Source organism: Emys orbicularis, chromosome 4, assembly GCF_028017835.1.
Source record: "Emys orbicularis isolate rEmyOrb1 chromosome 4, rEmyOrb1.hap1, whole genome shotgun sequence".
Taxonomy (NCBI): domain Eukaryota; kingdom Metazoa; phylum Chordata; order Testudines; family Emydidae; genus Emys; species Emys orbicularis.
Window position 1 is genome coordinate 143,297,659 of NC_088686.1, and position 71,510 is coordinate 143,369,168.

Below are 71,510 nucleotides of genomic sequence, written 5' to 3' on the forward strand. Positions count from 1 at the left end.
GCCCCATTCCCAGGGATGTATGACACGCTAGCAAATGAATGTAATGGTGAAGAACTAGGGGTCAGGTGCAGTTTGGATTCGCCAAGCTCTAAAATAACAACCTGTTGTGCAAACTAGCAGCTCCGACAGGCTCCACAGCAGCATTCCTAAGATATGCCATAAAGCCCACACATGCCGTGCTGAATGTAAAACCACACAACACACATGGGCCAGAACTAACCCATCCAGCCTGGCTGAACTCTGGGACACGGTTTTGCAGGGCCGCCCAGAGGGGGGGGGGGCAAGTGGGGCAATTTGCCCCAGGCCCCACAGGGGCCCCCACGAGAATATAGTATTCTATAGTATTGCAACTTTTTTTTTATGGAAGGGGCCCCCGAAATTGCTTTGCCCCAGGCCCTCTGAATCCTCTGGGCGGCCCTGCGGCTTTGCCTGGGACAAGTGTTCTAAAAATCACTGGTCAGTGTCTAAATGCTTTACTGCTGTGGGCATGGGGCTAAAGTGAAGCAGATGCATAAATGTTTGCAGGGGCAGGGCCTTAGTGGGTTTCCCCCTTGCTGTAAAGAGCCTTTTAAGCCACACTAGGGGAAGAAGAACCCCGGACAAAAGTGGTGGTGTTTTTTTCCCCCAGGGATTTTTTAAAAGACCCCCAGGCCATTTAAAGGGGGCGCTGGGCAGAACTGGAAGGGCCTAGAAACTAACCCAACATTCAGCCGGGATGCCTCCCTCCTAAAAGCCTGAGCTGTGAGCTCAGGGACCAGGCTGCTCTCCCGGATGGAGCCCTCCTGGCTGGCACTTCCCTGCAGCCCAACCCAGGGGGGCTGGAACAGTTTGTACAGTGGAGGGTGGGGGGAGGCTGAGAGCCACTGAACCAAACTGTAAACCCTGGATATAATAGAAACCGCTTCAAGACGTGGGGGGGGGGGGGCAGCAGCGCCCCTACTTCCAGCACCTGTGGCCTCGGCTCCAGCGGGGCTGCTGGGCGCTCACATTTCCCTAGTGCTGGCTGCCTTTGCTGCAGCCTGACGGAGCCCACGATCCAGCGGGGACAGGGACCAGACCCAGTGCCTGGCCAGTGGCGGGATTTCCCTGCTTTCCCCCTGGCACAGGGGCTGCCAGCGCCCCCACTATAAGAACTGCTCCAGTCCCGCAGCTCCTTGCCCAGGATCCGACCCGCTGCAGCCCCGCAGGGCTCTGGGCACCGCGGTGTTCCCAGCGCGTCCGCGCACCTTGGCGAGCCCCGTCCCCGCCCCGCTGCCCCGGGAGGCGGTGGCTGCTGCTCCCCGGGCCCAGGGGCGGGGCCAGCGTCCGAGCCCAGCAGCGCTGCCCGCCCGCGCCAGGCACATCCCTGCACTGCCCGGGGAGCGGAGCGCGGGCTGCAGCGAAGCGGAGCGAATCCGGATTGAGCGGGAGAAGGGCTCCAGGGCGCATGAGATCCAGGGCGCTGTCCACCCGCCGGCCCCCCCGCTGAGCCGAGCCCTGCCCTGCCCGTGGCTCTCCTAGTCGGAGCCCGAGCCCAGGATGGTGTGGGATGAGCGGGTGGCTGCCCTGTTCCGGAGGAACCTGCAGCCCACCCTAACCTACTGGAGCGTCTTCTTCAGCTTCGGGCTCTGCATCGCCTTCCTGGGGCCCACCCTGCTGGACCTGCGCTGCCAGACCCAGAGCTCGCTCTCCCAGATCACCTGGGTCTTCTTCTCGCAGCAGTTCTGCCTCCTGCTCGGCAGCTGCCTCGGGGGAGTCTTCAAGAGAACGTAAGGCCCCTGACGAGCTCACCCCCCACCCGATCGGTCTCCCCCCCCGGGGGCCATGCCGGCTTTGATCGAGAACCCAGCGCCTTCCCGGTTCCCCTGCTCACACCCTCCCTCCGTCTCCGACCAACTTGGTGACACTGAACTTCCCACGTGGCTTGGCTTTAGCCTCCCTCCCGGCGCTGTACTGGGACTTGTGGGGACGCTCCTTTCGGTGCCCCATGGTTCAGCCGGCAGAGCAGTGCCCTAGTTAGGGTCGCAACATCACTTTTGCTCTAACAGCCCCCAATTTTTATTTAATGTTCCTCCAGCGGCTTGCAACTCTCCCCCTTCTGGCTTGGAACGTCCCATGTTTGGGCTCCACGTCTCCAGCGCTTTCTGTCTCTTTCACATCGCGTCTGAAAACGTCTTTTAATTTCTCCTCCTTTCCCTACCTCCCCACTCCCTCCACTCCCCCCCCCCCCGACTTTCTCTTTGTTTCTGTCTGTTTCTCTGATTGCAGTATGGGACTCAAAGCATCTGGGGAGACAAGTTGTGTGAAAGATCCTGCACAAACTAAAACCTTTGTAAGGGGTTAGCCTGGACCTGTAGCCCTCACTCACCTGAGTAGTTCCATTGAAGTTAGTGGAATTGCTCATGAGAGTAAAGGCTGCAGGTTTCATTCTGCGGGAGCCTGATTCTGTACTTGGATCCATCCACCTTGTTGCATCTGTGAGGAGTGCCACTGATTTTATTGAGCTCCGTGCAGAGATGGTGCATGCAAAGGGGAGATTGCAAGTCTTACTCCACACTCCCCAATGTATTTATTTAACCTAATCGTTTAAAAACATTGTAGAAAGCCTGTTTTAATAACCCCAGTGTCAGCAATCAAGCTGTTATGTTACGCTCCGGTAGTTTGGGCAAACAAGATTCAACCTCAGACAACACTCTAAACATGAAGTTGCTACAGGGTTGAAGAGGATACAGTCGGTATTTCAACTTCACACAAGGCATGTGTGAGTGACAGCAGCATTCTTTACAAATCAGTCAGGCTTCCTAGTGCAGCCAGACAAGGGATATGTAGCCAATCTTGTGTTAAGATCTCTCTAAAATAGAAAATGTGCAACGGCACTGTTAGAGGCTTCCAAACAGCCGTGTACGCTTAGATGTGATGACAGCTATTGCATATGAAAATCAGTTGATTATTTACGGTGTTACTGATCAGTGTAGCTGATTTTTGTAGTCTCTATCTGTATTATTATTTACATGATTCTCTTATGGGTATAAAGTGTTTGTTTTTAAACTGTTCTCTGGACTTATTAAGGAGGCATTCTGTAGATGACTCTGATTAGTACCTGTAAAGGGTCTTGGAATTAGCATCGAGGTGAAATTGCCATCCCAGCCGGCACTCCCGGAGCTGCATTGATGGCATTTTGAGTAGAGGAGCCAAGGGCTGTATGTACTTGGAGATGAAATAGTCCTAGAGGCAATCAGCAGAAGCATCTTGACTAGGAGACTGAACTACTTGCCAGGTCAGGGGTGGTGCATATTGGAAGGAGATGGTGTGTGGGAAGCTTGCCCTGCCTGTGATATGGAGAGTGGATTTCAGACTCCCAGGTCAATAATTTTTGCCAGCACTTCATCTACTGCCTGTGTGTTCGAAGGTGAGATTAGGCAAATGCAGACCTATGATTGCTCAGTCGGAAATGCCAGGTTCATATTGATATGCTTCTTCCTGGTGTCCAGCCTATGCTGCATGGACCTTTTAGGGTTTCCCTAAGAATGGATTTTTGGTGTCTTGGATTTTTAATTCTGTGCGGGGCAAAATGAGCAACCCCCTTCTGCCTTAATAAACCAGGACCCCATTTGTGGCTCTTCACAGCACAGGCAACATGCTTAAAACAGTTGCTGAAATTCCTATTGGGAAGTGGTGGGTATTTTGGGCAGTGGGGGGTGTTTCCCATGTGTCCAAGGTGCACTGAGCTGCATTACAGACCTAACTTTAAAATGTGCTATGGCACCCAACTTTAAGTATATTAGACATTAGCTATTTAAATCCCACAAAGCCCTGATGCAGTTGGTATTATGGCTATTTTACAGATGGGCAAACTGAAGCACAGGGTGGTAAAGTGACTTGCCTGAAGTCACGGCTTGCTAGAATGCTGCGTGATTATAAAGGCTAGAACTCGGGAGCTCCTGGCTCCCAGTCCCGTGGTCAGAGCACTAGTCCATGCCTCCTACAGTTAAGAAGGTGATAGCTTATACTAGAGCTTCCTAAGGCCCCATTGATGCGACAGTCACAATCAAGACAGGAGACCTGGCTCTAATTTGTAGTGTAGATGGCATCTGGGCTTTGTTTCTTATATGGGTTAAATCCTAGGATGTGGTTCTGGTTCTGTCTGCTCTACAAAATGGAATGTTATAATCAAGTCAGGGGATAACGATGCTGTTAACTGCACCATTGGTTGTAACTGTAGCATAGATGGGGCTCAAGATGGCCTTTGATTCCTCTAACCAGAGAGTTTAATTAACATTTGGGCCAAACTCTGCTCTTGTGTAACCCCACTGAAATCTGGGAGTCTGCAGGCATGTAACAGAGCAGAACATGAGCTACCGTGCCTGGGTTGTTATGAAAATATCAGTCTTGTACACCCATCTTACTGACTCTGGGAGCTGCCCTTTCATCTTACTGTTGGCATCTGCTACGCTGAAACTGTAGGGTGAGAAATGCCCTATATAACTGAAAGGAACAGAATTCAGTAAAAATTGTGAGTGAGCCTTATTCATAAGACTGGCATGCTACTGTCTTATGACTCAGTGTGTTTGTAGTTTTTCTATTGCACCATACAGAGTTCAGAAGAATATAGCTTTTTATAAGATGACATGAACAGGGTATTCTCTTGCATGGGTGGTAACAGCTTTTAAGGATATTGCGCGCCCTGGATCACACCTTAACACTACCTTAGCTTTGTTAGAGAGATGCTAAATTATATGTCAGATCCGTTAGGGCAAAGGAGCTCTATGTGCATCTTCCAGTTGGCAGGTTGGCTTCTTGTAAGCAGCCCCATAGCTCACCGAGGCTGGAAATGGATTAAAGAATCCCATTTTATTGTGTTCTCTGGACCGGATTATCAGATGAGCTGAGCACAGTGGGTACCCGCTGAGAGCTGAACGTTTGTGAAAATCTGGCCATAAGTGGCACACTGGGAGCTGGTCCGGGTGGAGTCTTTCTGCAAATCGGGCCCTGATTTAGGTGCTTGAATAGGAGCTGATCTCTGGAAAAGCCAGCTGACTGGTGAGTGCTGAATGCTAGGAAACCTGGCCCTGCGCTCTTTTGAGAAGCTGTTGTCTCTCTCTCTGCTTACCCCACCTGCCTCAGTTCCTCTAACTTTTCCTGGTGGTTGATTTTAATACTGGATCCTGCCGTTATTAATAGTAATGTCTTATCTTCCCCCTCCACCTTGCACTCCTCTGTGCTGCCCTTCCATGGCCATCTAGTCTCTGCTCTCCTGCCACTCCCATTGCAGTGGTATCTGGGCCCCTGCACCCTTGTTTGCTTTTTCAGAGGCTGCATCTGTCCTGAGGGTTGGTAGCGTTTCTCCCGCTGTTGGCACAGCACCAAGCTAGCCCCACTGGCGCTAGCCAAGCTGGGGGTATGAATGTGGATCGGACACAGGTGTGTTTGGCACTGTGTGGTGTAACCCTGCTCAGGCTTCCTCCAAAGGTATGTTCCCCTAGGTGGTCCTGTGAGGGCAGATGAGATGAGATTCTTCAACTTTCCATAATCCTAAACTCTCTCCCCTCTTGGGCCCTGATCCTGCCCCACTGAAGCCAAGGCCTGTGTCTGTCACTAGGGAAGGCAACAGTGGGAAACACCAGGAATGATCCTATAGCCACTTCCTCCTCCACCCTTCCCATCTTTCTAAGGTTTTTGTTTAGGCGTCTCCTTCATTTGGCACCGTGTGTGGCTCCAGTGTTGGGAGGGACTGAAGGGTGCTGAGTGTGGCACATTTATATAGTGCCTTTCGTTCCTAAGCCCCCTAGGACAGCTCTATGAGCATTGGGCCTGACTTTGCAGGGAGCCTGAGCATCTGCAGCTCATAGGAATTGCCAGACGGACTCAGACCCCTGGTCCATCCAGCCCAGTATCCCATCTCTGACAGTGGCCAGCGCCAGCTACTTCAAAGTCAGTGCAAGAAACCCTGCAGTTGGCAGATGCAGGATAATCTGTCTCCCCATGAAGGTCTCATCCTACCCCATCATTAAGAGACTGGCTGAAACCCTGAAGCACGAGGTTCCATATCCCTTCCCCTAGCTCCCCTTGGCTTCAACAAGATGTGGATGCTTCTGAAAATCAGGTTCTCTGTTTGTACAGGAATTCCTTGCCCCCAGTACAATGCAGCCTCGGGGAGGTGGGGGTGGAAGTGGGGGGGGGGGGGAGAGAGATAGCAGATGTTTATGCAAGGCAACACTCCACAACAGGTTAGCACCGGTTACCACTGTATCCCATTGCAGCCAGATGTAGGGGAGACAGAGTGTTAACTGCCTGATGAGGTGTGCAATGATTTTTCATCCTCAAGACCTGGGTTTATGTCATGCCTCTTACAAAGATACAGGGAAAGAGCTGCGATTTTCAGAGGAACCTAACAGGTTAGACACCCAACTCACGCTGCCTTTCGGTGGGAGTCCAAATCCCACCTCTGGTGTTGAGCTGTGCACTCTTCAAACATAACTGAAAGCAAATGACTTCATTTTGGATTCAGTGGCTGGAAGCGAGCAATTCCTTCATACTCACTAATGCCAGAGTTGGCGGGGGAAGGGGTCAGCGGGGCAGAATGCAAAGTGGGTTCTCTTGGTGCTTGCTACGGGGGCTGTATAAAGAAGTGATGGTATAATTAGTGGTACATTGCTGGAGGCAGACATTTTTGCTATTTTTAAAAAAATCTTTTTAGTGCTTTTTAAGGACATGAAATAATTAGCGATTAATGTTTAACTCCGGTAATGAATGCACTCTCTAACCAAGCCGGGACAGCTCTGCAGATGTTTTGCTAACACTGCAGAACATAAAAGGCACTTCTGGGATCTCTTGGTGCACGTTTCTACCATCTCATATTCACTGGCTGCTCATCCCTACAGTTCTCTTCCCCAGTAGGCTCTTGTGATTCCCCTCGGGGGCTGCCTTGTACCTCTGTGGCTCCTTTCTCTTATTTGCCTGTTGTTTTATTCCATGGCCTTATGATCTTTGGGGTTTGTTTTTTCTTTGTCTTGTGAATTTGCTCAGGGTTTTAAAAGGGACTAAACTGCATGAGAGGCTGGGTTAGTGCCCTGCAAAATGTTGGACCCTCAAAAACAATTAAATTATTTTTTTAATTTGAATACATGGAATTGGGCTCCAAGATAAAATGGGTCTGTGAGTCCAGAATTCCAAGTTTATGCCATCCAGCAGAGTAAGGAAGTAACTTTGCATTTAGGTCCGTTAATTTGCCCTAGGATGTCAAAGTGGATTATAAGCTATTCGGCCTCATGCACTCTGTGAGGCAGGAATTACCCTCCTTTTGCAGATGGGGGAACGGAGGTGCAGAGAGGAGAAGGGGTCTGTCCAAGGCCAGCCAGCCAGCAAATAGCCGTCAGGACTACATAGCAGATGTCCTGGCTCTTGGCCGACTGCTCTAGGCAACCTGCTTTGGAGAATGGATTTTGGTTTCCCACAGCCCTTTTCATCCCCTTATCTTAAAGCCCTTGCCAAGGCAGGGAGATAGCTACAGACTCAGCATGCAAATGAGCTTGGCAATCGGCTACTGCCCAGCCGGGGCTCTTGCCTGTTGAGCGACAGGGGGCAGCACGTTGGCTGGGACACTCGAGTTATTCCCCTGTGATCCAAAACACTTGCCTCGCTGACCCCCAGAAACGGACCACCGGTCCCTCTGATCTGAGTCTCCTCTCTGCAGCTGCGGCATCGCGAATGGCACAGGCGTCCCTCTGTGCTGCGTGGCAGTGTCAGCTCTGGGTGGGGAGAGCTGTGACTTGTGACCCAGAGATGCTGCCCCCAAGCCAAGCTGCTCCCCAGGGAGATGTGGCTGTGGATTTCCTCTGTGCTGCGAGTTGCTTGGGAGCGAGGGGAATGGACGCTGCAAGCATGCAGATGGTATCCTTTGCATGCCTGTGTGGGGCTTGGCTATTACTGCTGATCCCTCTCTCTGTCTCCAGCCAGAACTGGAATGTGTTGCATCACCCAATAACGCCCCCCTCTGGTCGGTTAAGGAGTGACGCTTTCATGTGCCAAAGGGACCAGCCCTGCTCCATCAGAAAGCTCTGGGTGCCTAAAGGGGGAGAGAGGTGCTAATGGGGATGCGGTCTCTAGGGGGATGTGTCTGTGCTAGCTGTTCTCTGCTGAGGTTTTACAGCGTCTCACGTTTTGCTAGTCTTGGTCTTTTCAGTGCTTTGCTGTCTGGTCTCTGTTTCCTTCCTTCCTTCCTGCCTTCAGACTTGGCAGCTTCGCAGCGGTGCGATGCCAACCTGGGCTCGGTTTTCTAACTCAGCGAACTGGCCGGCTCTCACTCACAGTGAGAGCAGCTTGCTCCCTGCTCAGCTCAAAGCAGTCCGGACAGAAGGCAGGGAGAGGGCTTATTACCCACAGGATCTGTGACGTGATGCACTTGCCCGTCTTATGCTAAGGTCCTTTAAGCTTTTCTGAACCACTCACCTGTGGGAGTGGCTAGGGAAGTAGGAGCTCGGAACCCTTTCAGCTGGTTACAGGGGAAAGACTGAACAGGTCCTGCTGTTGTCATGTAGAGGTGATCCTCACTGGGGATGTAACCAGACTGAACGGAGGAAGGGATCCACTGGGGAAGATGGAACTTCTGGCACCTGGGTGGGTTGTAGCTGGAGCTTTGGGGAAGGTATTGTAGGAGTAGCAAATATTTGTTATGGTAGCACCCAGAGGCCCCGGTCAGAACTGTGACCTCAATGTGCTAGGGGCTATACAAGCAGAGAAAAGAGACAGTTCAGCCTTTTACAGTCTAAGCAGAGGTTAGGTCAGATAGATTATGATGTTAAAATGATCAGTAATGGAAATAGTTGATACTGAACCTGGTATCAGTAGGTTTCAGAATTAACACTCATTGAGAGGAGCACAGCAGCTCATGACTCCTGGAGCTCTCGTTTCAGGCTGTCTGCAGACTCAGACTGACACCGCTGCACCATTTACACTCAGGTCACGTTTGGAAGGCTCTCTTTGCATGATCCAGTCTAGAAACTTTTAATTTCAAAAGAAACCTGAGAGTCTGCAGCAAATAATGGATCTGCAGCGTGTCAGATACACACGGGGCTGGGTATAGCGTGACTCCATCTCACGGTCACAATGTGCTGCCCCTCTCCAATATAATGCTTGTGGTGTAGAGGGTCCCTAGCACACTATTCAGCAGAGCAAAACCCTCCTGAACGGAGGGCACGTCCCATCTGGCTTCCAGCCTCTCCTCTAGCCATCCTACAACCATTAGGTATCTGGGTAAATGCCACCTGATTAAAGAGGTTTCAGCCCTTGATGTGGCGATCAAGGTTATCGCCTCCCCTCCATGCAAACATTGGGTGAGATCATGGGATGTGGGCACGAGGACCTTAACGTGGTGCCTGGGGCTGGGTGTGCAGGGCGAAGCTTGGAAGAAAGCCTCAGACGGCCGTCCTGCTTGCTCTGTGGTGCTGCAGCCAGGAAAGGAAGGAGTGAACTCCCAGAAGGCAGGTTCTTGTGGAGATCCAAAGTTCGGGCAGGAGACAAGCCAAATGGGGAGACGACTAGAGCAATAAATGCGCTGTTGAAATCAGACATTATGGTGCCCGTACCCTAGTCAGGTTATATGTGTCCCTCCAGAGAATACAATACTAGTCATGGTTTAGATACAAACTGAATGGATTTAGCTTTTCCTAACGTGACAGCAGTGCGATTGGTGGCCCTGGGGGCTGGAGTCTACCCACAGCGCAGGTGCAGCATGGTCAATGCCATATTTTCACTGCCAATATGCCCCCTTTTGGCCTCTACAGGGGAGCAAGGAGTTAAGTGTCCATGATGCATTCAGTCCACAGTGCCTCTGAGACAAGCAAGAGGTGGGGGTGGCTGGAGGGGTAGGGTAGTGATGGGACCATGTCACCTATTGGGAATAGATGGAGGCTGTCACTTACCCGCTGCTCATCGGTTACCAGCTGACAGTGCCTTGGTGACAGCCTGCTGCTGTTATTGACCTGGCTGGGAGCTAAACTTGTGCTTATCGCCAGGCCCTGCTTCCCAGTCTCTTGAACTAGTCTGTCCTGCTCACCCCACCCCAGCAGCTGAGCCCGTAACTAAGGGACATATTTCTGTGGCCTGTGTTGGACAGGAGGTCAGACTAGGTGATTGTAATGGTCCCGCCTGGGCTTAACATGTGTGGAAACCATGCTAAGGGCCAAAACCTGCCTCCCTGCAGTGTACCCGGATCCTACGTCCGTTGTCTGATCAAAGAATATCCCTCGTAATCCTTTCCCAACCACGTGCTGAATGATAACGTAGCCAGCGTAGTGAATGGTGCATGCACCATGGGCTGATCTGCAGTGCTCCAGTGGCCCTGAATGCTCAGGGGATGGGGCAGGCCTGTTAATAGACTAAGAATGCTACTGCCTGGGGATAGCTGTGGGTGTGTCCTGGTGAGCAGGTCGATGTCCTTGCTGGACAGTGCTCTCCCCGAGGTAACTCTGTCCCTTTGTTTCCTCTCTCCTGGCTCAGGTTGTCTCAGTCCCTGGTCGCCCTCTTTGCGTCGTCCCTCGCCATCTCTGTCGTCTTCGCCATCATCCCTCTCTGCCACAATGTGGTGGTTCTGGCTGTGGTCATGGCCGTGGCGGGACTGGCCATGGGATGCATCGACACCATTTCCAACATGCAGCTGGTGAAGATCTACCAGAAGGACTCGGCCATCTTCCTGCAGGTGAGGCAGATGCGTTGGCTTCCCCCGGGGCAGTTCTGTCGGGACGCGGCAGCTCTTGCTGTATTTCTGTCGTCGGGTCTCGTTCTTTCAGGAGGAGGCTCCAGCAGCTTCCCTGCAGGGGAGAGCAGAAAAATTAACCTCTTGGCATTTGTCCTCTCTTCCAGGCCCTTCACTTCTTTGTGGGGTTCGGGGCCCTGCTGAGCCCGCTGATAGCTGACCCTTTCCTCTCGGACACCAACTGCATCCTGTCTAACTCCACGCTCAACGCCACCAGCAACCTCCCTCACATCCGCAAGTCGTTGGTCCCCCACCATCCCGGCAACCTGTCGCACTACGAGCTGCCGATGAAAGGGATGGTGGTGACACGCGTGTCTTACGCTTTCTGGATCATGGCCCTGATCAACGTGAGTATCGTGGCTTGGTGTACCAACGGGAGTCCTCTGTGTCCCATGCCTTAGCTCTTCCTCTGCGTGGTGCTGCGGCTTGTTGTTCCCGCTCCTCCCCGGGCACCGCGGTTTGCCTGCCTCCAGCAGCAGAAGGAAGCACCAGGGCCATAGAGTCTCCTCCAGCAGCCAGGCTGGAGTCAAGGCTGTGGATTAGCTCCGTGGCCTGGGAATAAGTAGGCAGGAGAAGGATTTGCTCCCTCTTTTCTCATAGGAAGCTCCCCCAGGCCTAGCTGAGATACTGGGGCCCAAGACTGGGCCATAGGGACTGAGTTCCTTCATGATTTGTCCTTACAATTGAGGGCCAGCACTAAACTGTGGCAGTTAATGCTTAATGGGATGGTGGCTTTAAGGCCCTGTCCCCGTCCCATTGCGTCCTGACCTGGAATCCGACAGGCAGTGAGATGCCGGGAGCGCCTCCAGGCCTCCGCCAGGAACTGGATCCCCTGAGTGGTCATTGCCCCTGTACTGGAGTTCAGCCCAGTTCCCGGCTCTCCCCTCTCATCCCGCAGCCAGACAGGGCCCCCGGGTTGGGGGTGGAGGTCGCTGCAAAGGTCGTGCTGGCAGCTCAGCCAGCCGGCATGGGTGACTGCGGTTGGTGAATATTCAGACAGGGAAGTAGGATTGCTGCCAGCAGCCCCCTCCGAGCTTTCCAATTTGCGCCGGACATTGGAACCTTGGTGTGAAGGCCCCTCCGCTCCCCCCCCCCCCCCCCTGCCGTCCCTGCTCACTCCATGCAGGGCAATGTTTTAATAGGGTGTGGTGTGGTGTTTCCCAGCAGCTATCTGGGAAACCTGCATGGCTTGGGATCTTGGGCCCTTCCATGCCCTCAAGGTTCTTCTGGTGTAAACCTCCCACACACCCAGTCTGGGCCTTTTCCTTGGGAGATGGGCAGCAAGGAACATGCTGTCAGCCCAGCCCAGCCCAGCTCCTCTCGCTCGCTCCTCAGCCGTCTGGTCCTCGTGTGCCAGGCTTTCCCCTGCAGCACATTCCTGGGGCGGCCCGGAGCAGCTGTTGATCAGCAGGCTATGATGCAGCCAGACTTCCGGGTAGTCACTGATGTGCTGCCATGAGGGGGGAGCTGCGCATTCACCCTGAAGGGGAGCGTGATGCAGAATGTGACACAATAAATCCTGTTATTCCCACCTGATGCCAAGACCCCACCAGAGCTTAGCAGGGCCAGTGCTTGAGTGGGAGACCTGGAAGGAGCAGGGCGGGTGCAGTGGGAAGCTGTGTTAATGGTTCAATAGGTGGCATTTTTCCATCTCGCACTGTTTGCAAGAGTAGAGGTGTTAGCCCCAGGGTCCTGGCCAGCTACCAACCTAGGTAACTGCATCCTGCCTCCCCGCACCTCCTCTTTTGGATTCAATAGTTTTCACTTCCTGTCCTGAGGACTGGGATTGGTTAGATTCACATCTGGACTGGTGCCAGGAGACCATTCCTAGAGACCAGTGAAAGGATTAATGGGCCTGGTGTCTTGCAAATGTCCACGGGGAGACAAGTGTTGTAAGTTGCAAGGAAGCTGAGAGCCCAGCTCTCCATCAGTGGATGTCGCGTTATTCTGGCCTTGACTAGTCGTGCGATCTCTGACCTGGGCTCACCCTTTCGGACTGCCTGAGTGCTTTCCTCGCTACTTCAATTCAAATGGATATTAAGGGGTCGTCGTCTTGAGAGTCCGTACAGCTAGCATCCACTGCGCTATACTCTCTTGGAGCTGAGGATCTCAGCTTTCCAATGGCATAAAGCGGTTTGTCAGAGATCAGCTGCTGAAAACGGCACCTGAACTGAACTGAGAGAAGACAAGATGGTGTCTAGAATGACACGGCTTTGCCTTGTTACCAATCGAGGCTGGAAACAATCTGACATTATGATTGTTTTATAGTAGCACCTCCAGGCTCCAGCCGAGATCAAGCTGTGTAAGGTGCAGTGTGAGAGACAGTCTCTGCCCTGAGTAGCTTGCAGTCTAAGTAGACAAGCACAGGTAGGAGACCGGCAGTAGTGGTATGCCTGTGTGACCGGTGGAGAACCGAGGCACAGAGGGTTAAAGTGATTTGGCTGAGGTCCCACAGGGAGTCTGTGACAGAGGCAGGACCCAGATCTCCTGGGTCACAATGCCTTGACTCCCCAGCCATCTTTCCTGTCGGTATTTCAGTATAATGGGTCCTCGTAATGTTTCCAAGTAATGATCAGAGAGGGAATGTTAATCTTCACATGCAGCAGCGAGTCCCAGATGTGTGTGTGTCTGTCTGTCTGCCTCCAGAGATGGATTCTGGCCATTCTCAGGCAGCGAGCAGCACATGAGTTACAGCTGGAAAACACTTGCAATAAAAGCAGTCAGTTGATTGATGCCATATACACAGCAGATTTTGCTGGTGAAACAAAGGGATGACTCGCACTCTTCTCACCAGGCAACCAGATGCAATCTCTCCTTCTGTACAGCTGGTATCAAGTCCAATGGCCTGCCTGGGTAAGGGGCTCATGTTTTCCTCCACCCACTCTGTTCTGCTACCCTTGATGTGCCCTCTTCTCGTAGAAAACCAAAGCTGACGTCCTCATCCTCCCACTAGGGCTGAGTGCCCTCCCTTGAGGCGCTAGCACCAAGATAGTAAATGGTGCTGATCAATCAGATGAGCATTTCCTGTCTGCCTGCTCTGCAACCCAAGTATGTGGTGTTATTCCTGTAACCCATCTGAGCTCAGCTCTCCAAGGCAGGATCCGAACCCAGGGCTCAGTAGCGAGCAGTGCAGGCAATCCATAGGGGTGGATGGAGTGCGCCAAAAGAGGAGACCTTGTGATTAAGGCACTTGACTGGGACTCGGGTGATCTAGGTTCCATTCCAGGCTCTCCCACAGTCTGCCTGAGTGACCTCGGGTGAGTCACTTCAGCTGTGCGTGCCTCAGGTCCTCCTCTGTAATGGGGGAAATGGCCCTGCCTATGCGGAGAGGTTGTGAGGAATCGTTCATTAACGTTTGTAAGGTGCTTGGATAGCGTGGTGATGGGGCCAGAGAAATTCCAGCAGAGAGAGTGATGATAATTCTCTGCATCCTGTAGCGCCATCTCTCGAAAGATCACGAGTCACGAGTGGTGGGTTAATTCAGTTCATTTTATTTATCTCTATTCTTTCCATGTGCTTACCAGGACAGTTCTGCTCGCCATCTCTCCCTACATACAGCTGGCTAAAGTCAGAGCGTTGACTGTGGCTGACCGCCTAGCCAAGCTGTCTAAGATCCCATCCCATTCCCTCTCCCAGCCCCAGACTGAAGTGGGGAGCAGCCCATGGTCATAGAATCATAGAATATCAGGGTTGGAAAGGACCTCAGGAGGTCATCTAGTCCAACCCCCTGCTCAAAGCAGGACCAATCCCCAACTAAATCATCCCCGCCAGGGCTTTGTCAAGCCTGACCTTAAAAACCCCTAAGGAAGGAGATTCCACCATCTCCCTAGGTAACCTCTAAGGAAGGAGATTCCACCACCTCCCAGCACATACATGCTGTGCTAGGCAGAGGAACAGGTTTCTTCACACCATCTTGATCTCTCCATGTGCTTATAAACCAAAACACCGCTCAAGTGCATCTCACAGCTGGTGTTCATTAAGCTGAGGTCTGTGCAGCCTGTTTGATGCACTTCTCGTTGCGTCAGCCTAAACAGTGAAGCAAACAGTACAAAGCAAGACTGTCATTGCAGAAGAACTCAACAGGGTGCAGCCTCCTTAGGGTGAGAATCCGACGTTACTTACCTCTAACTCTGTGTCTGCTACGGCGGGAGGTGTCCTCTCTATTTTAGCAATCGTCCCTGAACCGAGTAAAGGCTGCGGTTAATGTAGGCTTTGATGTGCAGTGGCAGTGCTTGATGGTTTAGTTTTTGTTGTGGCCCGATCTTGTTCCCAGCGAAGTCAATGGGAGCTTTGCTGTTCGTTTCATTAGGAGCAGGATTGGGCCCCAAATGATGTCTCGGTTCAGATGTTCAAAAATGGCCTCTAGAATTGTATTCGCCATTTTCTTTGCATCCTGGTTTCTGTGCGTGCAAACTCAGGGGGTGTCTCTACTGCAATCACAGTGTGTGACTGCAGCTCGAGGAGACCTGCCTCAGCTTAGCTCGGGTCGCGGACAATGATGCTGCGGCAGCGCACACTGCAGCATGGGCTGTGTAAACCCACCTGGAGCCCTGGATAGTTACTCCCAGGTCTAGCCTCTGCTTCATTACTGTGGTACCAGAGCAGAGCTAGGTAGATTAAAGCTAGCTTGGGTATGTCTATTGGAGCTGCAGTCACATCCTGTGATTGCGGTATGGGCATACCCTCAGAAACCACATTTGTGCACACCGAGGAAGAAATGTGGTGTGTAACTAGTTGACTTGCAAGCACAAATGCAGTTTGCACTTCCATCAGGGTGGGGGTTTTCAAACATGCAGACTTGGGCTTGAAAAATTGTGGATGCAAAAACGGAATGATGTCCACTGGAGGCCCATTTAGTGAAGCCCTTTTTGAAACGTAGCCCTTTATGTGGCATGAGACGTTGGTAACAAATGTCAAGGAGAGCTGGGAAGCAGGGCACACCTTCTGTAAACTTCTTGGGGGGGTGTTTGTGTCCTGCCAAAGTAGCATCTTTGTTCTCTTTCCCAAGTTGCCTGTGGGCACAGGGACTAAATTTGGCCTTCCTGTTGAATTATACAATCCAAACCAGTAATTCTAGTTTAACAAGAGCTGTGTTAGATTGGGATTGGCACTGTTTCTGCCACATTTCAGAGAAAATACAGGCATAAACTAAGCAAACAGCTGGAAAGGATCTGGTTAGATTGAAGGCAGAAGGTGGGAGGAGATGATAGCCTTGTATAGGGAAACTTTATAGTTTCCACTTCTCTCCTCAATGAAGTTTTTATCCCTGATGAAGGGAGATAAATCCAGATCTCAAATACTCTAGGAATTTCGCATTCCCAAAGCAAGTTCTTCTCTTTATGCATTCCTGCCTTGCCACCAAACATGCTGAAAATCTATTTAGATGGAAAGAATCCAACTTTAATCAGGTTAATATATGTAGCTTGGAAGTGGGGCGATCACACCACTCATGTCTGAAAGGTGTAAACGTCAATGAAAGAGAGAGAAACTAATTAGTACAATGAAATTAGGAGCAAGGGGATGAAATGAAGTAGGCTTTAGAGGTGACCGAAATTTTTTTGGCTGCCAATTTTCCATTGAAAAATGCAGTTTTGTCAAAATCTAAACATTTTTTTGGGAACTAATCTAATCTGACCCCATTTTCTATAGGAAAAAGTCAAAATGAATTGTTGTGACTTTCTTGTTTCAACTTTTATATTCTATTAAAACACTAACATTACTGTTTATTATATTACCCAGTATTTTGTGTTATGTTTTGAAATGATCAAAACAAAACCTTTTTGTCTTATCAAAGCAAAATGATTCAACATTACCAAAGTGTTCCGATGATTTTCAATCAAAACTGTTCAGAATCTTCATTTTGCGGGAGACGTTGAAATTTCAGCTTTTTGTTCTGATTTGAACAGAAGCAAGATTCAACGCGTCAGAGTTCTCCGCAGAATGGGAACTCCAGTCCCGCTCTGGAAGTGCAAGTTCCTGTTTGTCTGGGGGGGAATTATCCCAAAGGAACTGGGGGAAGCTCCTTTGCTTGGGTTCTTAAGAAGTAGGCTGGGGGTTATCCCTGTTCCGGGAGGGAGATGGGCTGAAACAGAATCTAGAGATGGAAGAGAACTATGATTTTAACTGTATTTGCCACCTTGATGCACCAATTTATTGAGTTTAGAATAAAGAGCAAATTGAGACAAATTGAGAGGAAGGTTGGTCCAATGATTAGGGTGCTACCCTGGGACTGAGAAGAGCCAGGTTCAGTTCCCTGTTCCACTACAAACTGACTGTTCTTGGGCAAGTTACTTAGTCTCTTTGTGCCCAATTCCCCATGTTTAAAATGGGGACAATGGCAGTGCCTACTGTACAGGGGTGTTGTGAGGATAAATAGACCAAAGACTGTGATACACTCACATACTATGGTGATGTGGGCGATAAGAAGTCCCTAAGATAGAACAGGAGAGAGGAATAACACCTGAGTTTATTGAGAGTTGACACGAAACAGCAAGATCTAGTGAGAGATTCTGACCGCTTCCTTACCACTGCAATCCACCAGCATTTCCCAGCAAGAGACTAAGTTGAAAAAAACTCTGGGCCAAATTCATTGCTACTGAAGTCTGGGGATTACCCCAGGAGAGAATGGGCCAGGAACCAACTTTCATCGCCTGGTTGTGCCCCGAATGGATGGCCCTGCTAGCTGCTTGGGGAAGCAGGAGCCTTTCCAAACGTAGACAGAGCCTTGAAAAGGTTATCCTTTCAATGGGTGTTACACCTCATCCATGGGGGTGCATCTTCAGCCCCGTGGGTGAGGCAGTTAGCCATGTAACGCCTGCGTCTGTTGTCTGTTCCTTTATAGTTCTGTTTAGGATCGCTGCAGGGTATAAGGAAGTCTCGTTAAACCATGTGCCAAGCAGCCCAGGTGATCGGCGTGTTAGCCTAAGAAAACCAAGCCTCTCCAAGGAGCAAGTTCCTGTAATAAACGTGTCGGCCCTGCCCCATATAGCTTGGCAAACAAACCACCTCCGTGAGCCAACACAGTTCCTCACTGTTTGCCCTTTTCTGGTGGAACATATGGAAATATCAAAGGAGGACAGAGGCAGCTGGTTCTATAAGAAACTTGGCCGAACTCAGGCAAGCCGTGTGAGCACGCTCCAGAAGGTGCGTGTAACTAATGAGAAATCCCAGGTTAAAGCCTTAGGGACCAATTTGTCCCCTTGTGTGACTCCACTAAAGTCAGTGCACTTTGTGCCAGGAGTGAGTTTGGCTCCTTGCTTAGTGAAACATTCCCCTGCAAAGCTAGTGTGGTGATCTCTGTTTGCTCATCTAACAAATGAGCTGCTTTGATTGGCCAACTCCCCACCCCATACACTCGCCCTGTGCTGGTTTGAGTGACATCAGCCTCTCCCATAGCCGCGGTGGTGAGGCGTGGACGTCGCCCCAGGCTTTTATCCAACCAGCTTGGAGTTGGTTTCAGATCAGAGCCGGATTGGGGAATCGGGAGCCTGCTCTCTTGGTTCCCCCGTTGTCTGCACAGAGCCCCTTGCAGATTGCTCCTTCCGCTTCGAATGACCAATCTCATGTGCACCGGTGTCCTCACTTCCGGCACAAGGCTAGGAATCAATCCACGCTTCAGCAGGGCCTTTCCCATCAGTGGCTGGTTGCTGTGGTGGGTGTAATCCTGACCCCATTGAAGTGAATGGCAAAATTCCCATTGATTTCAGCGGGGCCAGGATTTCACCCTGCATTGTCTAATATGAGAGAGGGAATCGTGTGTCTAATGGCTACAGCAGGAGACTGGGACTCAAGACTCCTGGGTTCTATTCTTGCCCCAGGCACTGACTTGCTGTGTGATCTGTGGCGAGTCACTTATTTGCCCCGTGCCTCAGTTTCCTCTCACCTGTAAAATGAAGATGATCTTTACCTTCCTCGTCTGAGGGTTACAATAATAATACGCTTCTCATCCGGAGATCTCAAAGTGCTTTGCAGTGATCTGTGCCATTATCCCAAATGGGGACAATACGAGGCACGGAGAGAGGAAGTGACTTGCCCAAGGTCACCTGATTAGTCATTAGTGGAGCTGGGACTAGAACCCGATTCCCGGGGCTGCGTCCTGTCATCCTGTCGTCCGCACCAGACTGTTGTAATACTTGAACAGTTAATGCCTGTAAAGCTCTTTGAGCACCTTGGGCCAAAGGTGCTACAGAAAGGCAAAGAATGAATATGCTCTGTGCATTAAACCAAATGTATGCAGAGACTATGACCTTCTCCTAGAGAATTAAACATCTCCTGACACGTTGCTGTTGGGAACATTGGCTTGCTTGAGTACCAGAATGGGATTGATGCGTATGTATGTGCTTGGTCAGTAGTACTCATGCATCCTAGAGTTAGGGTAGCCGCATCTCAGGACTTGGAAGATAACTGATCTCCCTCTTGCTCTGCACGGCACAGCTGGCTATGGTTGCCTTCTAGAGAAGCAACCGGTCTTGGCCACTGCTGGAGTCAGGGTAGCAGATTTGAATGGCCTGATGTCCTGATCCAATCTGGCTGTAGAGAAACTCCATCCGTCTTCATGAATGAAGCAGCTCGCTACTGAGCAGCGGATGTGCCATTCTGATTCACTTTGTTGCATGTAGTTGGCTGCCACATTTCACTCCAGAGGTGGCTGCACTATGTTGGTGGGTGAAAATCTGACTGTGGGTGGTATCAGAGAGGGCTCTGAATGTTTGTTACACAGTTCTAGGGTTTGGTTCAGGCCCATTTCTAATTCTGGTGTGAGGTACACTTGGTATTATTTGTATTAAGGTAAGGCCTAGAGGCCCTAAACAAGAGGCCCCATTCTGCTAGGGGCTGCACATACACATAATGAGACAGTCCCAGCTCTGAAGAGAGAGGACGATTATTATCCCTGTTTCACAGATGGGCCCTGATGCCCAGAGAGGTCAAATGACTTGTCCAAGGTCACACAGGGAGTGTTTGCACCCTGGATTCTTGAGTCACAGTCTAGTACCTTACCCACAGTGGCCTCCCTTTTATTCACACCCACTTTGGATCCTTTAGGATGGAAGGTGCCATGTAGATACATTGTGAGAGTGTCTGCAAGGTTTGCTAAGCTGCTATTTTATTATTGTTGCAAATCCGCAATTAAAATATGGTCCTGACCTCCGGAAGGATTAGAACTATCAAGTGAATACATTTTTCTTCCATGGGACCGAACTCATTGTTCCCATTCCCATTGTTCCCAAAACAATGGAGTCCTCGTAAATGAATTCAGTGAGGGGAGGGAGGGGGGGAGAGAAATCCTCCATACGTTTAAATAACACCCTGAGCCAACAAAAACCAGGAAATTCAGCGTTAGCGCTCACACTTGCTCACAGATGTGTAGAAAACAAAACCAAGTGGCCAGAGCTGGGACAGAGTGTGAGCCGTAACTTATGGATTTCCTGGCTTTCTCCCTCGGTTTGTCACAGAATAAACAGGACTTCAGTTAGGGGCGGGGGGGGGACCCTGACTTTACTTAATTCCCTTTATTTTCCCTTCAAACAAAAAGGAATAAATCCCTGTGGGGCTAAAGGCACCACTGAGTCGTGGGTGTGAGAAGCCCAACCTAAGGCATGACCTTGGACTGACGCTGCAGGGAAGTGCCAGGTGGCATTGCACCAATGTGTGTTGGCACAGTGACAGCCCTGGAGCCGGCTCACCAGCGAGCTGCAGCTCTGTCCGGGCAGGGCTAGCGTTGGTGAGCTCTTTGCAGCAGTGACTGTCCTTGACCACCCCCGGCACAAGGGAGACCCTGAATTCAGTGGGAGCCTCTAGGTGACACTGCAGTATAAATAGGCCGAGAGGGGCAGCTCAGTCTCCATTCAGCCCATGGTCTTTCAACTGAGGCTGCCAAAGAGGAGGCCAGTGAAAGCTTGTTGTGGGAGTGCCATGATCCTTGTGATGTGGGCACTGGGCGGAGACTCTCAAATTCTTCTGATGCCAGACGCTAGTTAGCCACCGAGTGCTAACAATGAGGGCTGGCTGGAGAGGTCCCATCCAAACTGGCTCTTTGACTGAACAACACTTTGTGTGCAAACTGTCTGCTTTCCACAGGAAAACTTGGATATTTTTCATCAAAACAATAACTCCCAGGAACCAAAGTATTTCAGTTGTGAAATGCTGCCGCGGTGCTTCATGGTATTTGTATTTCAGGAGCCTTCATGTTCATTCCCTTCTATGAGCTGGGCTCCCCAGCTGGACTTCACCTCCCATGATGCACCATGGCCACAATGCCCGGCCTCCTCTCACTAGGAGGTGAGACCATGGTGCACCCTGAAGAATGGAGTCCTCGCTGGGCTGGGCTCCCTAGTGGGAGCATGAGGCACCGCTGCCACATTTCAGAACTGAAATATTTCGGCTTTTGCAGTGCTGCTGAAAAATTTGACATTTGTCAGCCAGTTCTTCGTTCACCCCCAACATGCCAAGCAGCAATTGACAGCCTCCTTCTTTCACTGCCAGCCCCCCGAGCCCTCCAGCCCTTCCTTCATCCCCCAGTTGGTTGGAACAGAGGGAAGGTGGGGTGTATGTTAGCCAAGGGCCTTTGCTCTGCTACCCACAGCTTCGAGGAGGCTTATGCCCTCTAGACTGGATTCAAATTCACACAAGCTTATGTCCGTTGGAAGTTGAGTCCAACACCATAACCACTCAGCCATTCTGGTGAGCACCTCCCTAGGTGGGAGCAGCTCCTGCCCCTGGAGGAACAAATCTGGAGATTGGGCATTTGATTCAGAGGGAGAAAAAATCCAGGCTGGCTGACCTGCCCTTTCCCATTGCTCCCCCAGCTACCAGTCCCCATCGCGGTGTTCTTCCTGCTCTACAAGGAAAGGTTGGTGCCCTGTTTCAATAACGGGCGCCGCCCGCTGCTGTCTGCAGACGAACTGGCGATGGAAACACAGCCAGCTGAGAAGGACAATCATTCCGTCACGTTGCAGAGAGCCCCGCCAGACAGAGGTGAGATGACGACAGTCCCTTCCCCCCAAGGAATGTGGTTTCCAAGACGGGGACACAGGATGGGTTCAACCTGAACCTCCGGGAGTGGGGAGGTGCCATGGAAAAGTCAAGGCAGTGTAACATCTGCAAAGGGGCCCCAATCCCCCATAGCTCCCATTCATATCAGCAGGCATCCTGCGGGCAGTGGTGAACCTAGTCTCTTGCTATTGCTGGTGTGCGTAGAGCAGCTATGTGCTCATGCTTTCGTGGATAACCTTTGTGTTGTTCTATTCTAATGGCTTGACCTGCACTTTGGGTCACAGAGCCAGGTCGGAGGGATTGGGCTTGGCTGGGGACTGGCTTTCCCTTTAAACTGACTGTCTTGGCCAGCAGGTCCATCGGGTGTTGAATTACTGCCAAATGCACCTATTCCTGCACATTAGTTTTGCCCAAAACAGGACTGCAGATCTGATTATTGTTTATATTACGGTAGCACCTAAAAGCCCCAACCAGGATCACCATGCTAGGCCCTGTAATCACCCAGAGAGTCAGTCTCTGCCCGAAACAGACAAGACAGACAGCGGGTGGGAGGGGGAGCAGAGGCACTGAAAGTGGTGAAGTGACTCACCTGAGGCCACACAGCCAGTTGGTGGCAGAGCTGTGAATAGTTTCCTGACTCCTCTGTTCACTGCTTGAGCTTTGGGAGTGCACTGCCAGCCCTGTAGGTAGAGCGCTAGACTATGGGTAAGATGTCTGAGACCCTAAGCGACTTAGGCCCCAAACCTGTGACATGGAAGTCAAGGGGAGTTTGGCCACTGAATTGAAGGCAAGGGCCCTCATGACTAAGGGCAAAACTTTCAGAAGCACCCAAGTGATTTAGGAGCCCCAGCCCCAGGTATTTTCAATGACGAAGCAAGCGATATCCATAAAAGTCCAGCTTTGCCAATAGAACTGCATCTACACTAGGGACTGCAGCTGGCATAGCTGTCATCAGGTGCACACCTTGACCAACAGCTAGCCTGACAGAGGTCTACAAGGCAGACCTGGCCTTAATAACGCAGGTAAAGACACTTCTTTCTTTACAATGAAGTAAAAGACGTGAGGTGAGTCTTTTAGGCAGAGAGAATTGGGCCAGGGAGAGAGGAGATACTGGAGAGAGGGGAGTGAATGCTTGACCACATCTATGGTACAGACTTCTGGTGGCTTCAGTTTGTCAGTCAGGGGTGTGCAGAGATATGACTCCTGACCAAGAGAGCTGTCCTGGTAAAAGCCCTACTGTAGACTTAGTTATAGTGACATCAACTATGCTGGCAAATACACAGTTGCTTGTATAATCTGTGTCCACACTAGGTGAGCTTTGCCGGTGTAGTGTATTAAGCACTTGTGTAGACGTAGCACAGGGTCCAAAGCTGTGTGCACCTTAACCCTGATCTTTTACCCTGTCTGGAGATTTTTACTAATGAGAAATGTGGTCAAAGCACAGGATGGGTGGCCAGGGATTCCTAGCGGCTAATCTCAGATGACTTTTGAGGCCACTGTTGGTTGTTAATTTATTCAGATGCAGCGATCTGTGTTACCTTGTCCTCCTCCCCGTTTGTTGGTCTGTCCAGCTCTCAGGTATTGTCTAATTGAGCTCTTTGGGGCAGGCACCGTCTTGGTAGTGTTTGTCTGTGCAGTGCTCAGCACAGGGGAGCGCTGATCCTGGACTGGGGTCTTTAGGCACTACCACAGTAGAAAGAAATGGGCCCGATTCTCCATTGCCCTGCACCTTGTGTTGTCATTTATACCAGTGCAGGTGAAGCAGGACTCACTGGAGCTGGCTGAATCTTTTGAATCAAATGGGGTTTTTTTTGTTGGAAAATGTCCGATTTTCCAAAAAAGAAATTTTGCATTGACAATTCTACTTTTTTTTTTTCTTAAACCCACAATGGCTATCAAATTTTCATTTAACAAACAGCAGGTTTTTGGCAACTGAAACGTGTCTGGTTAGTGACATTTTTCACTTGCCAAAAACCTGCTTTTTGATCATGTTTCAATAACCCCCCCCTGATATTTTTTTAAGGGGCGGGGCAGAAAGTCCAATTCAAATGCCCTGAAATGGAAACAAAATTAATTTTATTTATTGGTAAAACCAGGTTTTATTTTTTAACCAGCCCCTGTTCTAACTCAGCATGGTCACAACAGTGCAGGGGACTGGACTAGATGACCTCCCGAGGTCCCTTCCAGTTCTATGATTCTGTGATTCTGTCTTACACATGTGCCCTCTAGGCTGGAGTAAATGACTTCGCAAGATGCAGGACAGGAGAAAATCGAGCTCCATAAATAATGCTAATTCCTTTTGTGGCCTCGGTCAAATCCTTTCACTTCCCCGTCATGCCATTCCCCCCCCACAAGGCGGGATAGTTACTACCTTGTAAACTGTGTTGTAGATGAAAAACCCACTCAATGTGCCAAGCACTTTATTAACTTTATTGAAAGCTACCATGGTTTTTTCACTCCACCCCCCATTTATTCTTTGTGCAACATTAGTCCCAGCCAAGATCATGGCCCCACAGTGTAGATACATGCGAAGAGACAGACCTTGCCCCAAATAACTTAGTCTGCATAGACCAAGGGTTGGAGGAAGTAAGGGTTGTTACCCCCATTTTACTGAGGACTAGTGAGACTCAGGGATTTGCTCCCAGAGGCATCAGGGAATGGGGTCCCGGGCCTCTCGCCACTGCAATCAGAGTGGTGACTGCAGCCCACGTAGACATACCGAGCTAGCTTTCGTCTCTCAATAGCAGTGAAGCCACAGCAGCATGGGCTGTATGAGCCCGCCGAGGTCCATGGGTTTGTACTACTACTGACCGCAGTGTGGACCTAGCCTCAGACTCTAAGCTCTTGGGACACGGATTTTCTCTCGCTATGTACAGTGCCCCGCACAATGGAGCCTTGATTTTGGGCAGGGCCTCAAGGAGCTACTGCAATGCAAATAATAATAATAAATTCATGCCTGAGCTGGACTTGAACTTATAGCTTCTAAATCATCAGTTAGGCTAGTACTCCACAAGCCTATCCCCCTCAGCTGTAAGGAATACTGAGGTGACACCACCTGCTCCATAGATGGCACATGCTATGGAAAGATTTCACACGGGCAGAGGTTATCAGTGTCCCAGGTCGTACGCAGCCCAGAACAGAGCTGTATGTTTGTTCTCCATTTGTCCTGGGGCAGGTTACAGAACAAACCCCCATTGTGAGTGGTAGGGCGAGCAGCTAGTTGGGAGCGCCACTTACGTTTGCTTTGAATTGTTTTGTTTTTTTAACCCAGGGCATGACGACCTATTTAGCTGCTGCCAAGGCAAAAACTTCAGGGGAGCTCCTTACTCCTACTTCGCAGTCCACGTCGCCGGGGCTCTTGTCCTCTTCATGAGTGACGGGATCATAGTAAGTACTGCTGGCTGAGGCATCCTCTCGGAATCAAAGCTACGTGGCACTCTCTTCACCCTGAATCCTTTACAGGCGAAGCCTCAGGCAAAATACATGTACTCCCTTCATTGCGCACAGTGAGGGCTGGATCTCAGTGGGGTTTGAAGGAATCCTTTCCCATCACCCCAGATGCAATGGCTGCTAGCTCTGTGTTCGGGGAGCTTTCCTGAACCTAGAGGGGCTATGCTGGAAGTTCCCACCTGGCTTCTTTCCATGGCATATTGTGCATTCTCTACATGCCCCTCCTCTGCCCTGATCAGTGGAATCACACTGGTACTGCTGTATCTGGATTCCTTTCTACTTGTGGGGGATGCAGGGAGGATTCCCCCATCCCACCCCCAAAAATGGGCAGTATGGCCAAGAACTGAGGTGTGGCTGCTATTCCTACCTTTGTACAGTTTGCCTGATTTTGCCCCAGGTATGTGAGGGAAAGTGCAAAACTCACCAAGTCTTACTGGGGCCTTAAATAGTCCTGAAAACGTGTCTCACTGTGCAAAGCAGATAGGGCAGCTGTTGCTGGAACACAACTGGCCCTCCATTTTCAGACGTAACTGATGACTTTGGGTACCTCTCCTGTGGCTCTTATCTTTCCCCTGCTTCCGAATAGCTTGTTTTTGAGCCTCTAGTATTAGAACATCTTTTAGGAACTGCCAGCCCCCTTCGACGAGAACCTTTTTCTATCCCAGCTGCTCACACAGGCATCCCTGGCCCTCACCCAGGCACCATCTAGCACACTAACGCAGCAGCCTACTTGCCTCCTTTTGCCATCCAAGTCACCGTTATAAAGGACAATGCATATAAGCCACAGAAAGCGTAGTTCTGCCATAGCCGCTCCAGGAGAAAGCCACTGTAATAATGCAGTAAGGAAACAGACTTGCATTTCTTGCCTAAGGCCCAAGCAACAGCAATTCAGTTGGTGTAGATAGGTGGTGGTATTACTTATTATAACTGAGAGCAGAATTTACCCCTTCATTCTCTAGGTCTTACACGGCACTTTTCAGTAATAGATATCAAAGCACTTTACGAAGGAGGCCAGTGTCATTATCCACACTGCAGTTGAAGCTTTTCCCTTTAATTAATTACCAGCTGGGCCAAAAAAAGGCTCAGAATTGCTCTATAGACTGGTGGTTAGGCTGCTGATCGCCAAGGGAGGAGACGCTGCTTCAACTCCTTCCTCTACCTGTTAAGAACAGGTTTAAAGAGGGAGCTTCTTTTCTCCTGAGGCTGTTCACCTTTCCAGGCGTCGGCAACCTTTCAGAAGTGGGGTGCCGAGTCTTCATTTATTCACTCTGATTTACTGTTTTGCGTGCCAGTGATACAATTTAATGTTTTTAGAAGGTCTCTTTCTATGTCTATAATATAGAACTAAGCTATTGTTGTATGTAAAGTAAATAAGGTTTTTAAAATGTTTAAGAAGCTTCATTTAAAATTAAATTAAAATGCAGAGCCCCCCGGACCGGTGGGCAGGAGCCGGACAGTGCGAGTGCCACTGAAAATGAGCTCGCGAGCCGCCTTCGGCACCCGTGCCATAGGTTGCCTACCCCTGAACTAGGCCTAACAAGCCTTGGTTGCAAGAAAGCCTGTAGAGCCCGGTGGTTAGGGTGTGCGCATTGGGTACTGGAGAGCCTGGTTCAATCCCTTGCCGCTTGAGAAAGGTTTAGCACAGCCATATTCTTTCCTGTTGAAGTTGTTCTACTTTAATTAACTATTAAATGGTCCAAAGCAAAGGTGATTTGCAAGCAGCCATGTATAGCCTGGTGGCCAGGGCCTGCACCTATGGTGTTGGAGAGCCTGGGTCCAGTCCTGAAGGAGCTAGGATTTGAGCCACGTGTATCTTTCCTCTTGAGGCTGTCTCCACTTTAGTTAACGATGAACTGGGCAAAGCAAAAGTTTAGGGTCACTCTATAGTCCAATGGTTAAGTTGCTTGCCTAAGAGGTGGATGATTGTGGTTCAAATCCTTCCTCTGACTCTTTAAAAGGATTTGGAGAAGGCTGTCCCACCTCCCAGGGGAGAAGTGGGAGGTTCCTGTTTAGGTCCCCTTTCGCTTGCGGAAGGCCCTTGTCTTTCTGGAAACAGAAGGGGGTTTGAACAGAGATCACTCACTTCACACATAGGTTGGGGGTGGGGCTGGGAGGTGTAAGTGGGAGGTGGGAGAGCCTTGGCACAACCCCTTGCAGAGAAGGGGTTGGGCCTGGGGTCTCCCACAGCCTGGGCGGGTAGCCTAGCAGCAGAGGGACAAAAGAGTGACTTGCTTTTTAAGCATCCCCCGTGCCCCCCCCCCCACAATATTTAAGTAAAAGGCCCCAGAGGCAGCTGATACATGTTGTAAACCCCTTCCCCATGGCAGGGATTGAACCAGGGCCCTCAGTGTCCTAGGGGAGTGCCCAAACCTCTACACCAGAGAAGGCAGCTCTTTAGAAGAACTTGCTTTGGAGCAATTCTTAGTTAATTAAAGTGAAACCAGCTTCAACAGGAAAGGCTGAGGGCACTCCCGCCTCAAAGGCCTATCCCACCCCAGGCAGAGGGAGGAATTGAACCAGCAGCTTTGCTAGCCCAGGGGTATCCCAACCACTACACCACAGAGGGCATCTCTTTGGGGTTAATTGGTTTGGCCCAATTCACAGTTAAAGTGGAACCAGCTTCAAGAGGAAAGGATGATAGAGCTTCCTCTTCAAATCCCTGCCCCACAGTAGCAAGAGAGAGAACTGAAACCAGGGCATCAACATGTCAAGAAAGAACGTTAACCCCTGAGCTAGTGAGGACGTCTCATTTTTGTTTCTTGCTTTGGCCCAATTTATAGTTCAGTAACATGGAAACACTTTAACAGGAAAGGTTGAAGGCGCTTCCCCCTTCAGATCCCTGCCCTTCACCAGGGTCTTCATCCCACAAAAAACCCCAACCTCTGAGCGCCTGCAGGCGTCTCACCTTTACATCTTACTTTAGCCCAATTCATAGTTAATTAAAGTGGAACAGTTTCAAGAGGAAAGGTTGAGAGGGGTGGGGGCCCACATCAGAATACCTTATAGCCCAGCAGTTGGGCCAGCTGCTTGAGAAGTAGGTGGCTGCTATTCAAATCCCTTTTCCTCCAGCAGCCAGGGGGTTGAGTCAGCCTCTCCCCCGGCCGTGGTGAGTACCCAAACCACTAGACGATAGAGTGATTCTCAGGCTGTCTGTGGCCCCACAGATGAAGAGTAGCCTACATCAGAATATCTCCTATATTAGGGCACTTATTTGAGAGACAACGGATCCCTGTTCATCTCCATCCCTATAAGGGGCAGGGTGGGGGGAGGGTGAAAGAGAGAGAAGCAACATTATCCCATTCAGGTGCCCATTTCCATGTGCAGACAAGTGATCATATCCGGTAAATCAGATGCAGGATTCACGGCTCAAGATTTCTAACATGAATTGACGATCCTTATATTCTGAACCTGGGTAAGCATCCCAGCTGCGCTGCCCCTGCATGCACACATCTCCTCGCTGTGCTGTGTCTATTTGCTGCAGCTCAGTAACGTTAAGGAAAGGAGGATACATGCAGCATCCTGTCTGGAGACTGAGGTTCAAAGCCAGACTAGCATAGCTTACAAGGGGAAAAGTTTGTGGTGGCCTGCAGGGGAGCAGCATTGTTTCAGGGCAGGGTACAGCTCTCTAAGAGGTTTGCATGGCATCCCTCACTTTCAGAAGCAGTAAGTTTCCCTTAGGGATCAGTCCTGCAAGCCCTCCATGGACTCTTACTTGGATTGTATGCTCTTTGAAGCAGAGAGTAGCTCTTTGTTCTGTGTTTGTACAGCACCTATCACAATGGGGACACACTTATAAACAGTATCACAGAGGACATATTAGAGCAGGCCTGTATTCTTCAGGAGGCTAGGCCTATGAGATGTAAAATTAACGCAGAGTGCTGTTTGCTTTTCCTGCAGGGCGAGTACTCTGGGTTCGTATACAGCTATGCAGTGGAGGAACCTCTCTCTGTGGTTCACAAGGTGGCTGGCTACCTGCCGAGCTTATTCTGGGGGTTCATCACACTAGGCAGGCTCATCTCCATCCCTGTGTCCTACCGAATGAAACCTGCAACCATGGTGTCCATAAACGTGGTAAGGCAAACTTTACCGTCACCCTCTGCGGAGCGCTTCTGATCTGGAGGGGAAAGGATCATCCCCAGAAGTGGACCAAACTAGCTCAAAGGCTTGCTTACTCTGGGTATTCTTGCACCAACATAGCCACATCTTCCTTATGTGGATATGTGCACCAGTGCAAGCAGTGATTTGCACCCCAATTTAGACTAGGCTGCACAGGCACAAATCACCGTTGGGTCACAAAGAACCCAAGACTAGACAAAGGGCTTAGTCTGAAAACATTTTTTAATTTTTATTGCATTGTTGGTTTCTCTCATAGGCTAAAATCTGACCTACTAGAACTCAGTGGAAGTGTTGAGTGATGTGGACGTCAACTTTATTTACTCTTATGTCCTGTGACAGAACAGCAAAAAACTCAAAGTCCATAATTATTTCAATGCAGCCCACCCTGCCCCTAATTATACTTGCACTGTCCCTCGGCTTATAATGAAATCGTTCTGTAGAAATAAGTAATTTAACTGAGTGCTCCAACCACTCTATATTGTTGTCTAGTAATTAGGCAATGTCATGATCACAAATGCAAACTAATGCCCATTGGAAGGAATAATTTTAACTACTCCATCTACTTTGCTGGGTTCTAATGAACGCTAATCACTTGGAAGGGGGCTCTGCCTGTCAGTGAAATGCTCAGCATGCAGGAACAGTCAAAAAGCAAACTATGTAAGGATGCGTAAGGAATGGAATAGAAAACGCTCAAGTTATCATGCCCTTATGTAAATCAATGGTGCACCTCCACCTAGAATACTGTTAGCTGTGGTCACCCCATCTCAAAAAAGGCGAAGCAAGATGGACTAGAGACAGGCAACAAAAATCATTAGAGGCCTGGAGAGAGTGTTATGTGACAAGGGATTGAGAAGATTTAGAGTGGTTAGAAAGGAGGAGACGAGACATGAGAGGTGGGGCACAGAAATTCCAGCTCTCCTAATCACCCTTCCTCCTAATATAAGAACCAGGGGGCAAACAGCTAAAGAGAAACAATTTACCAAGATTTGTGGTGGATTCTCCACCCCTGGCAATTTTTAAACCAAGACTGGATGTTTTTCTAAAAGATCTGCTCTCGTTTAAATAGTTAATTCAGGGAAGTTCTCTGGCCTGTGTTATATAGAAGGACAGACTACATGATCACAGGGGTCCCTTCTGGCCTTATAATTATCAATCTATATAAGGCAATTCATTTAAAATTGGTGGGAAAAGGAAATCTTTTATAGAATGTATAGTTAACCTGGGGAATTCACTGCCACAAAATACATGTGAGGCTAAGAGCATGGTAGGATAATGGGGAAATGGGATTGGATATTTATGGGTCTAATTTTTCAAAAGTGACTAGTGCTTTCTAAAAACCAAGTGCTTTTGAGGTGTTTCAAATTGGGCACCCAAACACTGAGGCACCTAATCACAAGTCGCTTTAAAAAAAATCAGGCCACAGAGAAACAGCCACATTAAGTCATTTTTAAAGATTAAGAATATCTGAAGCCAGAGGGCTTCAGAACATAAACCAGTCACTAACTGCCTGAATTAGGGAGAAACTTCCCCCTACTGCCAGGTTATTAGTTATTTCCATAGTTATGACCATTCTTGCACTTTCCTCTGAAGTGTTTTACTAGTCACCAGACTAGGTAGACCACTGGTCTGATCTGGCATGACTGAAGATCTGAGGGCTAGGCAGCTGGACTCCTGGGTTCTGTTGTTAGCTAGAACTGATTTGGGGGCTCCTCCTAGTCCTATTGAATTTATTGGAAGTTTTGCCTTTTACTTCAATGGCAACTGAATGTGCATTATGCAAGTTTACCCACCGATAGAAAATTACGTACCTGTTTTAACTGTTTGTGATCACTGAATAAGATCTGTTCTAAAATTGCAATTATTAATATTGTATGTACACACACTTGACAGTCATTTAGGATTAAAATTTAACTTAACTCTAATATTAAGTTAAATTTAGAGGAATGGCTTTTAGGTTCCAGATTGCTCTGTGCGTGTGTATACATGCACACATCTTTAAAACCACCTATCGCTCAATCCTGAAGGAATTAAGGGGAAAAAACAGCACCTTCATTTTTGACTGAGATTACAAAATTTGGTGAGAGCTCCCTCTGCTGGGTTGTCACTAGCAATTCAGCAAAATAGCACAGAGTTGTGACTTTAATAACAATTGTGTGCAAATGAGGGAAATCGCAGAAATCTGCATTTAAGGCTCACTAGAAACACCAAATGCAACATCTCGTAAATCAGAGGGTGATCTTAATTCTTTGTCTAATGAACTTGGGACAGATGGTTTTGCTTGGCTTTTTGACCAAAATCAAATGTAGTTGGCTTATGTCCCTCTAGTGAGAGTACTGAATACTGCATTTGAAGGTGAGTAGACTGATCTCTCTAGCTGTGAGCTCAGTCAGTGAATAGGGTTACTACTATGTGACTTGCAGATTATGCCTGTAACTCAGTTTTTCAAGAGACAAAGCTCAATTGTCTATCTCAATGAGACCAGATAAATCTATTTCTTTTCCAGTCCCTTAACTAGTCTTTTTAAAAAGCCCACTAGAGCCCAGTGCTACCTCAGCATTTATTTTCTTCCCTGAAAGTGACTCTGGGCTTGTATTGTTGCAGGTTGGAGTGCTTGTAACTTTCCTCCTGCTCCTGATTTTCTCCTACAGCGTTGTCTTCCTGTTTGTGGGCACAGCGTGCCTGGGTCTGTTTCTCAGCAGCACCTTCCCCAGCATGCTGGCCTACACTGAAGACATCCTCCAATACAAAGGTGAGCATCCCTATCCCCCGTCAGAGTTTGAGCAGAGAAAATACCAGCAGCAAGCCCCTTTCACCTTCCCAAGATCATGCTTTGCAGGTTACCCAGGAATAGCTCTAGCTAAATTAGGATGTTGATTTCCACTACCAGTTACCACCCCGTGGAACCATCCACAGCTCCTGGCTCCATGCACCAAGCTGGTAGGGTAGATATGGGCGGAAAATGAAGAATGAATGGCGAACAAGGAACACAGGTACTTCTGTACACAGTGGAGAGTGGGAGGATCAGATAACTTTGAGCAGGGGGTTGGACTAGATGACCTCCTGAGGTCCCTTCCAACCCTGATATTCTATGATTCTACTGGTACCCTTGCTGGCTGCAGCCATTACTTTTTTAATATCCTCTGCTGTACGTAAGGAAGCTGAGGGCTTACAGCACAATAGGTTGCCCTGCAGTAACTTGCGGTGTATACAAGCCTTGATTTGTGCAGGCTCATGAATGTAGAACAGGTGGGTCTCACCTCACAGAGCTCTAGCCTGGGGACATTCTTGGCCCTCTGAAGCTATTCATTTCGGCAGTTCCCAGAACTTGTACCATTTGTTTTCAGGCTGTGCCACGACAGTGTTAGTGACTGGAGCTGCAATTGGAGAGATGGTGCTACAGTTACTGGTGGGGTCGGTAAGTGCAGAAAAAAGGAAAAACCCAGGCTATGACCTGAATGGACTAGGATTTTAATTCAAGCACATAGAGAGCTGTGTTTGAGTGAATGGAAGTCTTAAGGCTTGCCTACACAAGATGGGGCGTACATGTACCCCGCAACAGCCTGCTGCCATGCACTAAAAGTCCCCTAGTGCACTTAGTGGATCAAAGCACACTAGGAGGCATGTATTGCACGACAGCGGGTTTACATGAACACTTAGTGCGTGGCCGATTTATACGATCACGCTCGGACAGTTCTGAAAGCTACACAATCATTCCGCAAGGAAAGAGGGGTCAGTCTTCTGTAGAGAAAACAGGCAATACAATCAATGGGAGCTGCTAAGATACAGCTACCACCAATCGCTGAAGAGTGCTAGGTATAATTAGAGACATGCCCACAACTGCAGCAGTATGTCTACAGTGGAGCTGTAGTTTCCAGGTTGGGTAAATCTAGCCAAAAAAAGCAGTATAGTCATGGTGGGACGGGCTAGCTGCCCCACTCCATACCTTACCATCACCAAGCAATGCTACTGTGGTTATAGGTTGTTTTGCATTACCTCTGGTGTTAGGAATTCAGTTGCCAGAGTTTGGAGAACTGCGGAGGCAACATATGCATTGTGTGATGTTCCTTAGAGCAGAAATGCCCTGTAGTGGGGCAACTGCCCCCCTCCGATAGGCAGGGGTTAAAAGCAGCCAAGCTAGGCTGATTGGGGAAGCAGCTACAGCTGTGGCCAGCTCAATTAGGGTCCAACTGGCCCTGATAAGAGGGCTGTGGGCCAGAAGCTGGAGGAGTCTCTCTTTCCAGCCCTGGAGGGAGAAGGGCTAGCTACCTACCTGAGAGGAAGGTACCTGAACTGGAGCAGTGCTGGGGAATAGGTAGGGTGACTAGACAGCAAATGTGAAAAATCAAGATGGGGGTGGGGGTAATAGGAGCCTATATAAGAAAAAGACCCAAAAATCAGGACCGTCCCTATAAAATCAGGACATCTGGTCACCCTAGGAATAGGGCAAGAGAGCTGAGGAGCTCCAGCCTGGTAAAACCCCAGGCTGCAGGCCTTGGGGAAGGCCTACAAAGGTACTGGGGCTGCAGAGATACAGCCTGGAAATAGGCAAAGGCAGCAGGTCCTGCCCCCTTGCCAATGATGAGTGGCCATTACAGACTGCAGTCTGCCCCAGTGAGTGGGGACTAGATAATCACTGGCAGTAGCCACTGAGGCAAGGTGGGTTTGGGGAGTTGGGGATTCCCCAGGAGGGGAGACCCAGCATGTGGGGGTACTTTGGGGGCAGAACCTTGAGGTAAAGGGGCACTGGGGTCCAGGAGGGAGACAGGGCCTGAGGCAGGTGAGACACTGGCCTGCAGACGGTGCTCCGTATGCTGGAAAAGAGCTAATTCCAAGATGACCAGCAAGAGGTGCTGTGGCCGTGAGTCAAGCTTAGCTACGTGCCCATAAATGTAAATCTACCCAGCAAAAGCTCAACTCCCCACTGTTCTTTCCACCATGAGTTTGTATAACTTTATTTGGGGGGAGGAGTAACTAGAGTCTGCCAGGTGGAGAAACGGGAATATCAATTCACCTTGTATCTGGTTCAGGTAGGTCTTGGTTAGGCCATTTCATGGGCAGGGTTTATTTGTAGAACACATATATAATACATGTGCACAAAATGGGCCATCTGTACAGATGGATAGCAAGAGACTCTATAGAGACAACACAGCCTGTGAAAACAGATGGGCCTTGGCACCTGCCTTGCAGGTCAACAGATTGGCTTGGCCAGACCAGCAGGGGAAATGGATTCCTGAGCTGAAGGTTCCCCTATGTTAAACAAAGGAACATTGCTAACCTCTGCCAGGCGCTATGTAAACAGCCTGCTGCTCCCTATGGCTTGCCCTGGTATGAAGCACCTCTCTCACTGTACTTAAGACCCTTATTTTTCTTTACTGCAGATTATCCATGATCAGGGCAGCTACAGTTTCCTGGTTTGCGGGATGATCTTTGGAGGTTTGGCCTTTACGTTCTACACTTTCCTTTTGTTTTTCCACAGGATGTACCCCAAGCCCTCATCAGGTAAGAAAATGCCAGCAGTTAGGCCTACTTTAGAATGACAGGAAAAATGACATGTGCATTAACATACAGCCAGCATGCAGCGTTCCAAGTAAAATGCAAGGAAATGTTTATTTTCCTGCTGCTTCCTGTTCCCTCTTCCTGCTCTGACTTGCCCACAAAACCCTGGCAGACACAAGTCTGAGTCTGCTTTCTTTTCTGATATGGGAAGACATTAAGCAGGTTTTGGGGGTAAGGGAGGAACCATAAACTGAGTGGGATGATAGCTGAGAAACCAAATCATTCTGCTATCTAACTAGTAGAAGCAAGTCCTGACAGTTGCAACCTGTACTGTCTCTCTGGCCTGCTTCCCAGCTAAGCCCAGGAATAATGCAACCTTCCCTCTGAAAGACAAAAAGCCAGAGCTTGTAATAGTGTTGATGTAACATGCTTAGACTTGGTGCCTCGTGACATTTTGTGTAACGAACTAGAATGATATAAAATTAACATGGCACCCATTAAATGCGGTGAGTGGATAGGTCTCAAAACGTAACTGCAAATGGGGAATAGTCACTGAGCAGGTGTTCCCAGTGGAGTACTGTAGGGATTGATTCTTGGCCCTATGCTATTTAAACATTCTCATAAGTGACCTGGCAGAAAACACACAATCAGTTTGCAGATGACCCAAACGCTGGGGGAGTGATAAATAAGAGGAAAGGTCACTCACTGAGAGCAATCAAGAGCACTTGGTGAACTGAGTGCAAGCAAACAATATGTTTTTAATACAGCTAAATTTAAATGTATACATGTAGGAACAAAGAAGGTAGGAGATACTTACAGGCTGAAGGACTGTATTCTGGGAAGCAGTGAGTCAGAAAAAGATTTGGGGGTTGTGGTGGATAATCAACAGAACATGAGTTCCCAGTGTGGAGCTTTGGCCAAAAGAGTTAATTCGATCCTGGGATGCAAGAACAGGAATCTCAAGTAGGAGGAAAGAGGTTGTTATACCTCTGTATTTGGGACTGGGTGACTGCTGTGTCCAGTTTTGGTCCCCACAATTCAGAAAGGATGTTGATAAATTGGAATGAGTTGCAGAGAAAGGCAATGAGAATGATTAAAGGATTAGAAAACATGCCTTTTAGAGACAGATTCACAGAATCCTAGAATCTCAGGGTTGGAAGGGACCTCAGGAGGTCATCTAGTCCAACCCCCTGCTCAAAGCAGGACCAATCCCCAGACAGATTTTTGTCCCAGATCCCTAAATGGCCCCCTCAAGGATTGAACTCACAACCCTGGGTTTAGCAGGCCAATGCTCAAACCACTGAGCTATCGCTCCCCCAAGTGCTCAAGGGATGACATGATTAAGTCTAAGTATCTAAAATGGGAATAAATATTTAATAATGGGCTCTTCAACCTAGCAGAGGAAGATATAACACGATAAAATGGCTGGAAGCTAAAGCTAGACAAATTCAGACTGGAAATAAGGTGTAAATTTTTAACAGTGAGTAATTCATCTTTGGAACAATTTACCAAAGATTGTGGTGGATTCTCCATCACTGACCATTTTTAAATCACAATTGGACATTTTTTAAACTCTGCTCTAGGAATTATTTTGGGGGAATTCTATGGCCTTAGTTATACGGGAGGTTTAATCTAGGAGACTAGATTATCAGTGTGACCTAATCTGGCCTTGGAATCTATGAAGTGCCTTAGTTGCAAACTCTACCTTCCAAAGAAAGCAGCTGCCCATCTAAAGACAGCATTGATAAATTCTATCCAGGTGAGAGACGGGACATTTCCTATGTTGTCTCTGACACAGTGGGCTCTTACAGCACCCTTTGCACCAAGATCACTGTTCCCCAAAAAAGGAATTAAGCCTCACGACACCCCTATGAAGTAAATCCATTTTGAAAGCAAGTGAAGAGAGGTCCTGCACAATTGTGACTTGCCCAAGATAAGTCAGGCAGCCCCAATGCTGGGAATAGATTCAACTCCTGCTGTAAAAACCATCCGACACGCCTTCACTTTTCACTGATTGGCACTAGGGGTGCCTCCCAAAATTAAATGCTGCTACCTCTCGAAGGCAGAGGAAACCACCTCTGGACCAATAACTTCAAGAACTACTGCAAGTAGGTATCCAATAGAGCAGAGGGTCTATTTTATGCATTTTCTTTTAAAGCGTGTTAGAATGAATGCTCATTAGTTCTGCACATAGTGTCTACTGACAGGTGAACTAATCTTATTTTGCAGAGGTGGATGCCTCCTCACCTGACAAGCCAGCAATGATGGGTGACTCTGGACTTTATCAGGGCTAAAAAGAAGGCATAGCCCATGACATTGAGTTGTATGTATTTGCAATAAACACAAATCATCAAGCGTTACCAGGAAGGATGATTTCACACTAATTACATGGCTAAATTACCTGAGTTTTCTGCAATCAAAAATGTTAAATTTGAAAACCAACCAAACATCCTAAGTCACCTTGGGAGGCTAAGTACAGCAAGCAGAAGTTGCTTGGGTCTGTTATTCCACTAAGATGAATGTCAAACTGCAGAATCCTGTATCCTGGAAATCAGCAATTTATGGCAGCTTGGTGAAGAAAAATTGTAAGCAAGCTTCCCTACAGAGGATAGGCTGGAAGTTGTAAGTCTATTACTGTTTCATGGTTCATATTTTGGGTATCACCTGGTTTAGAGTTACTATAACCAATAGGTTTCTCTATTGGTGTGTCAGCATGGGACCCATTTGTAGCCATGGTCCTGACAACCTACAGCACCAATTCTAGCTTTCAATTAATACAGAACAACCCTCTGCATAATGCTGTGCTCCAAGAGTGGTGCAGAATTAGTTTTCCAGCAACCAGACCTGTAAGAGTATCCAAGCTTCAACGGTGCTCCCAAAGGGGAAATCACAATATTAGCGGAAACACCAGGAGCACTCTGATAACAGGATCCATCTATATTACACAGTATCAGATATGTTCATTGCAGCAGAGCCTTAATCAATAGGCTCTAGCATACTAAGTATTTAAATTAGTTATACAGCAGAGGAAAGAATGAGTTTTGCTGGTTTATTTTTGCTTAAGTCATTGGTAAGCTGCAAAAGTGTCTGGTGCAAGTAGCAGTATTTTAGGGAGGTTTGTAGTCTAGCTTCTATCTGAAACCTTAAGCAGGTGCATCCAGGCTCCACCTCCACCCATTTAATCTGTGCAATATCCACTACAAAAGGTGCCTTCCATGAGATAAACTCTAGAGGTACTGTATACCCCAAGAACGATCTGTTACAAGACAATACTAGCAAGTGTAATGATGCTAGCTTTCTGGAGATACCTTGGGAAAGTTTGAAGAGATGTAGGCTTTAGTGTGATTGTATGTGGATGTACATATGTATGTGTGTATATAAAGCAATGTTAATTAAAAGTGATTACTATATTCTCACTAGGCTCTGAGTGTAACTGTTACAGGACCCAAATGATTTGAACCAAACCCATTCTGGCCAGACAACCTCTGAGGCCAAGATTAACACTGGCTCTCAAATAAAACAATTACAATTGTTATCTAGAGCAATTTGACTTAAGCCCTTATTTATTCTGTGCAATATGCACAATTCACTTTGGAATTCCAAACTGCAGTACCCTCCATAAATCCAGTTGCATGTGCCCTTTGGAGTTTGTATCCCACCAACCATTTTCCCTATACTTAGCAATGCAAAATCTCTTCCCAGAAAGTTCCCTTAGGAGGTAGTACTTTTGTAAAACTAGTATATGGTCATACATATGTAAGGCTGAGCACACAGTAGCCCTGACCAAAGAGAGGTAACAAAATGGAGGTGTTATATTAAATATGAAATAAATGGTTACTCACAGGTGTCCTCCAGAAGCACAGCTTTTAGTTAGTGGGACCTTTACTCCTTCATATGAAACTGGAAATGCACTGTAATTCCTCTGTACCACCACCTGATGCCACTCTTACTCTGCACATGGTTCAGTGAGGCAGGACATCAGGTCTTAGTAATTGATTGTTCTGCAAATACTCCCCATTACACTGAATAGCTGGTATTAGGGTGCATTTCAAACACCTCTTACAGTATAAAAAACCTTCTTTAACAGAGGGCCCAAGATAAGAGATTCTTTCCCACCCTCATAGGACACAGGTCCTCAGACATGCCTCTTTCCTGCATTGGGGGAGGGGGGACGGGGGGGGGGGACAGGGGGGAAGAAGAGTCAACCACCTGTCTCTGCAGGTACAACCGGATTGATTTAGATTATGCACTAACACAATACAGGATTAATATGAAATAACAGTAAAAATCCAGTCATTTGCTATCTTCAAAGGAATCTACTCCAAATAAGACATTACCTGTACTGGAGATCCTAGTATTTCATCCTTAAAAAAGAGAGCTTGGTCTTTGCAGGGTGACGGCAGTAGACTAAATACTGTTGCCAGGATGCAATGTTTCACATTCCCTAGCACTATAAATCCAGCTTTTTATCATCTCCAAATCCTTAAGAAGAGTGCTGTGATTGGAGATCTTACCTGGAGAACAGAACTGACCTCTGCTCAAAGGATTGTGCAATAGGATCTTTACCTCTGCTAGACAAGATGCCAGTAAACACTTGAAGGTAATGGACATTCCTCATTATCAGAGAGCTAATTAGTGACAGTTGCTGTACGGGTGGGTTTCCTCTAAAGGAGAGAAGATCAAGGACTTTGTTAAAAATATTTATTTAAAAAAATACAATTGTTTTTCATGTCTGGTTGCAGGTATCTATTAACATATGATTGACTTGAATAGTTTGCTACAATGCCTTTTTTTAAAAGCCAGCTTGCATTACTGTACAAAGCAAATCCCTCTGTCAATTATTACACAAAATAGTTTTCCCCAACCATTCCCTACCCCATTTTAAAAAAAAAACTGCCATACACTATATTTTCTTCTGCACAGAAGCAATAGACAAGTCACCTGATTCCTCAGGGAAGACCTTCATTATGTTTGCATGTACTTTAGCCAATGCACCAACTTTTAAAGCAAAGTGTCGCTGCAGTGCAATTCCTCAACGATTGACTCTGCACCTTAGAATTTAGTAACTTTGCCCCAATAATTCTTCTCAAAGCTGAAACACTCTCAAGTGCATATCAGCTGTAGTCAGTGTCTCAAATTCCATCATATCAGTTTTGATCACATCTTAATATGCTGAAGGTCTCCCTAATCTCTTATGCAAGGAGGGTAAATAAAATCAGGTTTAGTAACACTGAACAGTTTCTCAGAACTTTGGCTATTTATGCACTTGCATTACATACCAGCATTTTTTTTTAACAGCACAATGGCATTAAGATACTGGATATTATAAAAGTACAATTTTCAAAATAACAAAGAGTTACACTAAAAAGCTACTTTATTCCCAGTTAAGTTTACCCTACCCTAGTGTAATCAGAGCACCAGGACTGTCTAAGATTACAGTATTTATCCCAAACTAAGAGATCATGTGTCGAATACATAGGAGGTTATCAGATGTACACAACTCTGCCCCAGAGCAGAAATTTGCTTTATCTGCTGACTCTGTATTAGATTAAAGTGCAATTCTACTCTGGAAAGAATAAGTGAAAAATGGCATCTACTGCCCCCTGTGTATTCAGTCAGAGCTGCTGATTTTAGTGCTGAAGGTTAGATTTTACCATTGTGGGCTCTGCAGAGCCAGAATTACAGGAAGGAAGATGGGTTCTTTTCAGAGTTAAAAAAAATAAAATAAAATTACAGGGGGATAATTCTGCCCTCTGCTCCACGAGTTCACCATCAGTGAAGACAATAGGGCTGCATCAATGAAAATGACTGCAGAGTTTAGGCTACAGACATCACCCACAGGGGCTGAAACACAAAGAAGAAAGGAACCCAGCTCAACTTTCAGATCCTAGTTTGAGTTTACAGGTTTCCCCCCCCCCGCTCCCCAACTTGTAAACAAAGCAAATTTAAATCTGAAGTTACTGACAAACATTGAACCTATTCTACTTCACTAATTTTAAAAAGTTACTGTGCCATGTTACCATAACTGACCATGTTGCTTAAGTTCTCCCAAAATTAACTCATGTCCCCCTGCTCTGAGCCTTTTAGATAAAAAGCTACAGGGCCAGATTCTCTGCTGGTGTACATCAGCTCAGGTCTACTGGCGTCAATTATTCCAAGTTACACCAGCTATAGATCTGGCCCACAATTCAAACTTTCCATCAAGAGAGCATCAGCTTGCTCAAAATACCCCCACTAAGTCTCGTGCTCATTAACTCTCTCTAGAGTTTTCTGTCAGTATTTCCTGCTGTCTTAATACAGCTCAATGCAGATAACCAGTGCTCAAGTCAGTCCTTCCTCACAATACAAGTGGAGAGTTTTCTTGTATGCTTATCTCAATCACTAAGACTATACATCTCAGCTATACACACAAAAGTAAGAGGAGGGATAAGCATTAAATAAGTAACTGTACCTATCACAAACACTGTGACGTATATAAGGCCATCTGGTAACACTGCAATAAAAATACAAGTTTTTAAAAGGGAACTTCTGAATATGACTTTTTTTTTTTTTTTAACTATAGAGAATAACCGCAACAATGGTTACAAAGAATTAACATTAGAATCTAGCACATCATATAGAAAACTTTTTGTGCAACTGAACAATAGCAGAACAAAGTCAACACAACTGTATAAAGCAGTAGCCTATAGATTTAAGACTTCTAGCCACACAAAAAAAAAAAAAAAAAATCCCCAAAACTAACAACCAAAAACAAAAATCCCACAACACATCAAGGAACCTACTTCCAAAACTGGGTATTTTAATCCTTTCACACACACACACACACACACACACACACACACACACACACACACACACACACACACACACACACACACACACACACACACAACAAGTTTTAGAAACCATGCAAAGGCCATTCAGAAAGTCGCCTTGTGTGAAATTGTTGACAATAATAGCTTCCAGTTATTACTATAGTGCTCCTTTAAGTATTGCTCAAGGACTGAATGAGGCTACAACAGAATTCCTGCCAACTTTTCCCCCCTCCATCAACGCCATGCCACTTAAAGTCATGTCAGCATCTCTGTTAAAAGATCTGTGCTTTCCGGAGGTTCAGAGTTCTGCTGTTAAGCTATTTGCTTTGCGATGACCCTTCTAATGCAAGGTCTCAACTGAGAGGCAATTATTTATTTCCAAGTTTTAAAAATAAAACCTGTGTCCAAATTTAAGGTCTATGAGGATAAAACTAATCAAGGACCAATTTAAGACACTTTTTGGGAGATGTACATCATGTCAAATCAGATTTTAAAAAAAATAAAATTTGGCAAGCAATCAGCCCATAATATGGCAGAATAGATTTTGGTACTTATTTCTATTTTAAAAAATAATTGAAATGTGCAAGACATTAAAAAGTGGCAACTGCCAAGTGCAGTATTTATTTTTAATCTATATCTTAAGCATTATTTATATGATACAAGTCTGGAAGCTAGTCTAAAAAGTGAACATATGTCCCTCAAAAAAAAAAAAATATATATATATATATGCATATTCATGAGATTAGAGCTGTTCCAGTCAATTAAATAACATGCATAAAAACAAATCTTCAACTGTCAAAAAATTGTGCATTTACCCAGGTGACTGGAATAACTTCAAAGTTAGTTACTGTGTTCTACAGCATTCTTTTGGTTAGAGGGGGCAGAATTAAGTTTAATATTAAATCTAGTTAACGTACAGGCTTTTGTAGAACCATCTAAGTTAAAACGGACATCATGAAAGAAGGAGACGTACAATGGTGTGCATGTTCACAAACGAACGTCAGGTTTTGCTTGGTTTTCTTACCTGGCGTCACGTTTTTAAAAGCATGGTCACTGTCAGCAAAGCTGTGTCCTCCAGAAAGGATCTGCATTGACTGTTCTCCGATATCAATATGTTCATTTCACAAGCCAAAGTCATGGCTTTTCTAACTTCAAGCTCCATCAGTCATCTGAAGATAAAGTTCTGTTCTTTCTGCTTCATGAACCACCAGAGACAGAGCCAAAAAATTGAAACAGCAAACCGGTTGATGCACAAGGCAGACTGCAAGGCTGCTTTCTTTCCTGTAATTACAATTGCTCTGGAGTGCCAAAAGCATTACGTTCTTGTTGCTGATAGCAGGTTATGGGGAGAAGAATGCACAAACAAGGTGTCATCTTGAAAGACTTTTCTCTGTACTGAACCACCACCCTTTAAAAGAGGCCCTATCAAGAATGACTAGCTCATAGCAGAGCCATTTCATTACCAAGTAGAAGTCTCTCACTAGGCAACTCACTGCCATGACCCAACAGTTCCAATTAAGGGAAGATCTTTAAAAACAATAGTCTTCAAAAACTGCATATAATATTAAAAGAATAAAAGCAACTGTCACTGTATTCTATCTGTAAATCTTCATTTGGCAGTGTTTGTACTGAAAGGACCAAAACTTAGCATTTTACATAACCACCACCACTTAAGCCACTGGCACTAGCCAAATGCTTCCACATGAAGTGAAAGTTTTGCTAATACTGTCCAGAATAAGCAGCAGTCACCAGTATGCACTATCATTAAATTAAAATCAGTTCCTCAAGAGACTTCCTATTTAAGCAGGTCACCCTGTACCTTTTTATTTTTCAGGTATCCCAAATCAGCTTCCCAAAGACCAGGATTGCAACAGTGATGGCATTTTCAACTTTGCCGGTGGGTCCTGGGTTTTCTTTACAATAATGGACATATTATGCCCTGGGCGCCATTCTTAAGACAGAATAAAAATATACATAACCCTAGGTCTCAGAGACCAGAATTTAGGTATATTTCTTGCACAAGAAGGAAAGATGCCGAGCAAAATCCTTGCAGATAGATACCACAAACCCAAACATCAAGTTTTAATGTCTCCTTGACAGTGTCCCTTAACTACTGAATTAGTTTATTTTGTGTTTGACACATACCAAGATAGCCTCTTGATACAACATTGAGATGTGTCTTGTAAACAAATATGCATCAATTGAAAAAAATTTGAAGCTGTATAGTAAAATAGGATTACATATAAAAATACTATAAAACGGTAGCAAAAAGAAGATATATGATGATACAGGTAAGATAAGACCTGAAGAAGAGCTCTGTAGAGCTCAAAAGCCTAACTCTTTCACCAACAGAGGTTGGTCCAATAAAAGACATTACCTCACCCACCTTGTCCCTCCCATACCCTGGGAACAATATGGCTATGAGAACACTGCAAATATCCAACAGATGGTCAGAACTGCAGACTGTTGAAAGCAGCACTGGAAAACCTTTACATAAATAGATCAGAATTATACATGTGTGTTAACCTGGTGAGTGGAATTACACAGATGTTACGATCAAGTTCTTGTATATAATTTTGGATTTGCTGCAGAAGTGTTTGCATGAAAGATGATTGCATGAGAGATTCTTCCCGTGTTAAGTAATGGTTTATGCAACACATTAACTTTTCAAAGGAGGATATACATACCACAGAATTGGATACAAATGGCCTTCACTGTGGTTAAACTCAATTTAAAAAGACCAAAAATAATCTATTTGCTAGATAATTTTGAGGTTGTGAAACCATAGCAGAGATATAACTTTTCCCAAGCAAAGTCACTGAATGCCAAGGCCTTTCAGAATACAAACCCTGCTCATAAGCCAAAGAGTGCACAGTTGTTGAAGCCTGAGAAGTTTGGGGCACAAGCAAGAGTTCTTGAATTTAAGGAATCCATCTTTCATTATTTCCTAAGCTTCTGCAAAACACAACCTGAACTGAGGATGACACATAGCAATAAATGCTGTCAGGAATGTGCCAATCGGAAAAGCTGGCAATTGTGTACTTGTTGGTAAATACGCAATTACAGGATACAGTATTTCACTACAAAGCACCATATACACAAGACAATGACACTTTTTTAAAGTGACCTGAAAAGTTATGAAGGGGAAAGAGAAAAGGCTATGTAAACTAATCTCATAGCAAGCCACTTCTTACCCACCACAACCTGCTTCCCTTCTTTAACTCACAGTACCACTGCTTTCCAAACATACCTCCTGACAGTATTTAACCCTACATGGGAATTTTCTTCTCCACAGTCATTAAGCGCCAGCAATAATAGTCCTCAACGGTATCTATCAGGAAGTAGGCAGTTAGAGTGACACTGACATGTGCACACAAGCTGCATTTGCAACTTAGCTTCTCTTGTTAACTACCTCCACAGAAGGTATTCTCCTGTAAGGAGAACACAACTCCCCATCCATAAGAAGGTGAATGTATATCATCACAGATGGTGCATGTTACTAGTCAACCAGCTATGGCAGTGCATCCCTTCGAAGCTGCTGAGAGGGGAACATGAAACTGGACCAAGCGAAACTGATGCCTGCGCCAACATGCATGTGCATTTGGTTCTCTTGCTTACATGTACTCAGAGATATATGCCACACAAATATGAGAAACAACACACACAAAAACGTGCAATCTTTACACACAAAAAACCTGGCTTTTCTCCATGGGGGAAAGGGAAGCAATCAAATTGCAATTCTTTAGTGCTCATGACATTTTTTAAAAATATACATCCTCATTCTACAATACTACCCTCCAGTCTGCACACTTACTGGGCATAAAGCTAGTCAGCCTAATACAACCATCACAAAGTGCTGCTGACTATATATATATAGATATATATAGATTTTTTTTTTTTTAAGTAGGCAATAAGCCATCCTGCAAACCAAAGAATCCCAGATGCCTGCTCTTAATTACTATCTGCAGCTTTCTTTCTGCACTACTACCTTAAAAACTAGTAAATATTGCACATTGTCATTCTGAGATCCACAGACATGGGACTTCCTAATCATTAGCTACTGATGTTCATAAACTGAACCAGTAACTTGCCTTTAACTTGATCTGGCAGGGAGGCAGCAGACTCCCTTCTGCTCCCATCAAAAGCTAGATATCCTTTCCTCTGAATTCACTTGGGACAGGAGATTTTCTGGCTGAACAGTCCAAAAACTAACTCTAACATCCATTTCTCGAGGGTGAAATATTAAAGATACATGATATATTGATGTATGTATTTCAGTGCTGGAATATAACAAGCTACTTTCATCTTACTACATTCAGTTTTGGGTATTCTCAAACACATATGCTTTGAAGTGAATTTAGAGCTTGCAAAAAGTGTCAGATTGAAAGCTCTGGAGAACAAAGTCCTCCCTTTGTCTTAAGAACAGGTGCAATGAAAGGAGTAACACTGCAAGCTTCCCTCACTAACAAGACTCAACTCTGTTCTGAAAGTACTGCCTCTCCATGCTCATCCCATCTTCAGCATCTCTTCTGAAACAGCTAATAAGGGCAGGGTGACCAGAGAGCAAGTGTGAAAAATCGGGACAGGGAATGGGGAGTAATAGGCGCCTATAAAAGACTAAGTCCCAAATATCGGGACTGTCCCTATAAAATCGGAACATCTCGTCATCCTAAATAAGGGTGACCGAGAGAAGTGCAGTCTCAGTCCACTTTCTAGTGGACAGGTTATCCAAGTGCATCCTCATTGCATATACATTGGTAGCAAGAGGAAGTTGTTGCCTGACAGACAGTGGATGGCAGAAGTCCAACTGCAAACACCTGAGACATCCCCCAGTCTTAGGCGCTTCTGTCAGATCTCAGCTCTCCCACAAAAGACTGCTTGAGGTTATTGTCCAAGCTGCTGGTCTTAACTCATCAGTTTGAAATGGCTTTCAAGAATACACACTCCCATCTACCCACCACCAAAAATTAGGCATGTTTACCTGGAACATGAATGATTTTACCTTACTGTTGATACTGCACAATTCTCTTCCTATTTTAGCTGCACACATCAAACCCAACTTTTCATGAATTCCAACACTTCCTCCACTTAAAAAGCAATGTGGTTAAAGTAGAACTTGAGACAACAAGAGCTGGGCAGAGGGGGTTCTCCACTTCTGGTTCCTCATTTCTGGGAAAAGCAGAGAATTTGAGTGTTCTTTCCCCTTGAGCTGCAGACCAGAACATCAAGCAGCAACCAGCCCCAGAGTGTCATTTGCCAAATACACAGACAACCCTCAATCTCACACTGAATATCCAATACCAGGGACGGAGGTGGGGAGAGTCCTAGGTTAGCATGATTTGTTAATCTTCTAGCAGCCAATTTACAGGCTTTACACAGATATCAGGCATCAGAGATGTGTGTATATATAACCATCAAGAAATACCAAAGAATTCAAACAGTTCAAGAACCCCAAATAATTCATGCCATGATCCATTTGTCTCAGAGCCCTGCCTGCTCACAATATTACAAGTTGCCTCTGGGAGCTAACCAGTCCCCTCTCAAAGAGTGAAACTTTACTGCTGGATTACCTGTGTGCAACATTATCCAAACCGTGGTCTGCTTTTCACCAATACCACCATAAGTACTCTTTAAAAATTTCTCCCTGCAAAAAGTTTAGATGTTTTTATAGCATGAGACATTTGCTGTTTTGTTGTTGCAGGAGAAGTTATCATTAGCCCCAGGACAAAGCTGCACTCAAACCCTTTTCTTGGAATGCCAGCTTCAATCATGATTCATTTTCTTCATGCCCAGCACAGGAAGCAGAAGAATGGAGGTGTCGGAGTGAGAGAGGAGAGACTTCTTAGATATTGTTTTGCTGCAATCAATACAAACTCAGTCACCGCATCCCACCAGAAACTCCCTTTAAGAGACTTCTTAACCAAGGGGGCAAAGGAAAGATTGTGGAGCCTGGACTCCAATTAAGGCGTTTCCATATGCATTCCCAATTTAGTCTTCAAAAGAGGGAATTTTGCAAAAAGGCATTTGAACTGGGAATGGCAAAAATTATGACCATTCATGATCTGGGTGGAATTATAAATTGTTCATTTAAAAATGGATTACATTGAATGTCATCTCTTTCCGTTGTTCCCCAATTTGTCCTTTCCAGGAGTTCATGTGCTATGTCTTCTGCAGATCTGGGGAAAACGGCCCAGGGGTGGAGGGTCCATCCAGTCCAGACAGAGTAAATGGCCCATGGCTGCTCAGTACTGATGGAAACTAAGAAACAAAACAAAGAGTTAGAGTTGTTGTTTTTATTTTAGTTTCTTTGTTCTCATGTCTCAAGATCTCTCCACAATAAGTTCTACAAAGAGCCCAAAAGGCTTTGAAAAAGCTCATATGGCTTCCTCCACTACCAAGGGCTTTTACAGATCATCATCTGGCAATGGAAACTTTAATTGCCAATGCATCCAGGTGTCCCTGAACCCCAGCATTACTATCAGTGTAGCTGCAACAGACACCGTGATTAAGTTTGTAAGTTAGATTCAGACTTTAAGGCCAGAAAGGATCATCATGATCAGCTAGTCTGACCTCCTGCACATCGCAGGCCACAGAACCTCGCCCACCCACTCCTGTAAGACACACACAACCTCTAGCTCAGGGGTTCTCAAACTGTGGGTTGGGACCCCAAAGTGGGTCACGATCCCATTTTAATGGGGTCACTAAGGCCGGTGTTGGCCCTGGGCCCTAGCAAGTCTGAAGCCCAAGCCCCACCGCCTGGGGCTGAAGCCCAAGCCCCACCGCCCGGGGCTAAGGTTACATGCCCCCCGTCCAGGGCAGAAGCCCTTGGGCTTCAGCTTTGGCCCCCCACCCAGGGTGGCGGGGCTCGGGCGGGCCTGGTCTATGGTCCCACCTCCTGGGGTCGTATAGTAATTTTTGTTGTCAGAAGGGGGTCACAGTGCAAGGAAGTTTGAGGACTGCTGCTCTAGCTATGTTACTGAAGTCCTCATATCATGATTTAAAGACTTCAAGTTACAGCGTATCCACCCTTTACAGTAGTTTAAACGTGCAAGTGACCTGTGTCCCATGCTGCAGAGGACGGCGAAAACCCCCCAGGGTCTCAGCCAATCTGATCCAGGGGGAAATTCCTTCCCGACCCCAAACATGGCAATCAGTTAGACCCTGAGCATGTGAGCAAGACCCAGAAGCCAGACATCTTGAAAAGAATTCTCTGTAGTAACTCAGAGCGCTCCCTATCTACTGTCTGGAGATATTTGCTACTAGCAGTCGCAGATCGGCTACATGCCATCCTGTTGGGATCCTGGAAGTGGGTGGGTGGAGCCCACTGCTAAAGACCTCCCCCAGCCTAAGGGGAGGAACCACAAAGTCCCAGATCTCAATTAATTACGGGGGACAACTAAAGATATAACAGGTACAGGAGTGAGGTCATAGGGGTAAACAAAGGGAACCTGACGAGGACACAGAGCAGAGAACCCCGGACAGTGCTCACTGCTCCATCATAGGCAGTCTCATCAGACCATACCCTCCATAATCTTATCAAGATCAGACTTGAAGCCAGTTAGGTTTTTTTTGCCTCCACTGCTCCCCTCGGAAGGCTGTTCCAGAACTTCACTCCTCAGATGGTTAGAAACCTTCGTCTAATTTCAATCCTAAACTTGTGGATGGCCAGTTTATATCTGTACTGAGCAAAGCCTTTATCCCAACTAATAAAATAATCACAGTTCTAGGACTCTTTAATGCAAGTACCAGCACAGCAGAACAAGCATTCCACACTGTGCCTCAATATTATCCACAGGTATTTAGACAGAAGGGAGTCCAACTGTTCTGCAGATACACTCATGTAAGCTACTCCCTTCATCTCCATGAAGATGTTAAGTTCATAACACAAAGATGGCCAGTAAAATGTCACTGTTCATTTTCACAGAATCACGCAGCAGATGTGCTTAACCCAGTTCCATTTAATAGCAACAAATACCAATTTGTGTTCATATGTAGTTCATTTAAAAAAAAAAAAAAAAAACTATCTCCATTTAAAAAAAAAAACAATAATGAAACGGACAGAATTTCCAGTCCATTGCAATAGAATGGTGCAGAATCCAGGGTCCATGCAGCAAAACTGTGGTCCACGTTGTCACAAACCTATACAATAGGAACACTCTCCCTCTCCCAACACTATGAAGATTGCATTAGTGTATTTCAGGAGAGAAAGATGTAATTAACAAAGTGTTATATCATTGTTACTTATATTGTAACACTGTTACTTATGCTGACATACAATTATGGCTACGGAGTAACAAATTGCCACATCTGGTGAAGTCTCAACTAATGAATCTACAATTTGATAGTTATTGGCGATTTATGACCTTACTGTTGATTAAATGGCAAATATTTTTGGCATAATCTTGCAATAAAATTTTTAGACCAACCCTACCCCTCACATTTCCACAACGTGCGCTGAGAAGGCAGTCAGAAGTGGAGCGGCACGGCTAGTCTTGTTGGAGCTTACCTGAAAAAGGGTGTTAGCACCTTGCAATCTTGCTGGACTGAGAGGAGCTACTGGACTGAGCGTGCTCCAGAAGTGAATACTCGAGAACAAGGGGCTTGGGGTCAGCAAGATGGGAGTCTAAGAGAGATACAAAACACAGTCATTTATGTTACAGGTTATTACATCTAGTCATTCTTAGCACTTATACACTTAGGCCAAAGTTCTCAAACCCTAGCTGCCAGCAGTTAGCTATCTAATTCCATATGAAAGAAACAAAACAAAAAAAGGCCTGATTTTCAAATGTGTTGAGCATCTGCAGCTCCCACTGACTTCCAAAGGGATTTGCGGGTGCTCTACGCTGCTGAGAAATCAGGCCAATTATTTCAGTCCCTACATATACACCTTAGTGTAGGTACCTAGGTCAGAAAACGTTGTTCTTAGCACCTATGTAGTTCTTTACAAAAAAAAATCAAGGCGCCCATAGGAGGCAGGAATTAACCTCATTTTACAGGAGAAAAGAGTGGAGGCACAAAGGTGACATGACCAGGCTCCCGGCTGCCTGCTCTAATTGGGATTCAGTGCACAGTATCCTTAAGCTGATATTTCCAAAACCACCGAAGAAATTAAAATTAAAGGGAATTTGAACATCCAAATGCCCGAGGTGGCACAGAAAACCTCAGCCACAGATCAGAAATAACTAGTGTCCTACTTAGGCACATTCTCTAGATTTTCCATGTATTGCCAACAACTACTGTATTTTGGCAAGTCCTAGCAAGAATGGTTAAGTAACAGTGCAATGGTTCTCTCTCCCACATCTTCAGCAGTTTGTGCTTCCAATACTGTGAATTTAGGGAAGCACCTAACTTCAATTTACTAATAGGAAAGAGATTAAAACCAACCAGAACAATGTAACAACCAGATTCAGAGCTCTTTGGCTATTTTGCACATTTTCCCAAGAGATGTGAAAGCCAGGTTTTCCATAGAAGAGTAACACCCATATTATGCTGCCTCTCGGCCTCCTTTTTGTTGAAAGTAGCTTCCTACTGGATAAAGTGAAGGAACAGTTAGGCTGAGGTTTCCACATTTCTCTATTAAATCATCTACAACACAAATGTTTTTAAGTCTGCCTGAAGTGCCTCATGACATGGCCCTGGAGCGAGAACACTGAGTCACCTTCAAAGTATTTTTAATCGTGCCTCCTATACAAATGATTTAACAACAGAGGCAGCTGGGTACCCCAGTTTGTCTTCCTCCATAGTCAAAGAACTGCTGAGCACTTTTCAAATAGGATGCCAGTAACACTGGTCATTTATTTTCCAGAATAGATTTCTATTTTAAAAGAGGCAGACACACCTCCCTTCAGGAGTCCAAACACAACCATTGCCGTTGGCTACTCATTTTTCAACCTGCCCTCCCTTACTGTTGTCAAGCCCAACAGATGCTGTTAATAGAAACAAGAGAAGGGAATAAGGTTACCTGTGAAAAAAATGCTGGAGTAAGAGAAGCAGTAGGGAGAGAAGGGCTTAGTATCCCCAGTGGGCTTGGATCACTGCCTGTAATGACAAGAGTGGGAGCTAGCTCCAGCCCTTTGGGTCTTTTAGCTCTGGAGAGGTGATTGGCAAGATCCTTCTCTAGCACAGACAAATCGTGCTCTCTGAGCTCTGGTGATAGGTGCTGAGGGTTCTGAGACTGCTCCAACTGCTGAGAAGCCACCGACTCTATGTCCGTGTCAATGTCCAGGTCAGGGTTAGAACTCAAGGGTGGTGAAGGGGGTGTGGAAGGAACCTCCAGAGTGGGAGAAATGGAAGATGCAGGTGGTGTTGGGGTGAAGGTGGTGGTGAAGTTTGGCAAAGGGGCTGGAGCTTCAGTGGGAGTTAATTTTGGTGGAACTAGAGTCTCCAAGGTCTGGAGAGTTTCTTCTGATTCTATAGGAAGAGTGGAGGCAAGGGGTGCAACTGCAGGCCTTTTGGAGGGCATGGTCACAAACTTTATGACTGAAGGTGTCAAATCCTGAGCAGGTTTTTTTTCCACCAGTTTCTCAGCTGGATTCTCAATCTTGACCGACCTGAAGAGCTTCACACCGGAGGAGTTCAGGGAGTTCAGAGTAAAAGAAGAGTACAGGCCTGAATGGATATAGTCATTGCGGCTGGATGATTTAGCACAGGTCTGGGGCTTCTCTTTCACACCGTTTTCCAGGTCCTTTGGAGCACTGCTGACTTCTGCAAAGCCAGCCATCACTGGGTCTCCCTCAATCCTGCCCACCATCAGTGGAGCAATATTCAAAATCTCCGGATAAGAAACAAACTTGTACACAAACTTCTGACCATTCACTTTTTTGATGATATTCTGTGGGTAGAGAAAATAATTTTCCATCATTCCACCTACTTATTTTCTTGCTACAGACGCTCCCCAAAACTGACTAATGCGTAGGTGGCATCATTACTTCAGTAGGAAAATTTTTTCACTTTTACGAGCATTAGGATTCCAACAACTTAAAAAATACCCACCAAAACTATTATTTCTAAAATACCCCAACCAAAAAACAAGCAAACCTCACCTGAAATGCATTACTAGCAGGGTGGATTTGATTTAAATCATGATTTAAATCACTAGTCAGGAAGACTCGATTTAATCATGGTTTTCTACATAAAAGTGCATTTTTTTTGGTTGTTATAACCTTAATACATATTCTTCACAACTCAGAGATAGATGTAGGTTTCATTTTTAGAAGGTACACACTATACATTTTTAAACAGTGATTTATTTTGAAAACTTTTCAGATTAGTTTTACAGCTATATCAGAAAATGAACAATTGTTTGGTTATTTCATTTACCAAAGGTAACTGAAGCAGATATTTATGAAGTCACTGGGAGGTGAACTATCTCCAATTCAACAGGTTAATCATTAATATTTGGAGGATTTTCTTGCCATGCTGTATTAGGAGGAGAACATCACCAGACAGATATTTAAATTGTTTTATTTAACTAAAACAACATTAAGTATTCTGGATTTTTTTCTTCAACAGCAAACATAATATTTTAACAAAACAAGCATATGTCCCTCGCTTCTCACATTTATCTCCAGACTTCTTCTCCTTGTCCAGATCTATTCTGCTCCCAACAATCTTCTATTCATTGCACTTTTAGAGAGAGGTAAGGGATTGACTCTGTGTACACAAATTTGCAGAGGGACAATAGAGTTGAGGTCTGTTATTTCTCACCTCTTTACGTTATTTATTTATTTAAAAACATTTTTGCTGTTAACACGCATGTTACCTCTGGAGACACAAATCCACAGTTTGAGAACTGCAAAATGAAGCATCTCTGGTGGTATCGTCTAGGCTGAGCACTGAGTCCCATTGGATAGATAGAAAGATTAACCTAAATAATCTATACAGAAGCCCCTGGAACCCCATAAAATTGGGTCCCTAATCTATGAACTATTGGAACTCATTTACAAAACTTTTCTTAAACATTACATGGATATATTGTCTCATACTATAGAATTAGATTTTATAATCCCTATTCCATGATGAGATATCTTTGACGTATAACGTATCTTAATTAAAACTATCTTTAGATAAAATGCTTTTTGAGGAAAAACCTTATCAAAAAAATCCAATTTAAATAAAAAAAAATACAACTTTTTTTTAAATCATTGATTTTTATCCACCCTGATTACAAGCAAGGACCTTAAAGCTACGCAGCAATTTTTTTTTAGTCTCATAATAAAAAAAAAAAAGCACAACTAGCAACAACAAACAGATGCAGATAACGTCACCTGTCACCAGCATCAAGATCAAAATCAAAGAGTCTAGTACCCAGCAGGTAATCACAAACTTAGGCTCCAATCCTGCAAATACCCATCTTAACTGACGTCAGCAGAACTACTCACGTGCAGAAGTGTTTGCAAGATCAGGGCCTGAGTATTCAAAACAGACCACACTTATTTTAATAAGATGTTATAATAAAAGCAAAAGATATAGGCAAGATGAAGTATTCAGCAGAACAGTATGCTAAACAGCAGCCAGACTATCCCCCTATGCAGCATTTGTTGCTACTTATTTTTGTATGTATTGAAAAGAATACACAAACAGTTTTGGTCTAAATGGATTCTTATTTATTGTACAGCTACCTACTACCAACTAAGATTTTTTAACACAAGAACAGATTAAGGAAACTGTGCAGTCCTGGTAACAATAAATTCTGAGCAACTGACTAACAGTTAGCTCAGAAACTGTGTTATTTTATTATCTTAAACACCCACATAATAAGAGTTGTGGGATAAACCACTTATTGAGAGGTTACTGAAATTATGAAGACTACCCGTTTCGAATTCTAATTCAGCTCCTTCAAGCCTTTCGTCAGTGCCTTAGTGGTGTCAGAGCATCTGCGACTTTCAAAAGGTAACAAGAAGTAAATTCATTAGCTACACAAGAGAAGTTTCTCTGAGCTTCATTGACGCATTCTCTACTGTAGAGGTGCAGCTTTATACTGAGCACAAGAAGAAGAAAAAAAATAAAAGATTTTGGGCTACTTTGGAAACCTGTTTTTGTACCAGCCACTTTGTAGAAACAGTTGCAAGAAAGATCTGAAGTAGAGAGAGGGACACAAAGTTCTCATAGTTATTAGCAAGATTTTAATTAGTTTTGAACATTCAAGACTTTAAACCCTTTTGAAGTATACACCTGTTTTTGTGGACCATTAATAAAGGAGTGTGTGATACAAGTAAGTTAAAGAGGTGATATGTCACAGGAAGCTCTCTGGAATCTCTGAACAATTAAAACAGTAACACTGTGGCAGGGGGAACCTTTTGTCACACCTCACCTAAGCCAAAGACAGAACTGACATCTATCTTCTTGAAGAGAATGAAAAAGGAAACAAAGCTCATTAGGCGGAAGCTGGGTGTAAGAGGGATAAGATGTGAGATGGACTAATGGGAGTTGTTACCTTCACATAGTAGTATCTGAGAGCACGGCTGAGTTTGTCATAGTTCATGCTGGGCTTGTTCTTGCGGATTCCCCAAAGCCGGGCCACCTCCTCTGCCTGCAGCAATTTGAACTCTCCGTCGTTGGAGGTCCAACAGATGATATGTTTGTTCTGAGGCTCCTGGAGGAGTTGGAGGAGGAACTGCCACAAGGTGATCGTACTGTCCATAGCAGTAAGCTGAAATGCAGAAGGGTAGAGATCAGATAGGCAAAGGGTTATGAACTGTACCATTTCCTACATCTCACCAGGACAGGAAGGGAGCAAGGATGTTATTTCCACAGGAGTCAAAAATTATTAGTCACCAGTCGTGGAAGACATTCCCTGCAGAATGACAGCCTAGAAGCCGGCTGCCATCGTCTCCTCCCACATCACAGTCTTTTTCACAAGGTCTATATTTAGCCACATTTAACTAAATCAGATCACTTTGGGAAAGTCACACTGAATCATGAGCGAAAAAGGATTTCTAAACTGCTCTGTGCTCACCCACTTCTGGCTTTGTGTTGCCTCATGAAAAACAGTGCAGGTGCAGCAGTGTTAAAGAGCTCCTTCTCCCCTCCCACAAACTCCAGATCTTTCTTCGAAAGGAAAGAGATGGCTGGTCAAGTCCCTCCAAAGCAATTACAATTAGCAGGAATTAGAGAGACAAACACGGATACTGCAGCATAGTTCATTCTTCCTTTGGGCATTCAGAGCCTCTGTTACCTCCTATGTATGGAAAAGTCTCTCAATCCCAGTGCACTAGTCCCCATTCTCTCCTCACTCAAATCCCACAAATTGGCTCTTCCCCAACCTTTTGAGAGGGTGAGAAAACAGGGAAGAAAATAAAGATCCAAATGAATACCTATTGCATCTTGTCCTATCTGTGTGTCTGTCTTTTACAGTGCAAACTCCTAGGGCTAGGGCCCCCGTCAGCTCTGAACACATCACTGGCACTTCAATCATGACTGTATAGGTAAATATACAGTCCAATATACTTCCTAGTGCTGTCTACACCAGGGTTAGGTCAGCTTAACTACGGTGCTCAGGGATGCGGTAAAATTAACTTTACTTTCTTCTATGGGTAGATGTGAATTTAAGCCGATATAGTTACACTGCTATAACTCCCCGAGTGGACGCTCTTATTCCAGCATAGCAAAGCCTTTTTTCCCTGTTTGGCTCACATTGCTTTGGAATGAATTTAAGATAAACCAAAAAGGCACTTTTATTCCAGAATGGAGAGTCTAAGTTATACTGGTATATTGGTTTAACTATACCAGTAGTAACTGTTGGCTTGGCTACATGGGAAAATACCATTATACAGGCAAACCTAAGGGTATAGTTGTGTACCAAAGCAAATGAATCAGACAAAAGATAAACTATCATTCGTGTGTAGGCATTGTACTCCAAGTGGTTCTTGAGCAAGTTGAAACTGTGCCAGGATTCTCCAAGATGCAGGTTACGTGCATTGGTAAGTTTAGGATTCAGTTGGGGCTGCCAGTGAAATAAAAGGCTTTGGTAATGATTTCATTACTACCTGGCACATACCCACCCATGGGCCAGAAGACAACCCCTGCCTAAGGAAGAGAGCAGGCAGTCTACATGTCCGAGTGTCAGATTTTAGTCAGTCCTGTAAAAGGATTACAGCCGACAGCTTACACAGGGCTCAACATTCCTACTTAAATTAGGTGCCTCAGGGCAGGTACTTTTTTGGGCAGGTCGTAATTCAGTTCATCTATTTTTGAAGTGTACCTGCCCAAAGAAGCACTCTCTCTCTCCCTTCTCCCAGAAGGGCTAAGTGAGAGAGAGCACAAATGGAGTACCAAGAGAGTAAAGCAGCACTTCTCTGCCCCTAGAAGAGAGGAAAGTTGTTGTTGTTTTTTCCCCTTAGAATGGTAAAATTAAAGATAGGCAGACAAAAGAGAAAAGACAGAGGGAAGAGTGAAAACAGGAAGTGAAAAAATAGGAGAGAAAGCACTAAAGAAATTAATGAGGATAAAGGAGATATGCTAGTGAGATGTTGAATCCCTATGGACAATACCTGCAGCTCCAATACACTGGAAAGGGAAGCAGGTGTTAATGGCTTATCTACATGTAACGAGGTTAACCAGGCAGATATTTGATTAGCACAGTTCTTAAAAAGTAATATCCAGTTATCGCTAATTCTTTCATATAAATACTTCTAAGCCTCAGGGAAATGGATTCTCCTGCATTACTGCTCTTAATGTTTTATCTCATGTACAAGTTTATTCATTTTACCTGGAACAAAGTAAGGACCTTGGTGCCTATTATATGTGGGACACCATCTCCATGCTAGTCCATAAGGTCACTGTCTAGCTACTTGCATCTTCACCCCCCACCCCCACATCATTGTAGTATCTGAGCATCTCCCAAGTATTTCTCTCTCTATTATTATGATTCATTATTTGTACCACTGTAGTGCCTAGGTGACCTAGTTACAGACAAGGACCCCATTATGACAGGCACTGTACAGACATAGAACAAAAAGATGGTTCCCTTGCTCAAGAAGTTTACAATCTAAGTACAGACAAAAGACAACTTTACTGAAATGCAAGATGTACCAGAGCAACATCTAGACTTCTTCTGCCCATATCAGCTAGTATTTTGATGGCAAGCCACAACTCAGCATAACACATTGCCTTTAAACTCAATAAGGCTTCCAGTTCAAACAGGCATTTGCCAGTAAAAGCCTGTTTACAATAAAAATTAAGGTAAGCAATTCGCTGCAGATAGTAACTTAAACTGGAGACCTGGATTTCCACACTCCCAACCAAAAGCCTGAACAAAACAAAACACCTTGTTAGTGCTCAGGGAATATCCTTCAAATAACTTCTTCACTAAGTAAATGCTGAAATCCAAAGCCAAACTTCAAAAATAAAGAATTCAAAAATCCAGTCTTCTTATCTCTCTGGCTTCCACTGAACACTGGGTTTCATGCCAGACAGAAAAACATGCCTGTTTTGCAAAAGAAACTGTGGCCAGCAAGGCAGGAGGCACCTCTGAGGGCAAGACTGGAGGAGATACCCTTATGATAAGAGCTTGTCTATAATTTTCACCTTTCATGTTTTATCATTTGACAATTATGTCTACTTCAAACTCACACTGCACATGAGCCTCCAAGTCCATGTCTCAAAATTAAGTTGCAATTTTACACCAAAGATTTTTAGAACTAGAGGTGAAATATACATCCCCCCCCAATAACTAGTCCATTTACCATCAACTAAATAAATATATCCTTGTCTTCTGTACCTTATACATTTCCATGGGAAAGTCTTGCTTGTTTCCAACACACACTGTAGGAAGATGAGCCATTGGTAACAATTTCAATAATGGGATCTCCTAGCCACCCTGGAATTGAAGACTACTGGACCAACATTGTTTTTCCAACACCCTTACAGGAAGCATAGAATCATAGAATCATAGATTATTAGGGTTGGAAGGGACCTCAGGAGATCATCTAGTCCAACCCCCTGCTCAAAGCAGGATCAATCCCAAACTAAATCCCCAAATGGCCCCCTCAAGGATTGAACTCACAACCCTGGGTTTAGCAGGCCAACGCTCAAACCACTGAGCTATCCCAATCTTCCGTGCTTGTTCCAATGTTACTGAAAACAGTTTTGTCTTGCCTAAACTAGCGTTTAAAACATTTCAATCCCTGTTCGGAGGTGACAAGTAGGGAGAACTCCTGTGATCAAGAATAATTTTCCATGCATTTCCTCCAGTTGTTGCAGTCATTCTGATCCACCAGCTTTCTTGGCTGGAGACGTCATAACTCCCCAATGAGATGAGTTATGTAGTCACTGGACCTAACTTTCATAGTTTGTTTCAACATGGTTGGAAGTCTGAATTTCCATGATCACCCTCACCCCACAAGGAGATACTAGACTTAAAGGGAGACATCACAGGAGTCATTCGAACTGAAATAGAAAACATTATAAACTAAATGCCTTTATCTGGTTTTTAACCTTCCTGATGTGGGAAAGAAGACAATTATACTTTTTGTTTCCAGGATGTATTATAAAACCCCTATTTCTAAGGACACTCAGCTCTCAGTAAACTATACTCGTTTTCTCCTGGTCCACAGGCACAAAGACGGAAAAGTGGTTATCAGCTGCATATGAAATTAGCTGTGATATGCACATCTGCTAAAAGTAAAAGCATCCTTGTTTATGACTGAATGGGCAATTCTCTGTAGCATGCTGTTGAATGATCCCTGAACAAAAAAGGTTAAATGTTTGCATGTTGACCCTAACTTTATTATGAAAAGGAAGTCTCATTTAGGATGGAAAAGGTTTCCTTTAATAATGTTTATAGTACACATAGCCTGGTTGCTACGACAACAGAACAACTATTCTCTACAAACAGGAGCTAAGACCCTAAAAATAAACAGGCTGACCAAAATCATGAACAGGCAGTTCAGTCAGGGAGTGTCAGCTTGTTATATGGATCGTGTTTGTTTTGAATACATTAGGAAGATAAGTCAATTGTAACCACTAAAATCTGCACATAGTGAATGAGGCATTGTCTTGTGATTCGATCCCTTTACATTTCAGAAGCTACTATTTAACACCAAGATCTTGTACCCACACTTGAGTGGGAAGAGATCGAAAATGAAATTCAGGAATTAGCTCAGTGGAAGCAAAAAATACATACCGTGAATGTAGTATGTACACATGTACTACACACATACCCAACAATGCACACGCTACTCAAACATAACATCGTCTTGAACTTATATAATGCTTTCATCCAAGGCCCTCAAACTAATTTATCAAGATGGGTATCAGCCTCATTATACAGGTGAAAAAACTGAGGGGCAGACGCATATAAAAACTTGCCTATGATCACAAACAGACCATGGCAAACTTTGGAACAGAAACCATGGCCCTGCTCTAACTCACATCATCACATTGAGCCAAATAAGTAATAAGTACCAAATGGCAAAGGGTTTAAGTCTTGTAATTAAAATACTACATCAGAAAGGAAATAGTCCTAGTTTTAGAGAAAAGTGTTCCACTAAAAATGCCATGATAAAAAGGCTGAGCGAAGACTGCTGGATAGCTGTAAATCTGAGACTAGGCATTCATACAGTCACTACTGTAGAAGTGTGTGTTAATTAGGTATATCCTCATTTTCAATAACTGTATTATGTAAAAAAAAAAAAAAAGATTTAAAGCACTTCAAGCAAGAAGAGAGAGAAAGGAAACTTCACGCCAGATAAAGGGAGAGCTTCCACCAATCATGAAACAACTGTGATAGTAGTGACACAGATCAAAGTCCTGAGGAGAACTACACCATTTCAAAGCTTTTAACAGAGTTGCTTTCATTTTCCAACTTCCTGGCAAACACACAGAAATCCCCTCCACCCCGAATCAAACCCCAACCTTTTCATACAAATAAAGCAAACACCCACCCAAAAAGAACAGTACCTTACTTGCCATTTAAAAATCAGTTTATGTTTCGTGTGCTAATATGAACCATGTGGGTGTTAAGACACATAAATGAACCCAATACAGAGTGTGTATGTTACTATAGATCTTTAGCTTTCTTTTCACTGTGACAGACACAAATTAAGCCACTTGCTGCCTCCTCTTCGGAGAGGATTCAGACTAATCCCCAAGACACCCCATCCTCAAACTCATTCAGTGACACCAGCACCTAAATTTGTTTATTTTTCCACCCAACCCCTACCAGCCATAAAAACATCCTGTTATGTCTGGCTCCTTCCTCCTACAGCCGTCCACTGCTGCTGCCCCATCTCCCAGCCAGGGTGGCAAGCTGGGGGGGGGGGGGGCAAGCATTTTAGTGGGGTGCAGGAGAGGAGGGGAATGGGGAAAGAAAGAGGGAAAATGGGCAGTAGTAGAGGGCAAGTTGAGTGCAGATCATGGGGTAATTGCTTGGGAAAGGGGGCTGGGATGCATGGGGTGACTGGGAGGGGCAGGAGGCACAAGCACTGGGCCAGAAAACGGGGCTAAGGGGGGAGATCAGAAAGAAGGGGGCCAAGGTGCATGGGGTGACTTGAGGGAGCATATGGAGGAAGACTGTTGGGGTCCATAGGGTGACTCAGGAGGACCGGGCGTTGAGGAAGAGGGCTGGGGAGGGAGAGTCTTAGGGTCCAGGGAGTGACTAAGGAGGGGAGAGAGCTGGACTGGGAGGAACACAGGGGGAAGGGGGGATGCATGGGGGACTCAAGGGAAGGGGAATGGCTGGGGTACATGGGGGAGGCAAGAGAGGGGAAGTGTTAGGATCCATGGGGTGACTCGGAGGGACAGGATGGGGGGGGCACGGAGGGACTCAGGGGGTCATGGGGGAGGGGTGCACAGGGTGACTTGGGGGTCGGGGGCAGGACTGGGGAACACGGGGGGGTCAGGTCGCATGGGGTGACTCAGGGAAGGGGCAAGACTAGAGAGGTATGGGGGGAGGAGGGGTGCACAGGGGACATGAGGGGTCGGGGCGCACAGGGGACTCACGGGGAGGGGGCAGGACTGAAGGGTATGAGGGAAGGGGCAGGACTGGGAGACACGGGGGGTCAGGACAGGACTGAAGGAGTACGGGGGGGGTTGGGGTGCATGGGGGACATGGGGCAGGACTAGAGGGACACGGGGGTCAGGGCGAACGGGGCAGGACAGGACGGGTACGGGGGGGTCGAGGCACACGGGGTGACTCAGGGCAGGACTGGGGGACACGGGGGGGTCGGGGCGCACGGGGGGCGGGAAGTCCGGGGGGGGGGGGTCAGCAGGGGCGGGGCCGGAGCCCGGACTCACCGAGGCGGAGCCCCCGCTCCCCGAGCGGCGCGGTCGCTGGCAGCGGCAGGTACCGGGCTCCCCTCATGGCCGGGGGCCCCCCTGTCGGGACGGGAGCCAGGCCCCCATCCCGGGCGCTGGAACCGAACCAGAGCGGAGGCGGCGGCGGCAGCGCGCTACATGGCGGGACACAGGGCACATTCGCTCACACGCGACACGGGTCCGTCCGGCCACCGTAAGCCACACTTCCGCCCCGGAGGGAGGGGCTGGAGACAAGACTAGACTGGGCCAATTACAGCTCGCCCCTTGGGGAACGACTGGCCTATTAAAAGCCGTGTTCCACACCCTTCTCTGCAGAGCATTATGGGGAATGTAGTTCTTTGGAGGGGGGTTGGCTCTAGTAGAGGCCAGCTGGACATGTGCCTAAGGACTGGACAGGGTGCTAACACTGAGGGCAGACTGCTGGGTTCTCAGTCCAGCTGTTGGGCAGTATACAAGACCCAGGAGGAGTCCTGGAGTGTCTGTTTAGATCCCCCCGTCACTGTATGAGCCTGGGCAAATTACAGCACCCACCCATTGTGTGGCGCCCAGGCCCTCTATGTTCAGGGGTGTTGAGCACCAGCAGCTCCCTACCCCCCACATCTGGAATGGGAGGGGGGGTGCTCAGTCTTTCTGAAAACCACGCCAAAGGCCACAGCTGCTGAGGGTGCAATATTAATAGGCATAAGAAAGTTGTCCTTGGTGGCCCGGGGGTTGCTTTTGCAAAACCAGAACAATGATACTGGCTTATTTTAAAGGGGGAATGGATGTTGTTTCATTCATTAACAAGGGTAGTATGCTTTAGAATCCTTAGCGGATAAAGCAGACAGGAACATTAAAATCACAAGTTGATGGTGCTAATGTTTTTACATACAAACTTACTTTAAAAACTCTCGGTGCCTGCTGTAGCAGCCCCTGTTTTCACATGTACACAGTTACAGAGCTAAAGAAAAACATAAGAAGGTGAGGGAAAAAGGTAAGAGACTGATGGTGTCAGCCAAAACTAAGAATTTTTGAGGCAGAGAGGTATAGGGAAGCTATTGGAGATGACAGATGCTGAATAAAGGGTTCATCATGGGGGAGGAGGAGAGGAAAAGAAGCAGGGGATAGAAGATCAGTTTGGGAAAGGAAGAAGTGAATTTTTGTGAAAGAAACATGAGCAACTCCATGGAAGATTTTAAAAATCTCTAGCAAGTGCACGTTTGAAGCATGTGATTAAATAAGTGTCAAGTAGAGTTGTTCAAAGGGATGATGAACTAACAGAGGGGAGGTAGCATTCTCCCCAAGCCGGAATACAGGAAGCTGACTTTAGGCCATAAAGAAGGAAAGCTCAATAAGCAAGGTGAAAGGAGATCAAGTCACATATGACAGCATGAGCAGTGGAATGAGTACAGGCCTACATGGGAAACACTGTGGAGGGAGTGAAGGCCATAATGTGAGGACAGAAGAGATGCAGGAAGAGAAGAAAGTTTCAGGATTAAGTCTACAGTCCATGGAGCGGAATGGGAGAGCGTGTGCTGTGATTGAGGATGAGGATCTTGCCCAAGAGAATTGCTTCCGTCCTTGAGGTGCTTTGTTTGAAGAAAGCAGAAGTGAAGTCACAAGTGTGTGGTCAAGAGAAACTGAAGAGGCGGGAAAGGGGAAGCCCTTGAAAGTGGTCAAATATGAGTGGAGTATCAGCATGAAAATAGTGAAGGTTAAAAGATAAGAGCAGCAGAAAAGATCCTGAACAGTGATAAAAGAGCAGATCAGGCCCTGAGCAAGAGAGGGTTCCATAGAGGGGGAGTCTTACTAAAGCTAGGAGCTCCAATCAGACAGTATCACTTTTCTCACTAACTCTCACTTCACTGTACTCTGCTTTTGAAAGTCACTGTCTGTGCTACTGAGAGAGGTTTATAAGCAAAATATTTCCTCAAGGAATGACACTGCGGTTCTTTTCGGTCATTAGGGAACACAGTAGAGCTTGACCACTATAATTACATAAATACATTTTTAACCCCCCCCCCCCCCCCGCATAAATCTATTTCTTATGTAAGAATTTCAGGTTCCCCAACCTTTCTAGACAGCTTTCTGTTCTTGTATCTTGAATATGGTTCACTCAACCTACAGTGCTAGAACATGCACTGCTTTTCGGTATCCTGAGACTCCATTTTTATTAACACACCATTCCTTTAAAAGGGAAGTTAGGAGACTACGCACTGCACTCCATGGGGAGCCCTAATTCATGGGAAAGCTCATTAAAACAGCCCACCCAAACACTGTCAGGACACAGAGCAATTGATCTTCTAGGGTCAGACATTGAAGGATTAGCTGATGGGTCTCTAAGCCAAGGCAAAGCAGTCATTTTGATCAGCCTTATACTTTACCACCTTATAAGCCTGGATAGGACAGATGCAGCTTGTCATACCCTCCTCAATGGGATGGTTTCATTTAGGCAACGAAGGCAGCAGATGAAATAAAGAGGGGTTTGCACTCTTCCTTCCTCAAAATAGAAACAGCAGCAGTAGTCCCAGCCCTCCATCACATTCCCACTCATGCCCAGCTGCAAAGAAAGCTTCAGCAGCACTTAGTTATGAAAGGGACTGATACCACATATGCCAGAACAGGCAGTTTCAAGTTTCCTGGATGCCATTTCACAGGGCATATTGTGCCCCTTCAGTCTTTTACTAAAATATTTTACCGTAATTACACCCATTAGGAACTCAGTCCTCCAAACCCAACTGATCATAGGGGCAGATTTTCAAGAGAGCGCAGCACTCAAAAAATACAAGACATGGCCCATGATAAGTTTCACTTAGGTATTATCTTCATACCCCTTAATATGCTAAAAGCATTTGCTCAGCTCCTGGTTAAACAGGAACACTGCATGTTATACTTTATATTATTTCAGCTGAGGTGAGCTATATGCCATTATCACTCCCCCTTCTTTGTTGGATCTATTTAATTCCTTACAATGGCTCTATAATAAAGTGAATGAAGACTATTTCTAGTTATCTCCACACTGATTTATACCTGCCTCTGGAGATTTCCATTACTTGCATCTGAAGAAGTGAGGTTCTTACCCACGAAAGCTTATGCTCCCAATACTTCTGTTAGTCTTAAAGGTGCCACAGGACCCTCTGTTGCTTTTTACAGATTCAGACTAACACGGCTACCCCTCTGATACTTGACTATTTCTAGGTTGACAGTTGAAAGATGGGGGGTGGGGAAGAGAAGTAATCTTTTTGCTCATGTAAAACATCTTATTAGGAGGCAGTGTGGCCTAGTGGATGAGATTTGTCTGATTCAGGATACCTGGGTTAGGGTTCCTGCTCTGTCCCTTGAGCGAGTTATTTCCCAGCTCTGTGCTTCCGATTCCCCACCCTCCTCCTTTTGTCTTGTCCATTTTTACTATAAACTCTTTGGAGCAGGAACGGTTACTATGCCTTAGGACAGCCCTTAGCACAATGGAGTCCTGCTCTTTGCTGGAGCCTGTAGGAGCTACTCTACTATAGAAACAGTAGAAGAGATCAGGATACTTCAGCCAAGAGAAGGGATGAAGTCTTTGGATAAACCATTCCTAGCCACCCTCTCTCTGTATACTTCTCATCTCGGTTTTGCAGTTTGTTCCATAGATTCAAGGACTGGAAGGGACCTTGAGAGGTCATTGAGTCCAGTCCCCATGCTGCTTCCTCTATTTACAACTTCTTCTCTTCATACACTGAAGAAAATCCCTCCCCCCTTCAGATCCCTCTTGAAAAGCGGCACATGATCTGCTTGACAATATCTGCATTAATTCACCCCAAACAGATATATATTTGTTTGGGACAGAGTAGGGGCCTGATTTTGCAATCCTTGCTCACGGAAGCAGTTCTACTGAAGTCAATTGAATTCCTCATGAGCTCCATTAGATTATTCACAAATGTAAGGTCTGCAAAATTGGAACTCCTACATTGTGAGTTTCTGAAGGCGGGGAATGTATCCCCTCATTTGCTTGTACAGCACCAAGCATGGCTAACTGCTGCCAATTTGCAACCCCCGTAATTGGTGCTGAAGGTTAATCTTTCATAACAGCAGAAATATCCAACAAACCTACTAGAACTAAAAACAAAACTACATTAAATACAGATCCTCTCTCCTGGAAACTGGTAACTCACCCAGGTAGATTATCACATACACCCAACACGGTAGGGGTCATCTGAACAGAAATGGGATCCTAATACTGTGCCTAGCAAGACACTTGCATGGTGGAACAGGGAGATGCTTGACTCCATCTTTTCTAGTTCTTCCCCCCCACCCCACCCCACAGCTATTTTAGAAAGTCAAGTAAAGAAAGGAGAGGGTCAAAGTTTGTTCTGAAATGTACCATGACCCACTCAAAGTCTGCTGGCACTGTAACTTCTGCTTGCCACTGTGCTATTGATTGCGTGGCTAGCTGGACTCCACTTACTTCAGTGGTGTTACTCTTGATTTACACCAGTGAAATTAGAGACAGCCCCTAAGAATTCATTATTGGTGTGTGCTGCAGTAGCACATAGTGACCCTAATCAAGGATTGACACCTAAGTGCTGGGCACTATACACAAGATTGCCACATGAAAATCAAAAGAGGCCCAGTTCTGATCTCTCTCCATGCAACTCTGACTTCACTAGAGTTACTCCCAATTTTTAGCAGCATACAATAGGATCAGGGTTGATTAGCAGAATCCACTCAGAACAAATAATGTTAGGAAGGAGCATAAGTCCCATTAAAAAAATAACTATCAGTGACAGTATGTGCACATATGGACCAAAGAATCTGGATCTGTGGGGGGTAGGGGAAAGCAATGTCAGGAACATCTCACCTCATTCATGAGTCTGACTTGGATATTACTGGGTTAGTGTCCTGCTTAGATGAGACTGGGGGAAATGGAGGCGGGGGGGCAAAGCAAGGTGGAGCAGGGAACAGGGCAGAGTTAAAAAAAAAATCATATGCAGAGAAGCTTAAAAGGAGCAGAAACAAAGTTTAATTGTTAAAGATTTATACTGGCATGATTGGGGCCCCTTTGTGGAAGGCTTTGTAGAGAGAGTAAATAGTTGTCCCTGTCCAAAGAGCAATTCTAGAAAGACAAAATCCAGTAAGATCACTGCAGGAAAAAAGTTTTTTTTTTAAAAGCATTGACATATTAGAGAAATCTCAGAGCAAGTTCCTGACTTTAGGACTATATGATCTTTGGCTGGGCTGGTTGAAGGAGAATTGTAGATGCAGGGGTAGCCAACACATTATGCAACAGCAGGTCAGGCACTTCAGCCCTAGCCTGTTCCATAATTCAACAGTGCCCTTTTAAAACTGCTTTTAACTCAGCAGCTGACTCGAACGAGAGAGCTGAAAATCTGCATATTTGGCAATTTTCTGAATGACCCTAAGAGTTTCATGCCTCACTAGCAAACACCACAATCCCAAGTAAACGGGGGTGGGGGGGAAGGAAAATCAGTCTCATTAACACAGTAAGGTTTCTCTCTAGAAAGAGTAGCACTCATTTAGGTCATCCTTAACTTTAAGCATGTGCTTAAGTGCTTTCCTGGATCACGGCCTTAGAGATTTTCTAAGGCACAAAGCTATTTATTGAAGCGCAAAGCTACAAACGCTAACTTCGCTATGCTGTACCTCAAGAGATCACAGTATCCCTTTCTCACCTCTACTATTCCTCCTGTGCACTTGTGCGGGCATGTTATTGCAAGCTACTCAGTCAGACACACAAAGGTGTTGAGTTCTGTGTAAATCTCTCAATAGCACAGAGGGCATGACATGAACTTTCAGTTCCACAACAGCAAGCTGGTGACTGTAAGTAGGAAGTTTCAGTTGGTTTGTGGGTTTGTTCTAAGGATCACAACCAGGGGTGCTAGTTTGTGCATGAGGACTAGATGGTGCTAGTCATCAAGCGGTCAAGGTTCGTAGCAGGAAACCCTATCCTAGCTGGATTCTGATCATCTTCCAACATGGCTTGCAGCACACAAGAGAACAGCCAAGAGGCCTTGTGACACTATTACCTATAGTTAGGGCTCAACTTCCGACTTCAGGTGAACTCCAGACTTCAAGTGGCCACCTTCATAAAACTTCATCCTTCAAGTTACATGTCATAGCATCGTGAGTTCACGGGGTGATGCAATATTATGACATCACTTTGCAAACATGTTTCCCAAAGGTCTTTCAGGATGCGTCTTAAGTGCCTTGGAAGCCTCTATACTGCAGGACTTCGGATAGCGTGGTCTAGGGTTGCCAACCATCCTGGAGTCTCCAGGAATTAAAGATGAATCTTTAATTAAAGACTGTCATGTGATGAAGCCTCCAGGAATAAGTCCAACCAAATCTGACAACCCTACACGTGGTCAAGAGTCAGGTTGCTCCCATAAATATCTGGGGACATGGCAGCCACGACTCAGGGTCTGAAGGTGGCACCCTGAAGAGATGGCAGCTCCTGCCCCCACTATTTTCAGAACCTACAGCAGTTTTGCCGTTTGGCTCCAAAATAACTTGTGTTGAAAACTAAAGCAATCCTATTTTTTTGCCTAAGGCCATTAAGACTGCAACAAGCAGCACCAAAGCAGAGACAAAGATGATCTAGGCAAGGATAGTTTAAAAAGCCAAATTTTACTGCTGTCCGCGTCAGAAAGCTGGCCCATTTGTTGGCAGTTTCAGCAGAAGCCAAGGAGGCTGCATTCCTCTCACTGATGTTATTGTATTACAATAGCACCCAGAGGCCTTAAAGAGATCAGGACCCCCTGTGATGGACGCATACATATAGCAAGAGAATCCCTGCTCCTAAAGAATTTACAGTCTAAATAGACAAGACAGACATGGTAGGAGAAAACCGAGGGGTGAAGTGACTGGCCCAAGGTCACGCAGCAAGTCAGCGGCAGAGTCAGGAATAGCACTCAAGTCTCTGCACTCTGCCTCTACAGAAGGGACCCAACCAAGGCAGGGCTAAGGCCCTGGGAAGAGGGGCAACAGTTGAAGCTTGCACTGCTGCTGCTCATGCTGTACCTGCTCTATGACTGACTAGTCCCCTGAGCAGTTAGTGCTGCACTAATATCATACCACATTTTTAATATTTTAAAATCACACAATTAATCCTGCATATTAATAAAAATAAATCTCTCCATGGCAGGGTTAGAGAGGCCTTCCATGAGCACTAGGTAGTTGGATCCACTCCAGACAACAATGGCCCCTGTTGTGATAACTCAACCTACACATACACCCTAATTGTGAGCAGACATTCATGGAATGTCACCATCACCTATAACAAATGCTAATAGGAAAAGATGCAAAGGCAAGAGAGACTGAACTAGTCCAAACACAAGGGCTACTGATCTAACTCAAGGACTGTGTTAACAGCGTTCTCGGTGAACAAGAAAAGCGTGGAACTGAAAATCAGCAAGCCAAAATTGGTGTCAAACTAGGCCTAGCTGGTGGACAAAATAATGAAGGCAATGGGCTGTTCCACCCACCATTCCCTTTTTAGGTCCTTAAAGACTTGGGGAGAAAAGTTTCCCCATCCTAGCTGCCACTCCCGCCATCTCCTGGGACCCCAGACTTCTTCCATCCTAATCCAGAGAAATATCCTGACCAGACTGGCCCAGAGAGAGGGAGCCAGATGAAAAAGTCACCTCCACCAGCTCTAGCTAAATCCTGAATACCACCTGGGATGTGAAACGTTGAGTTCGTCTACACTACTGTTAATTTCTCACACCCCTGAGCAACGTAGCTAGGTCAACCTAAGTTTTAGGTGTAGACCAGACCTTTGTCTCTCTCCCCTCCACATCCTTTTCCTTCCCCACCTTATTTCTTCTCATCCCACTTATTTCCCCTCAGCTTTGACCTATCCTGTTAGTTGGCCCCTTCCCAGCCTTGTTAACCCCTTCTAGGCTAGATAGGGTGTTCACCCCACTCACCACCTCAGTAGTGTTTTCCTTACAAAACAGACTGTCACCCAGGAAGGTCACAGGTCCACACACACAAAAATTCCTAGTCACGCTTCCATCATTGCTCCTACTCCCAGACAAGTCAAGCAGCCTTCTGGCATGCTCAGCACTGCTGAAGATGGGACAAGATCAGTACTCAACCCGGCGTCTTGACTCATACCAATAGTCTCATTTCAGAGCCTTGCTTGTGTACGAAACCCACTGCTTGAAATAGAAGGGGGAAGATATTGTGGTATGGTCAGGTCTCTGGTACAGGAAGCCCTGTAGCTGCAGGTGGCTGGGGGGCAGGGGAGGAGAGAGAAGAGAGGAGGCCAAAGCTTTCAAAAGTGACTAGTGGTGTTGGGTGGCCCATTTTTGGACATTTTAAAAGGAGCCTGGTTTTCAGTATTGAGCACCCACCCTCCTTCAGAGATTCAGGCCCCTTTAAGAAGTCACGATTTGGGCACCCTCTCCCCTGCCCCCCCAAATCTCTACTTGTTACTGAAAGTCTTGGTGAGAAACAATGTCAGGTCCCAGCTAGTCCATGCCCTGGCTATTGCACCATTACTCCCTACAGTATGTTTCCTAGTGCTTTGCCTAGACTGACCTTGATTTAAATTGAGTAAATTGAGAGAGAGAGAGCATGCCATCAGAACAGGGGGCAATCATGCAGACAGCATGGTACTTACCCACAGCTGGGTGAACTAGGGGTCATTACTTACCCACAGCTGGGTGAACATTTGCTTGGGGTCCTATTGAATTGTAATCGCAAAGCACAGTGGAGTAAATGATGGACAGAGGAGAATGCTCCCTATTCCCCAGTTGGAGAATTGCTCTGTCCTTTAACGGAGCTTAAAGGCAGACACACTTTTACTTGGAAAATGGTTTAGTTGAAGCAGCAAGTCTTATGACACAGCAAGACATTTTAGTCTAGCTATGTTCTTCTTTAAACATTGACATGTCCTTAACCTCTCTCCAGACAAGGGCTTCCTTTAGCTCAGTTAGACACCTGCCAGCCGCCCACTCAAAGACAGATAGCAGTGAGATGGGAGCAGGCGCATCAGCTGAGAGAAGTCACATGGGCTGCAGCATGATGCTACTACTGTATACACCAGGGCCCTTTAGGAAGAAGCATAGGGCTTAATGCTCAGCCCTGACTGCATTGGGGGTGATTCACGTTGCCTGTTGCTACTGTGACACGTGCAAACAATTGGAGAAGGGACCGAGATTGAAGTCCCAGCATTGAAGTGTCCACTGCAATGGGAGTAGCGACTGCAGCACTAGTAGCAGTACTCAAGTGACCTTTGATCTAGCTAGCTCCAACAACAGCCGTGAAGCCACGGCACCATGGGCAGCCACACGAGCTAGCTGCTCAAGTGCATACCCCGAGCCTCTGGCAAGCTTGTACAGATCCAAACTAGCTTTAGAATGTCAACACGTGCTGCAGTGACACACTGATTGCAGTGTGGACATACTCCCCGGGCGCACAGGCCCAAGGAACTGGATTGAGCCACTTGAGGGTTAAAGTCTTGCAGATATTGCTGGAAATGTTCTCTTCCACCTGTTTCATGTTAACCTGTCTTTTTGTTTCTTATGGGCCTCTCAAGGAGGCAGGGCAGAGAAAGGATCTGGCCCAGCTGGCTGCAAAACAGAACACTCAGCTGCTAGACTACTGTAGCTACTGTGAATGACTGCCTGTATTCCAGCCGGGCCCAGTGTGCTAGGTCCTGTCCAGCC

At 46.1% G+C, this 71,510-nt stretch overlaps 2 protein-coding genes across 2 annotated transcripts; one reads left to right on the top strand and one right to left on the bottom strand.

Moving 5' to 3' along the window:
- Positions 1-1,518: 1,518 nt before the first annotated feature.
- MFSD4A (major facilitator superfamily domain containing 4A) lies at positions 1,519-37,080 on the top strand. The gene is made up of 10 exons (XM_065404088.1): positions 1,519-1,748; positions 10,477-10,675; positions 10,840-11,079; positions 21,538-21,706; positions 24,996-25,111; positions 29,072-29,245; positions 31,892-32,039; positions 32,635-32,705; positions 34,669-34,789; positions 37,016-37,080. Exons 1-10 carry the CDS (start codon positions 1,519-1,521, stop codon positions 37,078-37,080), a joined length of 1,533 nt encoding a protein of 510 aa, XP_065260160.1.
- Positions 37,081-47,596: 10,516 nt separating this feature from the next.
- ELK4 (ETS transcription factor ELK4) lies at positions 47,597-55,243 on the bottom strand. The gene is made up of 4 exons (XM_065403727.1): positions 55,037-55,243; positions 51,563-52,432; positions 50,108-50,224; positions 47,597-47,859 (listed from the first exon to the last, which is right to left on the bottom strand). Exons 1-4 carry the CDS (start codon positions 55,241-55,243, stop codon positions 47,761-47,763), a joined length of 1,293 nt encoding a protein of 430 aa, XP_065259799.1. The 3' UTR covers positions 47,597-47,760.
- Between the last annotated feature and the right edge of the window lie 16,267 nt (positions 55,244-71,510).

What these genes read in the sequence shown, in the direction of transcription:
- ELK4 (XM_065403727.1), bottom strand. Translation starts at nt 55,243, where the DNA reads ATGGACAGTACGATCACCTTGTGGCAGTTCCTCCTCCAACTCCTCCAG. An exon ending in TCAGATACTACTATGTGAAG is followed by an intron (nt 52,433 to 55,036) that starts GTAACAACTCCC and finishes CTCTACCCACAG; the next exon opens with AATATCATCAAAAAAGTGAA. An exon ending in CTCCAGCATTTTTTTCACAG is followed by an intron (nt 50,225 to 51,562) that starts GTAACCTTATTC and finishes TATCTCTCTTAG; the next exon opens with ACTCCCATCTTGCTGACCCC.
- MFSD4A (XM_065404088.1), top strand. Translation starts at nt 1,519, where the DNA reads ATGGTGTGGGATGAGCGGGTGGCTGCCCTGTTCCGGAGGAACCTGCAG. An exon ending in ACTCGGCCATCTTCCTGCAG is followed by an intron (nt 10,676 to 10,839) that starts GTGAGGCAGATG and finishes CCTCTCTTCCAG; the next exon opens with GCCCTTCACTTCTTTGTGGG. An exon ending in TACAGTTACTGGTGGGGTCG is followed by an intron (nt 32,706 to 34,668) that starts GTAAGTGCAGAA and finishes TCTTTACTGCAG; the next exon opens with ATTATCCATGATCAGGGCAG.